Genomic DNA, 72,089 nt, shown 5'->3' with positions numbered 1-72,089 from the left:
CATGTACTGTCCTCCAGTGTATGTCCTTCGGCACGTATATATAAATGGTAAGTTCAGTTGGAGGTGCAGAGAAAAGAAGACCTGCTGATTTTTGCGTGTCTAAAAGAGCACTTTGTCCCACTAAAGCTAATCAGCTTTTCTGCTGGATAAGCAATCTTTATTGGTGTATTTATTCCACTAATTTTATCTGCTTTGAAGGGAATTCTTCTTTTTGTTTGTAATTACTGCATACGTTCGTAATTGTTGACATACTTCTCGATGAAGTTAGGTAGATATATATTTTCACGAAGATATTTGTCACTTGTTTTAAGTGATAAGATAATTCTACGGATTGCATTATCTGTATTGGCGCTCTTCCATAGGTCTTAAAACCCATCATGATATTAGATACATACAAACTGTAGAACAACAGGAGCGGTCGTTATACAATTCTTTTTGTCTATTCTGTGGCATTTCGACTTATTAGGTCCAAATTTAAATATTAGAAACACGATTTAATACTTTATCAAAGATGTCTACTATTCTACGAATGCAAACGTAAAGCTAGGAAATGATGATTGATCCGTTTTTTGATTATAGATGGGAGGTATTTACGATCGTAAAACCTTTAAATGCTTAAACTTATAATAAACGTATAATCAGTATAGAAATTTATTTCAGTATTTTATATTTTGATTTGACAATTACCGTGGTATTTCAATGATAGGCCAGCGGAAATAGTCACTCATGTAAACTAGTTATTCCAATTAATGAGAAATATGGAACGATACTATAAGTAAATAGTTATGAATAAAAGATTTATTGATGCACTTTCGTTACATTTAAATGAAACCCAATATATGATTAAAATTACTAGCTAATGTGGAAAAATCATAATAAAATGATATTGTTTGTCGCCTGGATTGTCATGTAAACAGTTGATCGATCTTTGTCTGATGTTATCATTTTGACTTTTTCTTTAGTTTGAAGCTTATGACCCAGACAACGGTCCCAATGGAACTCTGGTTTTCGATATGGCTTACTCAGGAGCACTTGGCTTATCACATGATGTTAAAAATCTAAAAAGTGGAAAATCTGATGAAGATAGTTCTGATATGCCCACATTTACTTTGCAGCCAGATGGTCGTCTTCTCTTGTCTAAACGATTAGCGTATTCCGATATGATATCCACCACACCCAATAGTTTTCCAAAGAGATATCGTAGACCGGATAGATTGCTTATACGTGTTTCAGATAAAGGACCTACCCCAGAACAATCGGTTACAAGTTTACAAATATTCTACTACGATCCTATTGATACAATACATAATGCATATTCTGAGAACTATTTTGACATGGTAAATGCAAAAACCGATGTCAACAGAAATAGTGAATACGCTTCAGTGCATCAAAATAAAGAAATCAGTAAAAGTAAGCATTACGCGTACAAACCAAATCGCCAGGCATTTCTAGGTTCAAGTGGAGGAGGTAAACCTTCATCCCAGTCATATAAAAGATCGGAACTAACTCATTCCAAACCATATACATTACCTGCTATGTATTTGTTGGCTTTAGCTGTTTGCTTGGCTTTAATACTTGTGATAATTAGTTTCGGATGCTTTTATGTAAAACTAAGAAGAACAAGTATGACAAATAAAGGTGAAGAAAAATATGGTAAGTTTATTATTGTGTCATTTAATATATTTTCTCTATACTAATTAATGTTATAAAATGACCAAATGCATTATTCATACGGTCAGTTGTTGAGTTATTTCGATGTGAAGAAAAATGTGTCGTAGATCGTAGCCAACTATGTAATCAACCAAATTATCACTAGAATAACGGGAACTGTTCGTCTACCTTAGCATCAATCAGAACTCAATTATTGAATTAAATGTCTTTATTCAACTAATATACATTTGGAAAGATAGAATGTGTATATGAGATCATCGATTGTTTCACGTCCTTTGAAGCAAATTCGTTAACGTGTATACAAAATACTTCGATAAATTTGGATAGATTATCCTGGTTCTTGTCTTTTGGAAGAGATGTATGAAAATGTGATTACTTATAAAGGTATAATTTAAGATATTATATAAAAGCAGTTGTAGACAGATATCAATTTTCTTTCGTAGAGCAGATATGACAGGATGTAAGCTAAAGTTTGTCCTCCTTGAAATCAATTTACGCTAGGTTTTTATAACTGCACGTACTAATTCACGTATACTTTCTATTCCCGTTTCACAAAACCGGTAATTATTTATCGCATAAGATCATCCATGAGATCTGTAAAATAAATGGTCTTATATGATGAATTAATGAGTCAATATTTGGTGCATTTGACTAGCATTATCGTTTAAATGAGCTTGCTTAGCAAAAGACATACTAGCAAACATCAGTGGTATTCAGTACAGTAAGCTGCTTTACTCCTTGTATTCTTATGCTGTTACCAGGAGGTACAGCATAACTTCTTTAGTTTGTCATTATCAATCCTTTTTTTACTTCACGAGAAGTTTTCTGTCTGCACCTGTCTTCAAGTAATAAATCCACTTTTACACAACTTTAACTCGAACCAACAGACTGATAATATATCCAAAGAAAGACAAGTCAGAAAGGTAATTGGAGGGAATTCCAAAACATGACACTGTAAATACATAAAAAAGGTGCATTTATCCGGAGATACAAATCTGCATAAAATATTTTAACCGAGAAAGTTAATTGATATTCATAGCCTAGTCAGAAAATAAGGTTTCTATCAGTACACTGGTAAATTTTTGGACTTTCAAGCTTAAAATATGGATGAATTCGATAGATATTCAGTAATAACGTATGGTCACATTCCAGTCGTCATCGTCATAATGATACCTTGTAAATAAATAAGTAAACTTTTCATGAGCTCAATGAAAGAATGGCAACAGTGAACCGTTAATAACATGGCACTAATTCATACAGTTATTAGCCTCTGTTCCTTTTTACATCAACTGAAAAATTTCTGGTTTATGTACGTAAAATAATCTTCGTATTTCATTCCATGAGTTTAGTAAAGATAAGTACATTGTTTATTATGGAAATGAAATATGGGATATCAGTGTTTAATAGTTAGTTTTTGGACTCATTACTTAAAATAAGTGTAGATTATCTGGCTATTGAAAAGAGTTTATAACTATAGCTGTTAAGTTGTCGTTATAATTAACTATTATAAAGCTAATCTCCTTCCATTTGAGATATTTAAACAACTGTTCGACAAACCAGGAATAATGAGATGGTATTAAGGTGATTTGTTTAGCAAGCAAAATAAGAATCAAGGTCAGTAGTAATAAATAAAATGAGTGAAGCAAATAAATCATTCAAGTGTTTAGATTACTTTCGTTTTTCTGCCTATTAATATTGTTTTCACCTTTCATCTTCTTGATTTTTAGATAGTATAAGTAAGAGCGAGATTCATACTGATAGTTTAATCAACTGTAAAAAAGTAAGTCGATTTACTTACTATAAATATCGGTATAAATATATCCCTTTTTAAATTTACTCCACACATTATTATAGCTTAAACAATACTTAAATAATGAAAGGAAATTTTTAATTGTATTTTTTATGAAGATTGAATCAACTGTGAAGTAGCTTTTGTTACTGTCTGAAAGCTGAGGAACAAATGAAAACTAAAAATCACCAAAAAGCTCAACAGATACATAATAGAGAAAGAAGAGTAGACGTTTCATTTCTCACAACTAGAACAACATGTTTAGATTAGTGATTATGAGGTGTGAGGACTGATCTAATCTTCATAAGCAATACGATTAGGCAGTAGTTCTACAGTCTCGTATGGCTAACTTGATAAGTTGCCTTCAAATTTTTATTTCAAATTCTTAACTGATCTACCGAAATAGGTATTCCAAGAACATTGTCATGACAATCCTGAAATATCAACAACTAGTTGTAGTTAATAATATAGGCTGATGGGACCTGACTGATTGATCGATGGATAAAGTATTTATAGTGAGGCCTGCATTTCTGGGTTTATTCACTGGTAAGGTTGTGAATTCAAGTTTTATAATAAATTTCAGTATGCTGACATCTAATGTTAAATATGTTACGATATGATGTTCCAGTAACTCAATCTGTAAAATCATTTAAACTTTCTATTGTTCAAATATGGACTAGAGTGTTGTTATGTAATTCTTTTATGTTTTAATATTCTATAATTAGTGTCATTTAGATTTGTTGTTCATTTCAGAATAACAATGGTGACATACGTTTAGACAGTACATTAACAAGTCATTCGAATAATGATGAGTCACAAATAAATACTGGTTCTCAAAATAGAATATTTTCTGATTTTGGCATTAGTACAATTAATTGTAGAAGTTTATCACCAACATACATTGTACGAGCTTATGATCACATCAATGTTGTACCTTCTAATGAACCTCATACAAATACAATTATGTCCAGTAAGTTCCATTGCACTGATTTTACTGCATGATGGTGTTAATATATTTTAACTTTATAAAAATTGCAAAATGAATAGATGAAGACATTTTAATTCATTAGTGTAAACTAACTTGACGGCTAGAAACACAATATCTTGACTAGTTTTCATAGTTGCTAGCAACATTTAGTCGATGTTTATTTTAGTTACAGACTACTTACGACTATTAGCTAAAAAAAGAACTATAGAAAAGTGCTAAGAATAAAGAGGAAATACACAAATCTTGATGAAAAAGTGAATGTGATAATACAGTACATTTGATACTACTTGATTTCTTATTTCTTGTTTGCACAAATAGGAAACACATGCAATGTTGATTTCATTAAGCTAAGCCCTATATCACATCACGACACCAATAAGGGCGAAGTAGATATTACGGCAGTGGCCACTAGTTTGTGATTGATCGTTCAAAATATTTCCTTCCAACAACAGGCCAATTAGTCCCTTAATAGCTTAGTGGTAACTTTTCAAACTGTGATATTGTTATATCCAAACGACAAATAAATGAATGGTAACTGCTAGGAATTATTTATGGACTATTATTACATATATTCTCTTTAGATAATTATTAGGTAACTAGATTATATATATATATATCCGTCGCCATGAGTTGTCATTTGACCTATTGACTACTGGTATACGATTTACCATTCTTACTTATTTCCAATCTCTTGGTTAATCCCCTATACTAACAGTCACTCTTGGCTTGATATTGTAGAATTAATATTTTTCATTTTATAGTAAGATGCGGTCTGGTCTGGTTGTATATAAACCATGCGTCTGAAATATACACTTCATATAGCGGAGACTCATTTGTATTCTGTATTGAACGGGCTGGGCTAGGTGAGAAGGACTCACAAATGACTAAAGTCTGCTAGAGCTGTCTGACACACCACTGGTTTAGCACAAGGACAAAATAATGGAAGTTGGTGTAATGGTTAGCGAATATGTCAAGTGATACCGACGAACCATAGGACAGATATGGTTTCAGTTTCAAAATCTAAGCTAACGTTTTACGTGATCCGATAGCTGAAGAAAAGGATGTATAAATAAGCTTGTTGACTGGATTTCCATTATTAAAAGTCATTGGAACTTTCAGTTTGAATTTCATGAGAACCTGGTACCTTTGAAGCAGATTTATTTAAATATGTAAAAGTAATGGGTATTTAAGATTAAGAAAGCAATTCTGTAAGTGAAATTCTTGCACACGTCTCACAAATGATTATTTTCAAAATAATATAATTTCTAGGATTATTTTGGTTATTTTACCAATCATAATAGCCCTAATCTGTTTTTTTAAATATATTGAAAAGAATTAATTTGTTCAAAAGTGTAGATTATTTAGACTACATTACTGGTCCTAATTTCTACTACACAAGTTAATCAGTAATTCCTGTATCTTGTCAGGACAATGTTTAAATGAAATATTATTCTTGTTTCTATTTCTTGCTAGTTCCTCATTCCACGACGGACAGTTCCGATTACACTCCATTATCGATTAGTCAAATAAATTCTCTACAAAACTCATGTTTATCTCCATCAGTTTTACAGAATGATTTAAACAAGCAAGTGATCAACAATAATCAAACACGGTTCGAAAATGCATATTTGCTTAAACCATGTGATTCGTTATATGAAGATCAAACATCACCGATGTTATTCAATCAATTAGAGTTATGTAAAACGTTAAATCGACAAAAGCAGTACAGTAAACTGTCAAATCATCCAGTCGAAGTAATAAATGAAAACACTTTCGATGAAAATGATGATATTAGGAATATTGGTAAAATATTTCAAGCAAGTATTTCAGATTCCGTTTCAACGTTTATCGATTCTAAATGTCAGAATAATAAACCAACCTTAATGAGTTTTGAGGGTAAATTAGCTGATGTACCTACCGATAACAAACATAGCTTTAAACTGAATCAATTACTTCCAGTTAGTAAAACATCACTAGTGTTATCGTCAACGATTACCAACACCACCAACAACAACAGTAATGATTGTAACAGTTACAAAGATAATTTTTCTACAATTCAGAAACCTAAATTCAAGTTATTTTCCACGAAAAAAAACGAATCACATAAAAATAATACCAATATTGATAATTATAGTCAACTAAAAGGCGGTGATTCTCACCTGGTTGTTGATCCTAATCAAATGACCAATAATAAAAATGGAAATCCAAATGGCTTACCTCAAATAACGTCTTCATTTGTTTGATTCAATATTTTATGTAGAACAAGAAACATTTACATTGTCTCGCATCATGTCCTTTGTGTTAAAATGACTCAATGAACTGTATTGTTTCTGGCTCAATCAAATTATACACGTAGGAACAAATAATGTGATAATATCTAGAAAATACTTTTTCTGGAGTAATTATTTCTTTGATTAGCATGATATTTCTGTGAACTTTTTATTTGTTCCATGAAATCATGATTTTGTATATATATAATTTTGTATATATATATATATATATATATCTGTTATATGAAAATGAATTAAATTAAAAGCATTTTGTTGGATAATTACAAACATCGTTGGATGCTGTCCAAGTGGTGTAGAGGTTGAACGTTCGCGCGCGAGAACAATAGGTCCTGGATTCGAATCTCCCGAGGAGCGATCGTGGTTGCGCACCGTTGAGGAGTCTCATACTAAGACGAAACAGCCGTCAAGTGCTTCCAGGTTTTCCATCATGATCTAGCTTCAATTGACTCATGAATTCAACTAATAAATTATAAATGTGGTATTTAGTTTAGGTATTCAAAATTGAATATCGTCTATTTATCAGTTACTTAAGGATTATCATTCATAAGATGACTAATGCTTTATAGAACTCCAATTAAACGTAGCTCGAACAAAGTAACAAAAAGAACACGTATTAGGATTAAAATACTTTTTTAGTGTTTAATGAAAATGAGATGTCTAGCATTTTCAAACACTTCTCTCATCATATGATGTGTCAATGTTACATCTTGGAGTGTAATTTTCCCTGAGGACTTTATTTCAATAATCGGAAGTAATCTAAATATCTTTAGTGAATACGCTACTGTAGAGCATCGTAATTTGCCATATGAAAAAAACAAACAAATAAAGTGAAGATTTGAATCTGAAATGTAATTCTCAGTGAACATTTTCCTCTTTAATGCAGGGTTTAATCATTAAATGAACAGAAATATGTTAGATAATCCATACATACTGAACCATGAGTAGCAGATATATTACGAACTTATATGCATATCCTTTTTTGGTAACATTTGGATAATGCGATAAATTGACTGTGCTACTGTTACATTCTTCTCAGTTGTGCTTAAACTAATTAAATTTAGTTATTTCAAAATATCAAGAAAATTTCCAATGAAGGAGTGAAAAGATTGTCAAAGAACAGAAAATGCTAGAAAGATAGAACTATTACGAAAATAAAATTAAGATTTTTAACAGTTTTTTATAAATAAGTGGATTGACAGTTGTACAATATTAGAAATGACATAATTACGTAAAATAGTCAAGATTTATTAAGGATATATAGAAATAAGAGATAAATAAATAGAGTTGAGGTCATTGGACTGTAATAACAAGTAAATTGGAAATAACGAAACTGCAAGTAAGTCATGCTTCATTTCTGTTACTGAAGTAGTCAAAAGACGACCACTGACTATTCTTGGATACCAAAGTCAGTTTTAATGACTAATAAACCTCAGTGTTATAGAATCTTGTTATTTAAAAACTATTTCGAAGGAGCTCATTTTATTTGGTTTGTTTCACGTGTTCAGTAGACGGTGCACAATTAAAATACAGAAATTCTTTATTTCTTTGAGACATATCCTAAGAAAAGCTAAATAATAACTAGAAGTAAATAGTGAATCAAGTTGTTTATGACATAAAAAACTGAAATCTAAAACCTACATCCGAAATAACTTACTAAATATAATGTTTAGGTTGACCTTTCATCCCTAATCATGTCCTGTTTTACATTTCTAATTCTAAAATAATGCTCACACTGTTTATCTTTTAGTAGCGACTAAGCTTCCTTAACAAACGACAAATTATTATTATCATCATTAAAAGTTTCATTAATGTATATTCATAGAATCATTGTTGAATGAAACGTGATTTGTTATAACATAAACTCATAATTGATATATACTATAATCTTAATTCATATCAAATCCATTGTATCTCTTTTATAATAATACACATTAAATCAAGTTAATCATATCATCCAAATGTCAATTTTCCATATAAATCTTTCGTAGAAAAGATACATATAAATATATAAGTAATATATTTCAGCCTATTTCATTTGATCTATCTTTTAAATAATAAAACTTTTTTCTTGTCTTTTATTGAGAAACAGTTAAAGATAAATAATTTGGACTCAATAAATGATATTTTTTTCTTATAAAAAAAAATATATATATATACACGGTAATATAACTAATTAAATCATGTTGATTCTATATTTTATCAAAAAATTTTTTTCTTTTTCTTTTTTCTATTTTTTTTTTCAATATTGTTTATCTTATTTTTCTTATCAGAGTTTTGTTTATTTTTTTTTATTTCTTTAATCTACATTATTTGTTACCCGTTATGTAATTCCATAGATTCTTTTTCTTTTATTATGTATGTTTGTTTTGATTATTTTTTGTTGCTGTTGTTGTTGTTGTGATTTTGATGTATCGTTTAAAAAAATGTTTTTATTTCTATTTACAAGTGAATTGTCACATTACTTTAAATCATTCATATATGTATATATATATAAAGAATCACGCATGGATAAGAATAGATGATTTATGTTAAACATAGCTGAAATAAATTTATTGAAGCAGTTTTTTTTACTACAAACAAATAAAGGTTTACTGATTTGTAATTTACAATTTGTGAATCATTTATTGTTTTTCTTTTAGGAATTAATTAAGAAAACAAAAAAGAAACTAAGAGAGTTGGATTAGATGGAACTTCTTCTATTATGTCATAACGATTTTAACGAAGTTAGAAGTACTGAGGAACACAATATAGTTACTTATTAGTTTATTTGTAAACTGCATGGATCATACTATTTTTATTAGGAAGACGAAATACAAAATCCGGCGAGACTATAATTTATAGACGACCTTTGAACAAATCTTAAGTGACCTAGAGAAGTATTATCCAATCAATAAACAGTCAGCATAGAGTAAAAATATATTATACAAAACAAAAGAATTAAAGTGGATACACTTGTTTTATAAGGTCCAAAAACTTGTCAACATTAGAAAGAGTTTCAAAGGTTCTAAAATCGTAATGAATAAGGTAGAGGAACTCATCTATAAGGCTCCATAATAGTTGGTCTCTGAAGCCACGATAAGGTCATAAAAACCCTCTCAGCCTCGACCACATAGCTTCATTATTGTTTGCGTGAACTCCGGTTGTGTAAATTTATCATTTTTATTGTGGATATGTCCCTACAATACTCATACCACTGAACAGCCGAAGCTTCAGTAACATCTGCGATTATTGCAGCCAATTATTATAATATGTCCTAGTCTCAATCTGGATCGAGCGATAAAGGTTCGTATTCTAGCAAACGTCTTCCTTCAAAATATGTTACAGTGAAGAAAATCACGGTAGTCTTCACAGGGTCTACAAGTCATTTGATTACTGCAATTACAAATAAAGGAATGTCTTAGTGATCTCGTTTGTGAAAGCCACCAAATTGTCAAGTCTTCTCTAAAATTCTCTGTGAACTGATCATACATGAGCATCAGGTACTGAAATTGGCGCTGTGACCTTGAAATCCCTCAAACTCTTCTGATTGGCTCGTCCATAAATTATAGTCTCGCCAAAAAACCTGATATTCTAAGTTATCCAAAATGAGTTCGTTAGTAAAGAAAAATAAATTGTAAAATATTAGGTATTCGACTGCTACCAGTTTTGATAAGAACCAATTGATAACAAGAAATTACCTAGATCAACATAGTGTAGCTACGGCAGATGTCATTGTGTCAACATCTCATACACCAGAAAATATCAAACCCAACAATAAGATAAATAAGAACAAGGAAATGCATTTCGCAAACTTCAGTCGGTAGTATTAAATTTTATGTGAATCTAAGGCAAAAATTTTATTTCAAACATGATATTCATTCAGGAAAACTGTTTGGGACACACATGGAGAAAATATCTATCATAATTTATCACTGTACTTGTCGCTCAGCTCCAATGAGATAGCGGATTGAAACTATCTGTGATATCAATCAGAATGTGTAAATTTGAAAAAAAAACCACCATTTCAACACATTTTCCAAGCTTCGGATAGTGCTTGTAAAAGGTTATCAAATTTCAAAGAATTATCATGATTTACGTAACATTTTATGGCAAATCTATCTCTACATCATGTTGGATTGCCTAGTTGGAAGTGAACCAACTTATTCTTGATTAGAACAATAAAACTGAACTCTATTCCGGATTGCATAACCCTTTCTGGATGCAGATGCATATGTTTAACTTATAGAGACCTGTCGGACTCAATCTTATCAGTACTTAATGACGACACTGATTAATTTTCAAAGACCAAAACTGTCCTACCACTAGATCCAGAGAGATTTTCAGATTTTTCATTCGAAACGGTTAGCGCTATTAGTCTCAATACACGTAGCTGATTAAAGTTGTAAAAACCTAGAATAAATTTGAGCTATCTTACTTGTCATACTCCTGTTGGTCAACCCCACTTGTAAGAAATGAAAAAAATATTTGATATAATTTAAACATGTATTAAATTTTCTACTAAAATAAACGTTATTTTGGTAAACCATTATCATCAAGCTCACACAGGTTAATCTAACTTCTGAACAGACCAATCTATTCATTCTTCTCAAACCACATTTTGATCTTGTCACCTATTCACTTAATAACCCTGGCTGTTTTTTATATGATCTTATATGTGTTAATTACTTTCCCTATTCATTGTGTCTGAAATTGATTTTGTCTGAATAGAAATATTACGTAACGCTCGAATAAATTGAGTGGGCTCACTCTCCTTCTCCACGGCGCGTCATCTCCCTTCATTATTTCCTTCGTTTCTCTGATCGTCTACCTTGATCAACGTTTGTATGAAATAGACGTATTCAAAATCCATTCTCGTATTTGATTTATTTAATTCAGTTATTCAGTAACCCGAGTTAAGTCGATGGATATATACAAGAGTAACCAGAATGCATATTTCAATGAAATTCATTCATACGATCCAACTAGAGTTAGAATAATTACTACGAAATATCCTAGAAACGAGACTTTCTTAGCTTTTTCTTTGTAAATGATTTAAGTTCTCCAAAAAGACTATCTATTTTTTACTTGACAAATTAATATCTTCATACTATAAACAAAGTTTTCTTTTTTCTTTAAAACATAACCTGATTCAATTTTACGACATAACAAAAAAAATTACATACTTCCCTAACATAGTCATGGAAATAAATCAAATTGAAACGATCTTTCTCCATATATATAAGTATGTTGTGTATATACCCAATCAAATTTCATGTGAGTATTTTTAACGATTTCTTAGGAATCATTGTATATCAATAAGCAGAAAGTCATAGAAATAAATATTAAGAATTAAATTGTTACATAATGATAAATACAGTCATACTTCTCCCAGTATTTCTAAGAGTTTAACTTTAATGTTAGTGTACCATTCTCACACACATTTCTTTTATCAAATAAAAGAATAAATTAAAATAATCTATTACATTCAAGTACAATGTTGTTTTTGTAAATTATAAATCATTTCGTGTATCTATTTAATCTTTTAATCAGTTTAATACCTTTTAACTTGAATTAGAATTTTGTAATTTTTGTTACTGGGAAGTTTTTCACTGTATTCGTGTTATTCTAGTCTTATTTTGCTACTAATTGATTTCGATTTTGAGCAACCGTTCACCAATTCTTTTCAGTGGGTTGATATCTCTACAACAGACTTGGTTGAACTTCACTGGTCACTGCTTCTCACTAGAACTCAAGGAAATATCTCTTGAAGTCAGTCACTAGTGAGCATTTGATTATAGATCAGAAGGGGTTTTGTGGAGATTTCAGTGTTTTCATAGTTGAAATCATGGGTATGAATATTTTTCTTTGGAAAAGATTCTAATTTTTATATCAAATAATACGTACAAAATAAGAATTTGTGGACTACACTAATAAAAGTTTTTACTTCAGTATTGTATAAGGTAAGTTGTTGACTTAAGGTGTTATGGAATTGTCGAGGATACACTGACAATATCTAAGCCTTGCAATTATCACAGATTTTTTACTGAGATTACGGACCACCAATCATTTTTAGACCACCACAACAACAAAAAAAAACAGGAAGCACTTATTGGGCGTTTTCTCCTAGTGTGGTACTCCTCAGCATTTATCCAACATTGATCAGTTAATGATCTCGGTAAAAAGGAAATCAAAAAGCTCAATAACACCATATTGATAGCTTTTTTACTCCTCTAAATAGATATAAAGCTTACTAACAATTGGAGTTGTAGCGCATATACCGTAATTGGTTCAGCAAAGTGGGATATACGTTAGTTAGCTTACTGATGTTCACTAATCATTTCATTAATTAAAAATAGCTGAGTGTTGATACCTAATTTTTTCAGGTTATCATTTTGTTTGTCGATATCAGATTGAACTTCCCATAAAGCTTAGAACTTAGAAACAACCTCCTAGATTTCCTCTGAATCTTACAAATAGTTATTAGTTAACTTTCATATAAAAGCCCGAAATCTAGTTACAAAGCGTTATGGTCCTGCTGTTTGAATTTCTTTCAAATGTTAGATTTACATTTGTATTTGAACTGAAACTTTAACAAAAAACTTACTACCATCACCTCATAATAATTGACAGTATTGTGATGATATGGTTCTGACCAATGTGTTATCTTTGAAAAAATAGTTCTAGGAACAACACTCCAAGTGTTCAACAAAGTATTTAAATGATTTTACACTCGTTTCTTAACTGTGGTAAAACTCGTTGTCATCTAATTTTGTATAAGCAGTATGATAGTGGACAATAAAACGGTAACTGTCATTGATCCCGTACTATTCGTTTTTTCGTATGGGAAAACGTGGTAAAAACAATGTATTTAGTCTCAATTGTGAATTCAAGATGATGGACAATTAAACATTGCACACGTCGTCGCTTTAATTAACTTATTACTTTTAAATTAAGTTCAATAGTTATCCTGCCGTAGGATTTCGACTTCATATTTTAAGGTATCGTTCTAGTATGAAGACCTGAAAAACCTTGGTATATATATATATATACGGTAATTCAAAGTTCCCCAGGTCTCAAATATTGTACATCTGAGATATTAAACCGCACGTAAGCGAAGACCTAGGTCATGGTACAATTCCAAGCAGTTGACCGTTGTCTAAATTGAAAAGATTAACTTAATACAATTTTCAATTTTGTTCTAATTATTTATATGATTTCCTTGTGATATGAACTTTTAAAGGATACAAAATAAATAATTCACCAAATGCTTTCATCAATCAAAATAAGTCAGAACTATCTACGGAATCATTTAGATGATGTTAGACAATTGTGAATGATATTGCGTTGTGTAATAATATACTTCATTTTAAAAACAGAATATTCTTTTATTTGGCCTAATAACATAATTCAATTTTACATTCCATTTCCTTGTACATTTTTTATAACAGATTAGTTAACAAGGTAAAAATGTCCACTGATTTGATTGATAACTCTGAATATTTTTTAAATGGGAATTTTGTATGATCGAAATTAGTTTAAAACCGAAATTTAAGATTCACTGTATCCCATCATATTTAGGATCTATCTCAAGCACTTAGTCGCATTATGCTTAATCTCCTTTATAACTATGATATATTAATAGCAGATTACTTAATATGTATTAAACTAACTGTTAAACGTCATATTTGCAGTGAATCTCATTCTAAAGTACAAATTTCGCATCTTCCTTAAGTTTCACTATCAAACGACCTTGATCAAAAAGTGTTAAATAATTGATTAATACTGTACCATTGATATTGTCAGGTTTCTATTCATAAATAACATGAAACCGACGTAGGATTGTATGTTGAAGAGGATAATACTGAATTATTTCAACGGAAAAAGATATCTGATACATTATCGATTGAACAAGTCTCCTAAGTTAACCATCTACTTCATCTCACCACACCATTTCTGAAAGTGTTAAGTAACGATGATAATATTTAGGGCTTGCATAAATATGATAATTCCTTTAAGTTACTTTTTATAAACAGTTTTCTACTTCAACAAATTATACTGATGTTTGCATAAGTTATATTAAAATATTTAAACAATGAATATGTTTTATAAATTACAATAATGTAGGCGGATTCATTCATGATTTTAGATTCAAGTATCGTGAATAGTTACTCAATGTATCAGTCAAATTCAAATTAATAAATTACAAAACTGTGAATTTACCGTCAATAATAAAAACAGGAAAGTTGTGTTGATCATGTATCCAACCCTAATTCGTTATTATAACGATAAATAAAATATACTGATGTTCATTTCTAGGAATATATTTCACATAGTTAAAGATATAGAGAAATAACCTAGATTGCTTTTTCCTCAGAGATTTGTCAACAATACTAGAAATTCAGGTGATTCACTTTGACTTACTAGTATGATGTACATCATTTCTCAAAATATTTAGCTTAGCTAATTTCTAAGTCTTTTTGTTAAAGCTTAAGTAATTATACTCAGTTATGACCATAAATGCTGAGTCATGTACAATACACAAAGTAAAGAAACCCATTATAATATTATGGAGTATAAAACCATGTTTAGAACCTTCACCTAAGTACTCAAGGTAGTACATAAATGTACAGCATAAAATGTTATTTGTTAATTAATTATTCAGCAATACATTCAATTAACAAATAAAAATAGAAAATATGTTTTGACGAAGAGAAAAGTAAAATTCAGATTAATGATTCATTTCCTTTCAATATCTATTTCAATACTGAATTTTGTTATGGACAAGTGAAAATAACGTTCTATAGTAAAGGTCAACGAAAGCTACAAAACTTTAATCAAATGGTAACTTTTAACATAATGTGTTTAATCTTCCGTTAGTCTGATCTTCTTCAGCATCGTCAAATTTACCACAACTGATAGATTGTTCCTGGTTATACATCTAAATGGTATTAGATTAGAATAATACTCAGTCTTGATTCATCGTCTACTAAAATATATTTTGTAGGTAACATCATGGTAGATGATCTTCCTGATAGTGGGCTTTATGCTTATCGAAAAGCTGAAATACAAGAAAGCATTGTTACTTTTCCATAACTACGTAATTATGTCAAAGAAATCTGTTATGGATATCACACCACGTTTATTATTATTAATAGTGGTAACATGATATGTTTAAACGTCAGACAGCTTTCTTAAAATATTAATTTAAAATATTATCTCTTGTCAAGTTATCATAAGAAAAATCGAATATGTTTAAAACTATATATTTTTGCCTAAAAGTAAGCACTAGATATTCATTAATGGTAGCTCTTACATCCAACACTGCCAAGGATTTGACTCAATAAATTTCTGAGGTTCACGATGTATTTTCGAAGTTTCGATGTAATGTGTTACGATTATTATAGGTCTTTATCCATTCTTTTAGCTTAATATATTTAACTTATGTCTGATTTTAAGTATGTCAACGCTTAGTACAATATCTACTAGTTCTAAGAAAATAATACAAGGGATATGAATTAGTTTCATAAATGGATGCTATAAAAGTATGCCCACTCCAAGTGACAGACTTGTATTTTTGCAGTCAGCAAGAACAGGAGTGGGGACAATGGGATGTACTTATGCACAAAATTACAGAATATCTCACTAAAATCTGACAACTATACAGTAAACAGTTAATTTGCAAACTATCAATCGATTGTCTCAATCTTCAACGTTCCTTCTGCAAATATCAGTCCATAGTTTCCGATCATTATTGTTCATGCATGAAGGCCAAAGGGAAAGAGGAAGAGCAAAGAACATATAACGTCAATAAATGGAGACAGACATGAGTACATTGAACAAAATTTGGACAGAACTAGAAAGGAAGGCCCAGGACAGAGCCGGTTGGAGAACTATGGTCGGCGGCCTGTTGTATCTCGAACTTAGATCTCTTAGTCTATCGCACAATACTTGAGCACTCGAACGCTAGAACCCTCCCAAGTCACAAATCGCAAGACAGAAGACAAATAGAAGGAATGTTATTCCAGTGTCGATTACGGTACAAAATTGTCAGGTATTTATAGTTTTTAGTAGAAACAAAATCATCATTATAGTTATCCAATCCGCACACAGGGAGTTATCAGCATTGTCCAATAGGGAAGCTCCGCGTAGCAATTCTAGAATATTCTTCCAAAAGCTGATTGGGTGGAATATGTCGGGCTCCTTTTGGGCTTCTTAGAGCTTCCTCAACTTCACTTATGGACCATCTTCACACTGCATATTCTCCATTGGGAGTAACAGGCGTAAGTAAGTAAATTATATATGAATATATAACAAAATTTATTTTTTACTGAAATAAACAAACTGTTCTATAACTTAATTTACATTTGAATAAAAAAATTAAATTAATAGAATTTATACATAAAAGACATCAAATTAAGTAGGTCATATGTCTACTTCTATTACAATAACAACAACAACCACAGAAATATTGAAAGAATCTATAAGAGATAATTATTATTAATATTTCATAAGCAATTTAATGTCTAATTTGTATAAACGTTCTTGTATAAAAGTAATTAATCTATTTATCTTTTTTTCTTATTCCCATTTTCTTATTTATTTATTTGTTTTACTTATTAATAATTTATGAGGTTTTTCTTTTTCAAAATTGTAATAATAAATAAATAAATAAATTGAATTTTTTCTTAATAATGACTCCTAAACAAATTAATTCTTGAATATAACAATCATATTTAATTTTCTCTTATTAACTGAAGATCTTAAAGATTAGAGTTGATACGTGTAATTTAATCAAACTATCAGTTACTAAGAAATAATTCTGCTTTAGAAAATACTCCTTATATACTAACTTTATAACATGATATATTAGATTATGATTGTTGAAAAGATCCTGAAAATTTTTCTCGCTAAACATGACAAGCTCAGGAGATTTATGAATGGTAACTTTAAGAACTATTTATGGACCAATATGATATGTATATTTCCTATTGTATAATTGTTAAGTAACTAAATTATTCATATTCGTGTCCCTTTTATTATAAGCTTTATTTTCACCTATAGATTATTATTATACGATTTATCATTCTTGAGTTATCCCTAGTCCATTAATTACTGTTCCCCTTATTCACAGCCACATTTGGCCAAATCTTGTACAAATGTTGTTTCTATTTTATGGTACGATGTGGTCTGTCTGTTTGGTACATAAACCCATTATGTTTGAGAATAATGACTCATATTGCAGAGGCTGTTATTGGTGTTCTGGACTTAACTGGCTGGGCTAGGCAGAAAGCAGGACTGATAAGAACTCAAGACTAGTCATACGGCTTTTAGTGTATCATGGCTCTGATCGATAATTCACTCCTCTCTGATTGGCGGGAATCATCACGTCATATATTAAACAAGGTACGCACTCAATCGACATAACAAAGACGTAAATAAACTTAATTTCTAGAAATTTATTTGCTTATTTAAAGATGAACACGAATATCTCACTAAAATATGAGAGCCATATAGTAAACATTTAATTTGCAAACTATTAATCAACTGTGTCAATCTTGACCGTTCCTTCTGTAAAAATCTGTCCATCCTCTCCGATTCTTATTGTTCATGCACTTTCATACCAATTGCGTTTCGTCCCCGTTCTTTCGTTATCGTACTTCTACTGAAATACATTCAATGCCTGACCATTGTTATATACTACTTATGTGTATATGAGTAACCCACACCACATTAGAAAGTTGATAATTATCGTATTTCAAAACGCACTTTTCCTTTGATCTCCTTCTTAACTAATGACGATTTTTCAATGGAAAAAACATGAGGAATTCACAAATCAGATAAAAACGATCATTATCAAGCATAACATTTTTCAAGATAAGTGTAACTTAATTAATTTCTATTCATCGCTTGTATGGTGCATTACATCCATACTGTAAATAGATCATTTTTTAAATATTGTAAACAATGTACTATCAGTGAAGATGGATAGTGGCTAGCAGTGGAATTCAGAATGCGAGTTTTATCCTATTTGGGACCCGTCACCTGGGTGTGCCTGCATCTCAGAGTTGATATTCGCTCTGGGACTCGAACACAGTACCCTTCGCTTCAAACTCCATCGCATTATCCAAAGCGAACATCAACCCTGGGATGCGGGTACATTCAGCTGACGAGTCCCAAATGAGACGAAACACGCATCCTGGATTCCATTGCTACCCACTATCCATTTTTGCTTAAAATGCTTGTGAATTAAGACAATATCGAGGCAATTCGCACAGTATGCACATATGCCACTAAGAGACTGATCAACTGCAGTCCTAAATATTAATGAGAAGATCCAACTAAACAATACCGAGTGTATTGTTAGTAAGTTTCTAAACCCTTCAGTATGAGATATACAAATTCAGGTATAAATTATAAATACCTTCAACATAAAACTTTAATTCAATTTGAATTAGAATGCCTAACTATACACCATCAAATAAATCACATGTTTGGAATCATATAGAGAAATAAAATATTAATTTTATTCATTCAAATGTAGTATTTCAAATATAATCTCTAATATTCTTCTGTTAAACTTAACTGAATATGGAAATACACTATTTCTCTAGATAAGATATAAATAATAATTTAAAGTAATTTAATTGTTGGTACATTAATCTCGAGTCAGTGCCACATTTTATCGAGAATTGTATTTCTACCATGTTCATAAACATCTTGTTGAGGACATTAGATCCCCGAACTCAAGTGAAAAAGGTTCTAATTTCGTAATTTTATTCCGAATATTTTCTTGTTTTCGCGCTAGGAGACGCTCAGTTAACCTACAGCTTACAGTTTCCAATAGAAATCCTTGACTGTCATTCTGTCATTTGTTAGCGGGATGTTTTCAGTACGCTGTTTTATGGTTTCCTAAGAGCGTTTATATCAGTGTATAAATAAGCTTAATTTGTATGCTTAGTGACCTCGTATTTTCTGGGTGCTTGCAGAATACATTCTCTATGCCTCATCAAGACTTCTTGGTCTAATTATCAGGGCTGGGGACAACGGGTTTATAATAGCCTATCGTGTTACTGTATCTTTGACCTTCGTTCCGTTTACCGAGTAATGTGAACTCGTAATAACATCAAGCATATCATCTCTGTCCACTAGATTTTTATCAATGTTGGTTTTCTTTTATTAGGATGTCTATGACAACGTGTACAAACTTTCATAGGTAGTTGTAAAATAATAGCTGTAAGTTAAAACTTCACATTCTTAGAGTTACTTACGTATGTTGGCTTTCGACTACTGTGAAGAAATATATTCTATAATAACGATCTCATACTTCTCAGTATTGAAGTAAATTCATTCTAAATATACTGAACTTAGTGAAAATATAATTTTCTCACCCTAATTCAGTTGCATATATTTTCCGCTAAAAATATTTACACATTTCTTAAAAATGTTCCACTTATCAATTTCAACCTAACAACACATTTAATGCAGGATTTTACAACGTGTATATTACGGAACAAATATACATATACATATTAAACGTGCGAAAGCCTAATGAAGATCTAATTAGAAACAATATGATTTGCTTATATATATATATATATAGTCATGTAGTAGATGATCCGTTCCTTACCAGTAGAGGGTTTTGTGAAGATTTTATTAATTTAATGATTGAATTCATGAGTCAACTGAAGCTAGACCACCATGAAAAACCTCTAGGCACTGGACAGCCGTTTCTTCCTAGTATGGGACTAAAATTCCTTCCAGTGCTTCCAGGTTTTTCATGGTGATCTAGCTTCAAATTACTCATGAACTCAACTATTAGATCAGTTCTTTGTTTATTTCAAGTACATTTGAAGTTTTTCAAACGTATTACAAAATTACTTGTGACAACTATTGTTGTAATTATATGAAAAGTACAGTATACCTTGGAGTACTATTATGTGGCTTTATCTATGCATATTTTGAATCATTTTATAAGTTTATGTTTACTGAATAACTTAGAATGTTGAGAGGAACAAACGTTGATAAGCAAACTTTCTATCAATTTGAAAGAGTTTTATCTATATTTCATTATAATAACTTATAATTTACTAGAACATGATATATTATATTTATTCCCAGAAGTAATGCTTAGACGGTCATTTTAACAATTTAAAAGCACAGATTACATTACTCATATGTATCTTTACTTGTGACTTAATATAATTGCTATGGAAAACAGACCTAGTTTAAAACCTTATTTTTTTGGTTGTTTAGGAAAGATATAACAATTAAAAGAGGTGACCATTATTTTTTGTACTATGAAATCTATTTGTTGAAAAAAAATATTTATCTGGATGAGCGAATCTATATTGAATAAATTTTAGAAAAAAAACAAACTTTTACGGCTCACCGGATATATCAATCATATCAATAAGGAATAAAATCAATTTTTATCTCTTTACTTCTATATTATTCATCAGATTGTTTATTTATTCTATTAGGCGTCTCTGGGGTGACAATAAGTAAATGAAAACAATGAAAAAAGGTTGTGTTTTGAAATCGCGTTACTTGTGATAAACAAACAAAAAAATATGTCTATATGATACATCTATTCGTCTCGTACGTTTCAATAATTCACTTATAATTCGTTAATAATTATATACTCAGTAGCAACACTTTTTGTGTAATTTGTTTATTTGAGATAATTCCTGGAGTTCTAGTGAGAAGCAGTAACCAGTGGAGTTCAAACCACGTCTTTTGTGAGATATCAACTCACTGAAGACAATTGGTGAACGGTTGCTCAACTTCGTGGGTTTGTTGAAGCTAGATAATAACACCGTTGAATGCCAGTTCACTGGTCTATCGGTTAAGTGCTCCGGCGCGATACTGGTAGGTCCTGGGTTCGAGTCTCGCGAGGCGAGGTCGTGGATGCGCACTGCTGAGACGTCCCAAAATAGGACGAATCGGCCGTCCAGTGCTTCCAAGTTTTCCATGGTGGTCTGGCTTCAATTGAATCATGCTTTCAACTATGCAAATACTTAATCTCCCCAAAACCCTTCTAATTTGTTTATGCTAATTTTCCAGAAAATTCACTACCATGAATGTATTAATTTATAATGTGCATTACATTGATTTAATATAACCAACTCATTTAAATAAATACAGTCAAATGTGGTAAAACTATTCTATCTTAACAGTAAAGACAAAGAGGTAAACCAGTTAACTGAAAATTTGCTCACACGTCATAAAGCATGTTAACGATATCAAAGAATTAAACCGGAGTGAACAAATAGTATGCGGTAATATATACTTTTAAGAAGTTACAAATAAAGTATTCATTTAATAGTAATATATCATTCTTCATTCTAGAGAGTTACCTATATTCTGAGTAAAGTCCAGTAAGATATAAATTGAAAAAAGATACATACGATTTTCAAACATTCAATTTATTCAGAGAAAAATTCATCAATCAATATGGTTACTTGTTTCAACAAAAGAAATTGTAAAATTAAAAGTAATATGATTATCATAGGGCACACACTAAATATAATTTAATGAATGAACATGTAAATGGGGTTTCAACTTTAATATGGCCAAAGCTTCAACAAATCTTAGTAAAAACCTTGAACACCTTTCTATTAAAACCACAAAAGCCAAGCTAAGATAAACCTCAAAACTTGTTTCATTTATATTTTTAGTAATAGAGGGCAACGTGCCTTTATCATATACTCGTATTGAGTTAATTGATTTAATTTGTGTTTACAATTACTTTCGTAGATGTTCATGCATACTAATTAGTAAATCACGATTACTCCTCTCTATATATGTTTGGCCACTAACAAATATAAGTTAGTAAACACATTGGGATATGTAGCAGTTGTTTACATGCCTTTTCGGTTTCCTGTGAAATACAGGTATTGCTTTTTTCAATAATAATGAACTTTTCTGTGTAGGACTTATTACTATTGAGGCATATGCTACTTATGTTTGCAAATATAAATAGTATGTAACAGCAGTCGGAAGTGGAATATCTGATATCAGAAAGTTGGCAAGATTGAAATGAGAAGAATAGAGAAGGGGACTGAAAACAATCAAGATAACAACAGGAATCAAAGAACAATGAACCTCATAAGAGACAATTCAAAGAAGATTTGCTAATGATGTATTTGGTGAATGTTTTTCATACTTTGCTGTACCACTGTGTAATTGTGTAATAAATAATAAATAGGTCTTCCACATATGTGTGTTTGTTCTCTTTGTCAAACCTCGTTTCCATTAAACTGGGCAATGACTATGATAACCAACTAGCTTGTCCAAGTCAAATTTCTAAAAATGTATCGTTTGACTGAACTATCTTCTGTTCTACTTATTAGTAAATCTAATAAAGGAAACTGATTGTTCATCTACTGTTCACATGAAATACTGACGTCGTTTCGAATAGTATTAAGTTTATTTAAAATCTTTCGCATACTATTTTTTCTACAAAATTCGTTTTCATTTGTTTAGTTAACCTTTGAATTCTTCATATATATTTTTAGCAAGTATAAGTAATTAGATTGTATTGAGCTTATACATCACACAGTTCTGATATTCTTCGTCTTCTCATTACACTATCCCAAAAAGAGAAACAAATAGGCGAAATAAATCTTCAGCAAGATCAACTTACAATGATTTATTCCCTTAAATTAATATGATATTCTAATGTATCAAGTTTTTTTTTAAAACAAAACATTGTGACAGCTTTGTCCGTTAGGTGTATCATCTTTCATACCAGATCACGTTTCTATCATTTTGTTTTTACTCTTGTTTCAATCTATTTAACAATTACTAGTTATTCACAAATAAATTAATTTAGGTCATTTGTATTTTCTCATTTTTACTAGTTATATTTCAATAAAGAAAAGAGAAATTTAGAGAAAATGCAACTACATAGAAGAAGTATTCGCAAAATTAGGTTGATTAAATTAGTTTTAAGAACGAAAGTACTCAATAACCCATTAATCAACAAAATTCATTTTGATTATGATAGATCTTGTCTAGCTTAGTAAAGTATTGATTGTAACTAGAATATAAAAATAACTATGTGAAATAAACGGTCCTCGGTTCGAATCTTGCCAGGCTGGATCGCGGATGAGCACTGCTTATGAAGTTCGCAATAGGACGAAACAGATGTTTAGTGCTTCCAGGTTTTCCATGATGGTCTAGCTTCAATTGACCCATGATCTCAAGCATTAAAATATTCAAAATTGCTGTAAATATTTGTTCAGACAATTTAACAACTTTCAAAAAATTATACTTCAATCGTAAACAATATTACGTAACTGTATAAGGAGTCTTTAAACATGCCTAATCTAAGTCAATAAAGATTCTTCTTGATATTTGTCTTGTTTGCAATTTTTGTTGTTGTTGACAAGCTATTCAATGTGTATGAAACTGAACATTGATGAGTGTATAGAATAAGTAATATCAACTAAAATTTATTATGAATTCGTTGATAAATTACAATATTATTTTATACTTTTGTCTATTTATTGATTAAACTGTTTTCGAAAGATTTATATCCAGAGAAAATGATAAGTTTACAAGCAAAGATGGATAGTGGCTAGCAGTAAAATCCATGTGATCCGTCCTGATTGGGACTTGTCCGCTGGATATGCCTGCATCTCAGAGTTGATATTCGCTCTGGGACTCGAACACAGTACCCTTCGCTCCAAATTCCATCGCATTATCCAAAGAGAACACCAACTTTGGGATGCGGGCACATTCAGCTGACGAGTCCCAAATGGGACGAAACACGCATCCTGGATTCCATTGCTACCCACTATCCATTTTTGCTTAAAATGCTTGTGAATTAAGACAATATCGAGGCAATTCGCACAGTATGCACATATGCCAATAAGAGACTGATCAACTGCAGTACTAAACATCAATGGGAAGATTCAAACAAACAAAATCAAGTGAATTTAATTTCAGAAGTTGTTTTAGATATATTCTGAATAAATTTAAAATATACACAAGTTAACTAATAACCATAGTGATGTTTTGTTTTAAATAATCTCATGAATGTTAATCAATAAAAATTATTGTATTTCGATATTGAAATTGCGCAGTCTATTAATTGAAATTTTGTTCTTGTTCTTACTTCTTTCAAGATCGATAAAAATGAGCAGAAATGGTGTATTTTTAATGTCTTTGTTTCTGAAAGAACTAAGAAGTTAAAAATTGAACTGTGATATATCCCGACGAGAATAAAGAAAGGTAACTGTTAAAGATCTATCTTTGGACTAATGTTATTTTTTATTGTATAACCATTGCCTGACTAGTTCATGTATATTCACATTTCTTTCATACGATTTACTATTCTTGAGATATTCCCCATTTATTAGTAACAGTTTCTCATAATTATAGCCACTTTTGGCTTGATCTTGTACAAATGTTATCTTCTATTTATGGTGTTATGTGATCTGTTTGGTATGTATATAAACCGAGTATGTTTGAAATATATGATTCATATTCACGGAGGTTGAAATTGGTGTTCTGGACTCAACATATAGGGAAAAGGATCAATCGGGACTCAAGGTTGTTCGTTCAGGTGTATGAGATAATCGTTGTTCGCATAGTTCCGCGTATCTAAATTCAGCAATCGTATTCTCAGTATTCATATAGTTAAGGGCAAAGGAAAATAGTTTGAAAGTTCCCATTTGATAATCAGACATCGATACGTTTTGATACAGATTCAAATTATTGGTGGCTGTGAAGTGATTATTTGAAATAGTAAGATACTGATAAAATTGAAATATTATTTTTAGGAGTTTTGATGAGAATGAATTCATGACCAAGTTCCAATGTTACTTTTGAAGATCCCTTTTCAAGGTCACATAAAAACCATTGAATCTGATTTGAAAGAAGAATTCCAATCATACGATTCAATTGTGAATTACTAACAGGTCTGCAATAGTAAATAACAATAATTTGTCATAACTTACTAACATTCAACTTAATATAAATATAAGTTTTATTAGAAATTGATATCTGCCGAAGAATCATCGATACCTAAGATAAATAGACACTCAGAGATTTACAATACAATATAAACCATTGCATGATCCATGTTACCATTTGGTTACCTGATTGAACTGAGAAAATCTGGTTGATCTGATCCCAACTTGGTAGCAAGCCTCAATAATTACACGTTTTCATTTCATCCTATTATTCAGTTGTAAGCACTATCCAAGAATTTAGTGGCGTTGGTTCATAGGTTGATATCCATCGTAATTCAAACTATCCTCATATAAATTTATGTCCAAAAACTTTCGAACTAGACGTCAACTTACTATTCTTAGAGAAACTAAGTGTGTCATAAACTGTGAAATCTCTATATAGGGGGGTTATTTACAGTTTGAAAAATATAAAAAGCAATATCAGAATACAATAATAAATGCTTGATTAAACCTTCATTGATTCTAAATAATGGAAAAAGATATATATTTATCAATTTAAGAGTTATTGCTCATGAAAATAAGGATAATTTTCTTTTAGCATAGTCATTTTAGTTTACCGCAGAAATGATAATTTTTAATAATCCACTAAGATGATGAAATTTATCTGAACTATGTGTCATACAAAAGAAATAAATTTCAAACAATCTAACTATATATTTCCTTGTCAACTCATTTACATAGGGAAAATATAGGTCAAACAAGTCAAATTATAACATAGGTAAATCAAAGTTAATAAAGATAAAAGTGTACAACATATCACTATTAATGTTAAATAAACAATACCAGAATAAGTTAGTGATAATTATTAACTGTTTTTGAACACATAGTGGGATTTGAACTGTTGTACGAATGTAGTTATATCAAACTTGAATATTCGTTTTTAAAAACCTTTTATGCAAAATCTTCATGACTAAGTTAGAATCAGTGGTATGACCTGATATAATTATGTTCTAGTTTGACGTTTCAAATATAAACCTCTTGCCAAGCATAAATATGTCACGCTGTTTGAAATGTACAGCTCTAATACGTCGCATAGTTTCTATAAAATCTTTCCTTCATCACTACATACAATTCATTCGAGTTTACCTGTTTTTCGGGCATTAAGATAAATATTTGGCCACCCCAACTTGAGAATTCCCATCACTACTCCTTATACATTTACATCCGCAAAAACATGAAAATTGGTAAATGCATGGAATATGAAGTCATCATTTGTATACTTCTTAGATTCGTCGCAAAGGTTAGACATTTAAGTATAGTAAATGCATATTACGTTCCGATGACTAATTTTGGCCTGCGTTTTTAATAGGATGCAATTTGATTCACCTTTTATTAATGGGATGTAGATGATCAGACATCTAGGTGTTAGAAGCATAGATTAATTCAGCATTCTGTTTTCTTTCTATTAGGTTGTGAGTTGTGATAGATATTCATTTAGCATCCGTGTTTTATTTGGAAGCTGTGCAGATATCGCCAATCCTATTGACTAAGCACTTTATCAATCGTGGTTTGTTGAACTGGGCATTAATCGGTTAAATTATGCCTTGTTAATGATGGCCTGATGTAGACAGATCGATTGATGGAACCATCTTCTCTTTAACTTACATGTATATCCAAGATAAGATGCTGGCTATTCAACTCAACTCCATATGATAGAATAATACGATTTTGGGGAGTGTTAAGTGTAGAAAACAAACGATTCATATCTCACATACGTTTGTTAACATTTTAACGATTTTTTGTGTGGAATGAACTCACAAAATAATGCTCTTTAAAACATTTTTCAGAAGAATTTGTTTTATGTTCCTCGGTTCCATTTAAATCATTTGATTATAACTAACACAACGAAATTTCTACCTGTACTCAGCGTTTTATTTGAAACGTGCATAAATGTTTGCTTAAAACTAAGGGCGATGTAAAAGTAAGAATTTCTTGTTTACTTAAGGATATAAGTAGATGAACCAGTCAGTATAAAATCTAATTTTCTAATGAATATGGTGGGTTTAAATTTATTTAATTTTGTCTTCCTTGTTATTCCTTTACAGTCACTAGGCAGAAACACTTTCCTATTGCTTTATTCAAGCTATAGAATATGATGTAACGTCACTGTAGAAATACATAGATAAATATATAAAAAAGAGAGGTTGACAGAAGTTCATTCAAATCATTATTATGATATGTTGGGACTAACAAAAGTAATTTTATCCGTGAAATTTAGAGGCTCAATATAATTGTGATTTAATACTGCTACTTGAATGATGAGAATTTCCCTAGATTCCTTTTTCTTGAACATTACATGAGATATAAAAGTTTTCTTTCAAAGTCACATCCCCCTGATTACTCTCGCTCCGTTGTCATCAAGGCATCGTGTAGTAGTCCGTCGACTTATCAAATTGTATACGATCTGTTTCGATTTTTGAATTGTCTTCCATTATCTTTACCTCGAACCGTGATATATATATAGCACTAGCAAATGAACGATTCAGTTCAAAGATATTTTTACATTTAACTTGACGACGAAGATAAACAAAGAAAATTTCTCTGTATTATGTACCAAACTATAGACAAAATAAAATCAAGCTTCATAATTGACAACCATTTCATAAGTGAGTAAATTGCTTATTCAAATAAAACTAGATTTAGAAAATTTTTTCGTGACAATGTTACTTACGAGTAGCTACTTTATTTGTCCCACATTTTCTTGTGTTACCTTTTTTATTCAACGAAAGAAATAAGTTGTGTCTTTGGCAAAAAACGAAGACAAACAAGTGTATAGATCAAATATCTTCTTTTTTTCTGTCTTGGTCACACCAAATTTATTATTAGATATTTGAAAATTCCCACGATGATATTGTATTCGATGTTTTCGAGAAATATCTAAATTTTCATAAAGCATCATCCATAACATTGAAGAAAAGTGTTTAGTTCAACGAAGAAATATTTTATTCTCGGGAATTTAAAAATTAGAAGTAAATTATTACTCCTACTACTACTAATGAATATGTTTTTCAGCCATAAGTCCCTTGTAAACATCTTCAACCTAATCCTGGCTTCGATGAAATGCGATAGCGTACATGTCATTAGTATGCACGAGATAATTTGTTCAATAATAACAACCATGATATGAAGTCTATGACAAGATATATTATTCATCGATAATGAATGTTCGCCTTTTTAAAACTGATTTTTCCTAAATAATTGATTGTTATAAATGTGAATTAGTTTTAACAGGTTAAACCATTGAAATTAATTAATTAATCTCCGACGGTGATCAGTGATCCAGGAAAATGAATTTCAGTAGACTCTGATTGTTTGATTTATTTAATGTTCTAGCACAGAGTTAATTAAGGAAACAATATTATTGATACTGACTATTTGATCCCATGTTTCTATCGTGTTGCTGTTATCATAGCCTTGTACTAGAAATGTGAGTCGTAAAATCCATTTGGCTAAAATTTTCATGTAGATATCTAAAAAATGGGTCTTAATATGTGATGGTGAACAATTACATAGGCAAAAATGCAGTTATATTTCAATCACATGTCATTGATTTTCACGAAATTGATAAACATAAGAAATATTTAATTGCATTCTGAAAACAGTCATCAATACTAATACATTTTCGTATTGGTTGTTTGAGTTTTCTCACTGATGCATGTATATCTGAGTGAAGTGCCTGAAATAGGACTAAACGCGCGTTCTGGATTCCACTGCTAGCCATCATCTATCACTGCTTATCAGTCTTTAGTACTGCTAAGAAAGTGACAGTCGAGAGAAAAATTATGCTTAGTCAATTTGATTGTTTGCACTATTTTCATTCATACTAACATGAAAACTCTATTTTAGCATAGTTCACGTTTAGGATACAATACACTTTACAATGTATAACGTGATCAAATGCTTATTTACTCACAGCCATATAGATTTAATTTTTCATGTGCATATCAATTTTATGGAATTTTCGATTTCCATCGTAACCAATTATATTTAATGAATTACACTTCAAAGACTAATCATAATGGGAACTTCATAATTTCAGTGCTACGATGTTGAAATATAGTCTTTTGTGAAAACATTTCTTGTACATTTTTTGTTAATTTTATTCACTTACTTGTCAAAACAATCAATACATTAGTTTGATTGAATATGTTGTTTACTTTTGATTTTTCAGTTTATGGAACATCTTTTTTCTATAATGAGAGAATAAGTGAAAGTTTAACTTTATTAGTTTCTTTTCCAGTCATATATACTGAATCGAATTCATTTAGAATCTAGCCAACTCCATTAAACTCTGATTTCATTTAACCTAATTTTGTACAGTTTAATTATTCTAACAACCAAAGAGTGCCTTATCCAGATAAAGAGCTTAATGAAAATACTAAGAATTGATATTATTGACAACAATAATGAGTAAAGATTGATGGTGGGTACCATTAAAATCCACGGTGCACGTTTCGTCCTATTTGAGATTCGTCAGCTGGATGTACCTGCATCCCAGAGTTGATGCTAGCCACCATCCATCTTTGCTCAGAATCCTAGTGAATTAAGACAAAATCGAGGCAATCCGTACAGGATGCATATATGCCAATAAGAGACTGATCAATCGCAGTCATAAATATCGATGGGAAGATTCAAACAACCAATACAAAATGAATAACAATAATAATTACTATTATTTACGCATAACAATTGTTATTTTTCATGATTATTAACTTAACGAATGCGTCATTCTTATTGAGCTGCTTCGGTGAAATCCAGCAGTCAGTTTTTCCATAGATAACTAACATTATCGCTATAAAAGTAATTATAAACACCATGATTTCCTGTATCCATGGATAATAATTTTACGGACAGAATTACTTATGTTAATGTAAATATGGAAAGTTAATGACAAAATAGCGCTAATTATTAAACAAAATTGTTGTTTAGATTTCATTATTAAATTTTTATTACATTTAAAATTGGGATAATAATGGGATTAAGTTGAAGTTTTTATCTTTTTAATGATTTGTTTTCTTAAGAAATAATGAATCATACTTACTATCTGGATCAGTAGAATAGCACGGAAAAAGAAAATAAATTTATTTCCCTGATAATAATATGTTCAGTAATTTATAAAATACATCTGTAAACTGAAAGGCTTTTCAACCAGTAAAGTTTCATTTAACTGGTGTTGTTAAATACTTAATGAACTGATATATTTTTTTCAGCAACTCACCTTAATAACAATCCTTGTAAGCCAAAGCTGTCACTTAATACCTCTGAGTTCCTCAACAGGTTTATGAATAGATAGTAAAAGCGTTTTGTAAAGATAATAGCTGCGACATTTATAGTCATTTAAATCTATGATGAAAAGGAGACCAGTACTGAAAATCAAATAGTAGTAACAACGTTTTTACGTTCAATCAGTTTGAAACATATAAATTTTTAGATTTTAAATGACTTACTTACTTACACCTGTTAACCCTCGTCAAGAAGTATAGGTCACCCACTAGCACTCTCCGTCGAACTCTGTTCTGAACGATTCTATCCAGTTGTTTTCAGTTGCTTTTCATTCTTTTCATCTCTGCTTCCAATTCTCGACTCAGTGTGTTCTTTGGTCTTCCTCTTTTCCCTTTCTTTTCAGGATTCCAAGTTAGTACTTGCTTCATGATGTAGTTTAGTCATTTTCGTAATGTATGTCCTATCCACATTCAGAGTCTCTTCCTAATTTCCTGTTCAGATCAAAGCTGGCTTGTTCTCTCCTATAGTAAACTGCTGTTGATGATATCCGGTTAACAAACATTTAGCATCTTGTGGGGACAACAGTTTGTAAATATCTGCACCGTTTTTGATTATGGTCGTGTTAGTTCTCCGAGTTTCAGCTCAGTACAGTAGAACTGTCATTACCCCCCAAATGCTCAGGTACGGCAGAAAGTGGAGAGAGTCAGTTCTTCCTCTCGAAATGCTCTTACATGGCCATGTGCATACAACCACTGCCTGGGAAGTCCTACTGAATATCTCGCAGCGGAAGTAATGTTTACGAAAAGCGGATGTTCGGTGCTTTAACTGGGTTGGTGGATTTTGAAGCCTTGACACTCGGGCAGTATCACAGCCCCCACACAAATCGAATTATTTATATGGCGCATATTTATTTGCTGCCTCCTCATAACGATGTTTATGTGTTGAAATAAATAAATAAACTGTTTTGACGTTCTTATTGAGGATTCCGACTTTGATATTGGTTGACAGTTGTTTTCAGTTCCATATGTTATTAAATTGTAGGAATTCAGTCCTTACTTTGTCAATCCTTTCCTTTACGTCTGCATCAGAACCTCCTTGTTCATCAATGATGCTTCTCAGGTACCTGAACGTTTCCACATCTTCCAGAGTTTTGCCATCAAGTGTGATTGGCTTGGCGTTCTCCGTTATGTATATGAGGATCTTGCTTTTTCCTATGTGAATGTTGAGGCCTATTGATGCAGTGGCTACTGCTACATTAGTTGTCTTCGTCTGTATTTGCTTGTGTGTATAGGATGGGAGGGCTAGGTCATCTGCGAAGTCCAAATAGTCTAATTGATTCTGAGATGTCCATTGTATTCTGTGCTTCCCCTCAGATGTAGAGGTTTTCATAAAACAGTCAACCACCAGAAGAAAGAGGAAGGAGGAGAGTAGGCAGACCCGTCTGACACCGGTCCCCACATGGAATGTATCTGTCATCTGTCCTCCATGCACCATTTTTTATTGTAGTCCGTAGTATGAATTCCGGATGATGTTGATGATCTTCTCAAATACACCCTAATGTCGAAGAAGTTCCCATAATGTTCACCTATCCACGCTGTCGAATGCTTTTTAATAGTCAATAAAGTTGATGTATACGAGTTTTATTCAATTGACTGATCAACTATGATCCATACGGTCACAGTTGAATCTAAACGTCACCTCTTTGTGGAATCCAGCCTGTTGATCTCGAAGCCGGGCGTCCACTGCATCTTTCATCCAGTTCAGCAACATTCTGTTGAAAATCTTTCCTGGTCCCGGTAGTAGTGTAATGTCATTTTAGTTCTCATATTTGCTCAGATGTCATTTTTTATTATTTTGATGAGGTGTCCTTCTTTCCAGTCCTTTGGCACTTGTTGTTCCTCCCAAATCTTCTTCAGGAGAATGTGGAGAATGTTTGCAGTTACTTCTATGTCTGACTTGAGTGCTTTAGCTGGTATGTTGTCAGGTCCTACTGCTTTATGACTCTTGATTTGTCTGATGGCTACGCTGATTTCTTCCATCGTTGGTGGAGTGACATCTATAGGAAGGTCTGTGTGGGCTGCTTCGATGTCCGGTGGATTCAGTATCATAATTCTTCTGATTAAAGATTGTTCGACTCGGATTGCAGAGTTTAAATGGTTAGACTTGTTTTTTCTGAATGGCATTTTTAGCAATGTTGTTTTCTACGGAATGGTATTGCTGGTCCCTTTCGTAACCCTGCTCATTTATCCTCGCATTAGACCGGTGGTATCCCTAGAAGGGCTACAAGCGGTGATTGATTTCAAATGAGCTGATAAATGTTTTTTTCCGTGTAATTGCTGCATTACTATTAAGACCCAAGACCAGAAGAAAAAGCGTCTCAGAGCGCCCTTGTTTTAATCACTCTCATATTTTTACATGACCCCTTTTTCCGGTCTCAAAATCAGTATTTCTGATAGCACTGCACCTGTCATGATTAAGTTTTCGGGAATTATAAACATTGTATATATTAAAGAGCTCATTCCTACATAGAATACTTAAGATTATCAACGGCTACTATAATGAATCGATATTAGTTTAACTAATTTATTTTAGTTTAACAGTTTAATAAACTGAAGAATTTGGTTGGTTTGGTTTCAGTCAATATTCTTTTTTCGAATCAATGAAGAATTTGTTTTCACTATTTATTTATCGATATTCATGTAAATGACTAAGCTAACAACTTAAAGATAGGTAATCTAATTATTCTACTATATAGTCGATGAAGTTAATACTTAATGAATTATTTACCATTCGAAATATATAGAAAAACAAATTTGATAAAACCAATTAAGTAATGCATGGTCGATATATATATATATATATTATATATATATGAGAGTCATCCATAGCGAACATTGAAATCAAGCATGGTGACTGAAGATTGCCACTTGAACAATTCTGACTGAGTAACCTGAATAAATCATTTCTAGTAAAAGACCCGATAATTCCTGGTATCATCGTGTTTATTTTTGTTTATACAATGATACCGAAGACCATTTTTGCAGTACAGTTCCTCGAACCCATTCGAGATCGATTCAAGGACCTTCAGTTTCACATGAGAGACTCATCATTTTAAGGTTTTAGTTGTTATTCATTTCAAAGTGCTTTCGCCAAGAATAAAAATTGGATATAATTCTGTTTACAAGATATTCGAAGTTGAGTACCTTAGAATATGTTAACAGGAATACTCACTTCTCCCTTATTAATATAGTCGATCAAGCATTCATAAAATCTGTCTAAAGCAACTTCTTTGTAACCAGTAAATTAACTATAAGTTATAAAATAATAATTTTTTGTAATAGGGAAATAAACATGAGCTGTCATTTGAAATTAACTACTTTCATGTTACTACGTATTATTTTCTTATTGCTCACCGCTTCAGTGGTCTGTTTCTCACAAGTTTCATATCCCGTAAGCAACAAATACGTTCGTTTAAAAAATTTTCCAATGGTTTTTTGTCATAACTTCTATCTCTTAGAGTGTGCATAACTAAATATCATCTGACAGTAGGGTAAGTTGACACCTTTTATTGTTAAACAAAAGTTGATGAAAATGATTAGTTTTTAATATATTGGCTTGTATAGTCAGTTACGTAGTCTTTATAGAATTTACATGTTTTAGAATACTTACAGAACCAGTCAAACTTCTTGATTATATAAATTATCCCACTTGAGTGAAATTATTTGAATCCTTTTTTAAAACATTAAATATACCAATAAAGACTGCTCACTGAATGAATGTTGTTGTCAACTGTTTTCTTGAGGTTTTTAGTCTCTACATAAATATCTAAGCAAGGATATATAACCATGGAACTGTTCCACTCAAATCTAAGTGTTTCACATATTTCTTGTTGACGGATGCTAATAGTCATTGAACTTGGATTTTGCGACTTACATCAATAGTCACGTAGTGTCTTAAATTTATCATCACCCACCTCATCCGTTAGATCATAAAGCTAATCGACATGATTCGGTGACAATTAAGGATTGGAAAAGATGATATTGACTAATATTTAGCGGTCGATCAAAACACTGTTGAAAGATGGAAAAACGAAGTGTAAATATTACCATTTGTTGTTGAATTCTCTTCTGGATCTTTTCAAAACGGTTAGCTCAATCAAACACAATAATAAAACTCTACAAATTTATTAACTATCATGTGATTTAGAAAAATCCAAATATTCTTTGTATTCTTGTTAAATAGAAAAAAAAGGTTTACGCTTGTTTATATTTTGGTTATTGGTTAAATGAATTATTTTTTATTTTAATAACAATAAGATTGGTTTACTAAGAACAATTTGAGAAAATGCGTAATAAGGTAACTGCGTATTTTCATGTAAAGATTCTACATTTTGGTTATAAACTATATACGTAAAACTATTATATGAATGCTGATGAGATGAATTTCAGTTTTGGTTCAGTTAGTTATCATTAATTAAACAAAAAAAGAAACAGAGTATGCTACAACTTAGTATTAGGAAATACGAAGTTAGAAATCAAATAGGCAATAACTTCATTGAATGACCATTTAAATTGTACCACTTTCAATAAAATGGTTTTATTTTCTAACCGATTTATTTCATTTCTGAGACAACTCTACTGGTGTTCATTGTGAATTTTACAATTATTCATAGTCATCCAGAAATATTATTGTATTAAAAATATAATCAATAAACAGTTATGATAGTAACATACCTTGACGAAGTTGTAAAACTATTGAGTAGTAAATTGATGGGATTTTTGTGGCCCTATATCTGACTCTAATTAGATTTTTGCTGATTGTCATCAAATTATACATGTCGGTTATCCTTGTATATTTCATCGACTTAATCCGCTTCAGTGTATAACCGAATAAGTCGAATACATATATTTCGTACAATCATTAATTTGAACAGACAATCAGAGGAATGAAGTGAATAGAAAAGAGCGAAGTGAAATGACACGCAGTAGAAGAAACATGTAAGCCAACTCCCATTTAACCAAACGTTAATCGATATTTATAGTCACACAAAAGTAATTACAGATATGTGATGAGTAGGAAAAGATGTACACTACACATAAGTACGCTCATACAAAAACAGTCACCGTTGAAAAGCGAATAATTAACAAGGTCAAAACTTGGCTCAAGAAGAATAGATAAATTGGCTTGTTCAGAAGCTAGAATAAGCTATATGAGCTTAATATGGTAACCGACAATACGGTATCCGTTTCATATAAAATTTAAGCATGCATTGTGAGATTTTATCACTAACATCGCAACAATGTTAACAATAAGGTCATTTTAAGTTTACAACTTGTGAGTTGAAAATTCGAATTTTTAATCCTAAATAAATGAGTTACTTCTTTTTGTTAAAACCTATCTTCTTCTAGTGACACAGAAAATCCTTTCTATCTTGATTTAATATCGACATGGTTTAAATAAACTTTTATTTCCGAGTGTAATGTTCTACTATCATCTACTATCGTCTGCCATTTTTAAAGCCATTGAGAATAATGAATTGAATTCATTATTTTTAAAAGGATATTTTACTTTTCACATTTTTGAGTTCATTATCAAATTTCTTGGATTAGGCATTATATATTTTAAAAGCTAAATAGGAAATTTAAATTCGCTTGGTATGATGAACTTGAATCTTTCCATTGATGTTTAGAACTGCGATTGATCAGCCTCTTATTGGTATATGTGTAATCTATATGGAGTGCCTCGATATCGTCTTAATTCACAGGCATTCTAAGCAAAGATGCACAGTGACTAATAGTGGAATACCGAATGCGCATTTCGTCCTATATTTTTTAATCTTAACCATTATTCAGCAGAACTCAATGTTATTAATTTTTTCTATTCGAAGTAAACATCACAAGGAACCCATTTTGTTTTATTACGTCATTAATAAACATTGACAATTTAAAACTGTAAGTAATTTGCTTTTCACTATAAAAACAATAGTATAAAGCTTAACTAATTACATACATATTTATGTATCTTTTTTGTACTTTTCAATGTATATGTATTCTCAGATTAACATTAATTGTGAGTAGAATAAGAGAAAAACATGAATTTATAACAAGAATTATAGTTTCACTTGGAATTAATCACGTATCAAACATATACTAACTAATATAGTCATTATGATATTTAATAAATCTTGTTAAATGATATACTCACCAGTACACTGCTTGAAAAAGTAATTTTCAGATATGGTTGTTTTGTATGCAAATTTAGAGTCTTTATCGGTCAAAAAATTAGTAAAAGTTCGACTGTCTATTCTAAAAACGTTTCGATATAAATTTTTTTCGATAGTATAATAAGAAGATGAAGATTATCAAAACTATGTGATACATTAGTGCAATAAATTTCGAACAATCTGATCACATATAAACTTGTTAAGAACATTGACTAATTTAAATATGGATGCGGTCACACATATATAGGGATGAGTAATCTTGATCTCAAAATTAAGGTATGTGATCATGTACCAAAATGGTTGCAGAAACAAATAGAATCAAATAACCCGATAAGAGTAGAGGATAAACATCCATCATCCTCTACTGCCATAAGGTTGGTCTTAACTCGGCTATTGTGATGTTGTACACAAGTGTAAAAGAGTGTATACTAAGGTTTATTGAAGCCTTTAGCCATATGAAAATTCAAACCACCTTTGTGTATTCAAAAACAGTTTGCTCTCAATTAAACCTACTCTGGTAATAATAGCTTATCCAGAATGATTAGGTTTCAAATTGTATTCACATTATTTTCTTTATTATCCCTGTTTCCTCTTACCCCCCATTTCTAGTCTAGTTGTCCTTTCATTTTCTTTATATATAAATATTGTTAACCAGTTTATGTGTGATCAGATTGTTCAAAATGCACTGCTCTAATATATCATATAGTTCTGATAATCTTCGTCTTGTTATTACACTATTGAAATAAATTTGTTCATCAAGAGAAAATTAATATTTCAAGTGGCTATCAGGACTCAGTGGCCGAGTGGATAACGTGATGGCGTTTGAAGCGAAAGGTACTGGGTTCGAGTCCCAGAGTGAACATCGAATCTGAGATGCAGGTACATCCAGCTGACGAGTCCCAAATAGGACGCAGTGACGCGCGTCCTGGATTCCACTATTAGCCATTATCCATCTTTGTTTGTAATATTTCAATTGTTTTTCTTTTGGTAAAAAAAATAAAATATTTTACTGATTAACGTTACCAAGTAAACTAACCTATTAAATTATCCCAAGAGTGTTGTTAATTCATTCGACCAGTAATAAATAATTTATATATTTTTAAAAAAAGTTATTGTTTATGTTTCTTAGTGGTTAGTTTTACAAAGATTTTTTTATAAAAATTTTCTCATATCAATAAATAAGGGACTATAGTGAATTAATCCAATAAACTAAGTATGATTTATGTGTGTATTTGTTTTTACTACTACGAGTCATTTGCTGTTCTGGACTTTGTAATTAAACCATTCATCTCAATGAACGCTAAACATATCCATAGGTAATGAATATCTTGAATACCAAGGGCACTGAAGATATTTAAATCGTTAAAATAACTTACGAAAATTTTACAAACCATTGCAATTTTTACCGAAGTATTTCAGCAGTTTTACATTTTTTTGAGCAAGATGCTTTTATTGCAACGATTTTATAGTCGCATTTTTATTAACCAAAAATGAGTTTATGTACAACTCACAACTTTTTTCATTGTATACAGATTAAATTTGCTTTTAATAAGTTGTGTATGAATGTTTCATTATATTATATATCTGTGTGTTATGCTTGACCCTTTCTCTGATTGCCTCTCTCTTGTATTCAATCATGAGCTGGATTTAAATCAGTGTATCTGTTGATTTGAGGTTGTTTTGATCAAATATTAAATTGCAGCAACAATAATACACCCAAGCTCAAGAAAGCCTTATAAACAGATACTATTCTGATAAGCTTAAACTCACTGAACGAAAAGTCAGATTTGCTCCATTGATGCCCATTTTCATACAAATGATTATCCCTACAACTCCAACAAGAGGTACCTAATAAATCAATGGACCAACACAAAATCATCTCCAGAAACTGAAAACTAGATCTTTATGTCATACACTAAGAATATTTAGTAAATCAATGTCACTGACAGATCATCTCAATCCCTTTCACACAATCTCCTTTGCCTACTCATGCACAAATACAGACAAACAATGGAAGCACACTTTATTCTGTCACATATGATTGCATGTCAGGCAGCAAAAGCAGGGGCTTCATGTTCAGAATTGGGAAATCAATAGTATACATTTCCGAGTTCAAACAATAAGCGATATTTCATAACAACAATTCTGTGGTGTTATTACTGTTTTACTCACTAACAAAAATAGCTATAACAGATTGGTTATATCTATTTACGTTTGTTTGCTATCAGATACTGAGAACTTTCACTGTAGTGTGTTATCAACTGTGGTTTAACTTGAACCAAACAAAAGACAACAATCAGACACAAAATGAACACCTATGTCTCGAATTTTCATTATATATGTAGCCATTGAATTAATGTTAAAATGGTTCACGTAATTATGTATAGAAATGATTGTAGAATGAATAACTAAGTTTATTCAAGTTCTTATTAAACAAAAATTTAAACATTTCTTTGTTATTAAAGGTGAATGCACACTTAACTTTTCCATCTAGAACTGATTTCAATTTCACTGTTTATACTATTCATGTTGACTTTAATATTCAGATTTACTCTGACCAGTTTTAATTACGATATCAATACCAGAACAAATTAATCTATAACTGAACCATCTCGATGTAACACATCGCTTCCATAAACTTTGTATTCTTATGACCTAATCTAAGCGATGTTTTGATTTGTAGTCAAATAACTGTAAATGTACTTTGAAAAACTGATAGTTTATATCAGTTCTCTCTTCATATTTACTCTGGATTATATAATAAAGGAATTAAAATTGCAATATCTATATTAAAAGTGTACTGGTTAGTAGAAAGAATGAAATGATCAAGTTATACGGTGTTTTCACAGTTACCTGTAGCCTAAACAAGAGACAAGGATTTATTGGCTTCAGTCCACCTTTCATACCTTTATGTTTGATAATGACAAACTCCTTTAGTACTAATGTAATCATTAAGTCTTTCGCATAGAAACAAATGTTTTATCTATATGCTAGTCTTCCGTTCTTTATTTCGAAAATATATGCCTCATTGAGGGTTTATTTACTAAGATTTTGATTTTTTTAAAGTTGTAATTCAGTGTCAATCATACTTTCTTACATGAGTCTCATAATTAAAGATCATTTTCTATCGCTAAACACTAATTTGCATCAAGATATGTATTTTTTATTATGATCCAATTGTATAAAATATCTTTCATTTAGTTGAAAATATCATGCATGCATATCGCTAAGTATTAGCTTAATTTATTGCAAACTAACATTAATGTTCACCTTTAAAATATTCAGTTATATTATGGTGTGGTCTAGTTATATCCGCATTAGTAGAATATGGTGGTCAGACATAGAATGTATTTTGGCAGAAGATCGATAAGGAACGAACGGGAATGAAGCGCAATCGATATGAAAATGCATGGACAATGAAATCAGAGAAGACGGACTGATGTTTGTAGAAGGAACAGTTAAGATTGAGACAATTGATTGTTATTTTGCAAATTAACTGCTTACTGTATGGTTATCAGAATTTAGTGAGATAGTCTGTAATTTGTGCTTGAATACATTCGTTTGTCTAAACCCGTGTTCTTATTCACTGCAATATATCAATATTAAATTAACGTAAGATAATTTATTTGTTAGGGTAAGCAAAGGACTACACAAATCAGTCACTTTTCACGGCACAATATAATATGGATCTACTCCATTCAACTTCAGATTCTTTTTAAGCACAACCTATTGGTAAAACTTAATAGTTGTCAATTTTACAGTTTACTCAAACTGTGACAATCCCTCAATTCTATTCTAGAATCATGTATAAAAATCATTTCTTTGACATTTCATCAGTTTTTCCCTTTAATTAATGTTTACATATCTGCTACCACTTCTTACTATTATTTTCCTCTTATGATTCTTATTAATCACTAATTTCGTAAGATTTTCCTCTTACCGTCTTAGATCCCTCCTAACTTTAGTTGCCATGGCTATATCAATAACTAAATGTTTCCAACCATTTCGATAAACACTCTTTCATTTGTATCTAAGTTATTGTGACTAGTGTTACTTCTAAGTATTCTCGATATGACAACTCTACGTAACTACATTATTCGTAAGTAAAACATTAGTACACACCATATGACGTAAGTTTGTATTACATAATTATGTAATTATTCATGTGAAAACAACTAAACATATGAATATAGAGAAAAACTCTAAGGGATAATAATTTTTATAATAAATTATTTATTACTGGTCGAACAAATTAATAACACTCTAGGGGAATGAAAATAATTATCTATTTTGTACAGAAATTTATTAATAGAAGATATTTTGAGTTCATATTTGTGTAAGGTTATTACAATCATCATATGTCTTATCCATTTACTGATACATACATATATGTTCAATCTTATAAAGAAATGATAATAAATACTAGAACTTGTAAATAGTTCATGTTAGGTATTCGGTTATGAAACAGATATTCACCACCTCTGAGTTCAAAACATCTTTCATAAATTGTAAGTAAAGATGGATAGTAGCTAGCAGTGAAATCCAGGACGCACGTTTCGTCTTATTTGGTACTCGTCAGCTGGATGTACCCGCATCCCATTGCACAGGCAATGGGATTATAATAATCCATTCAATATAAAGTTAGTTAATGGATTTTGAATGGATCTTATAGGGATTCCTCTTTCAGAGGCAGTTAGTTGGTCTGATTAGCTCCTGTTATCAGTAATCATTAAATCAATCAATATTTAACGTAAATAAACTTGAATATAATTAAGCTCTACTGACATTTCTATCAAGCAAAACTTTTATTCAAACTTGAACTTCTCATTTTAGTTGACAGGCAGAGAGGAAGGGGATGAGTTATCTTGTTCGGAGATGTAAATAATTATCTAATTACATAACGCATAAGTGTCATTCAGCTTATTAAAACTTTAATATTTGTTCTCTTTAATGATAACCAAAAAGTAGTTACAACTTCTGAGTTTCATCCTTTTTCTTATTCTTCGTCTACTTCATTATAATCTGACTGTGGGCTGTTGAATTTGTTCTTATGTTCACCTTTTTTATTCATCGCCAAAAAATATATGTTGAAATATGCAATAACATTTCCAAATATTTTGAATCAATAGAGAAAAATGTGGTTAGAATATGGATTAAATAAGCTTTATTCAGTATTTAGTTGACGCCATATCCATAAACATTTCTCTACTTGACAAACTATTTGAGTAGATAACTTCTTAATCAACGAGATGTGAAACATTGAGATTTTAAATTCAGTAAATATTGGACGCCAATAAACAGAACAATTTCAGATAAAGGCATAAGTTGTAAATCTTTGCGGGAAAACATTTATTGGATCCATCAAATATATATTTTAGCATGGTGCTTTGATGTGAAAGTATATCACAAAAATAAATAATAGTAGATCATGTTAATTATAGGGGTTAAATTTACGTGTTATTAGTTAAAGTAATTAAAGTTATCAATATCTGTTTCGATAAACTGTTGAACTATGTTAATTAACTCGTTGTATTTCATAGTTAATATAAACATGATATATCACAGTAAAATTACTGGCTAGCAGACAAATCAAGGATGAACCTTTCGTCTCATTTGAGACTTATCAGTTGGCTCTACCTGCATTCAAATTTCAGACAAAATATTAACGAATGGATAATCTAAGCTAATACAAACCAAATTAAAGTTCGTATACGTCGTACAAAAAAGTAGCTATCTGGATTCAGTAGCGAAGTAGATAACACTCTGGTAGTCTCCTGTATGACAAAACTCTCGTCATTGATTCCACTGCTGGCTGCATCCTACCTATTCTATATAAACCGTGTTTGTTATACGTAATATTGGGCTCATAAAGTTGTTTGATTTCTTTGTGAACGGCACGTTATTTGATATTCTGTTAAGACACGTCACAATTGTATGCACATTCGTAATTAAGTATAGACAACCATTCATGATCGTTTTTTCTGATTAGCGTTTTTAAGCAGCGTTGTTTTCTAAGGAGTTGCTGACCCCATACCCAACCCTCTTCCTTTAACCGGGTTAGAGACCGGCAGTAACCCTAGATGAGCTAAAGGGGAAGTAGGGGAAGTATGTAAAGGAGTAAGGATTCATGATTCACCTACAAATATATATATATATAATTTTCACATCTAAACACCTTAATTCTTCACAAGCAACTTCATTAATTTAACGCGTTATTCATTAATATTAAACTACTGAACGTTATATGACTGATGAAACTTTGTTTATTTCTTCTATTATTTGAAAGTTATTTTACCCACATTTAAAATATCGTTTGGTGAAATCAACAATTATTACACTAAACACTTGAAAAATCATATGAAAAGGGTTAAAGTTAAATCTCCATACCTCTCAATATAGTTTTCTTTTAAGGACTGGCATCAGTTGGATAACTATCCAAAGTTATAAAGCAACGAACAACTGTTTAAAATAAGTTTGGAGCCAACTTCAGAATCGATTGGCCTTATGAATTGTAACTTACCATCGTAGCATCCCTTTAGAATATCACAACTAACATTTCGGCATTCATAATTCAATTTCCTCTTATTATTTTTAATGTAAATAATTAGCCACCGTTTACGACAAACGCAGATAAGCTGTTCAAAAAAGGGAGTATTGAATGATTTATTTTACATTAAAGTCAAGGGAAACTAAATTTCAAAAAAACGAAGCACCAAAAGTGTAAACTTTTCTTTAAAAAATAAATACATATTTTCAGTAAGTCAGCATCAACATACATATGTAATGTAGTCATAAGTATTCATTTTACTGTAGAAATATTCATGTTATGTAGAGACAGTACTAATAATCTTAGAATAATAAGGTTGTACATTTGAATACAGATTTATTAAACATCTACTCATGTTAGTTATTTCATGTTGATATATTATTCAATTTTATAAATAATTTTATAAAACAATTTGAAATGCCAACAAGAGACTGATCAATTGTAGTCTTAAATAACAATGGGAAGATACAAATAAACAACACCAAGGGAATTTAAACCTCACCCTCTTGCACAAGCAGGTGGCTATCAGGACTCAATAGCTAAGTGGATAACGCGATGGCGTTTGAAGCGAACGGCACCGGGTTCGAGTCCCAGAGTGAACATCAACTCTGAGATACAGGTACATCCAGCTGACTAGTCCCAAATAGGACGAAGTGACGCGCATTCCGGATCCCACTGCTGGCTACTATCTATTCCTGCTTGTAAATTTGAAATTATGTTTACATATTTGATTGATTGTTAGGAAGCAGAACAATTATTTATCTTTTTATGGAAAGGCGTAAAATGATACATAATGAGAATGGTAAATATTCACAAGTTTCTTTGTGCTATAAAATGTATATTAGTGATTAAATAGGTTGATCAACATTTTGAGAATGGTAGAAGTTTGTTTTTGAGTCATGTATCACAACTGCTAAGATGCAAGCTAATATTGGAGCAGTTTTATATTAATTAATGCTACTATTTTTGTGTTCATTAAGTGCTTTATTAACCTTAAATTTGTGTATATTTTCACGATGTTGTGTAAAACGCTTTACGTACAAGTTTTTGAGTATGTAATGAGGTGCTTACTCGTTGTTAATTACATTAGACAACCCAAAAGTATGGAAACCAATTACAATATCTCCACAGCCATATATCTTATTGATCTAAGTAATTCTCCAGGACAATAATTTTTGAGCATATACCTTTACTGTAAAAAAAAAGATTCTTCTGGAGACTTGTTTCCAGTATTACGCGATAAAAGTGTCATGATCGTATCCAGATTTTATGTATTGAAAAGATTATACTGTAACGTGGAGTTACATTAAACTAGAAATTTTCAATAATTGCTGTTTAAAGAATATTTTCTGGATTGTGAAATAAAGAATCAGTTTACTCTAAAACATTGTCAACCTCTGTTTTCCATTGTATAAAGTGACAAATAAAATAAATGTACAGTGGAGACATAAATTTAATATTGAATTAAATTGGTATGAAATCTTTCCAATGATAAAGGTTATCATCATACAAAAAGAATATATTTTCAACAATAAGCTTAATAGCATATATATACAAATGTTATATTGTCTATCATTAGCCTAGTTTTGATTCTTCATAAGATAGTGAACTTAACTACATCATATATGATTAAATTATTTATGACTCAATTGAACTATCGTAAAAATTATTTCATTTCAAGTAACTTTTATTGTAAGGATACAATATGATTCATTGTGTTTACAGGCTATTATGTTTGAACGTTTCATTATTCAAACATAAGCCACGATGAAACTGTAAAAATGGCTCGTTGGCAAACTCAAGGAAGCCTCAAGAAGCCCAGAAAGAGCCGAAGACATTCCATCCAATCACCGCTAGGGGAACATTCCAGAATGTCGACGTGTAGCTTCCGTATTGGATGGATAGGAATGACCTCCTATGTGCCTATTGGCTGTCCGAAATGATGATTTACTTTCAGCCAAATAAACTATAAATACATGAGATTTTTGTAATATATTTCGACACTGTTTTAGGGAATAAAATTCCTACTTACTAGTCTTGTGTCTTCTCTCTCGCGACGTTGCGGGTTCGATAGTTCAAGTAGTCTAGTAGTACGAGGCATAGCAAGAATCAAAGCTCTAGCTATAACAGAAACTTTTCTCATAATGAATTCTTGGCGCATTTCTTGCCAACAACCCTGTCTAGAAAAAATACTTAACTATGCTTTTCATTGCTTAGTTTTACTGAACTGAAGTGATCACAAATCACTTAACCGATGGAAGTTATTCAAGGACCATGTTGGTTATCTTTCTAATTTTCAAAATTCCTAAACAGATTCCTGAGGTATTCCTAGTTAAAAAGAAAAATATCTTTCTTTAGTTTATTTTGGCTCTTATTATAACCTTCTAGTGTATTACAATGGTTTCATGTTTGTTACTAGCCATTCATAACATGATAAATTTGCATAAACTATGTGATATCAGATAGATGTATAATTTCTAGTGGAAACAATCTGATTATCTTTAAATTAAGAAACTTGTACCTTTAAAGCAAACAATACATATATAGTATAGCTTTTAATGTTAACCAAACTCAACATAAGTAGATGATGTCTCTCACTGTAAAACAGGATATGACGTGACCAATTTCATGTAGTAAGGCACTACAACGACAAAAGAAAAAAGTTGGAAACATAATTAAAATCCTTTTGTTCTAAATGAAAACCTGAACATCCGTAAAACAGTTTGTTATTTTTTTGGATTATGTTTGATTCTATGATCAGTTGAATAAGTTTATATCAAAGTGAGATCAGTATGTCACTTTTTTTGTGAACGAAATTTATTAAGTCAAGCTTAACTTATTTGTTGGTTATAAGCAAAACAAAATGTTCCTTATATGAAAAAAAAGAAAACCCAACCATAAATCAAACACTTAATTGAACTAATGTATTGATTGTTTTAGTAAGGAATTAATTGAGCTAAATATAAAAAAGGATTATGATAGAGGTTTTTAACAAAAGACAATATCATAAATAGTAAAATATGAAAATCATGAAATTCTCACTTTGATTGATCTTTGAAATTCACATTGAAACTTGAATGTTAGATCAACATTATTTACTGTGAACAAGATTGAGATTAGTATGAAGAAATGAGTGTTAACTCTTATTTGTTCCTAAACAGCACAAGTACATCCAGCTGACGAGTCCCAATTAGGACGGAATGCATGTCCTGGATTCCACTACCAGCCACTATCCATCTTTGCTTATAAACTTCTCATTTTCTTTGGATATCAATCTTTCGAAAACACTTTAATCAATAAATAGACAAAAGTATAAATTAATGTTGTAATATATGAATGAATTCATAATAAACTTCAGTTGATAATACTTATTCTATACACTCATTAATGTTCAGTTTCACACATATTGAATAGCTTATCAATAACAAGAAACTTGCAAACAAGACAAATATCAAGAACAAGCTTTATTGACTTAGATTGGGCATCTTCAAAGATTCCTTAATCAATTACATAATGTTGTTTGGGACTGAAGTATAATTTTTTGGAAGTTGATATATTATCTAAACAAATATTTACAGCAATTTTGAATATTTTAATGGTTAAGATCATGGGTCAATTGAAGCTAGACCATAATGGAAAACCTGGAAGAACTGGACATCCGTTTCGCCCTGTTGTGGGACTCCTCAGCAATTCTGATGAATAATGGTTGAGATTCAAAATATAGGACGAAACGAGCATCCTGGATTCCACTATTAGTCACTATCCATCTTTGCTTATAATACTTGCGAATTAAGGTAATATAGAGGCAATACGCATAGTATGCACATATAGCAATAACAGACTGATCAATTGCAGTCCTAAACATCAATGGGAAAATTCAAACAAACAATACCAAGTGAATTTAAACAGCACATAGTTATCATTGGTGGAATGTTTTGAATTTATAATCTGTAACTTTAGCAAAGTATATTGTTCAGATTGACAGACCGGATGATCACTTTAGAAAATATTTAATCATCTGGAAACCTTACAGTGTTTATTTATTTCATATTATTTTATTATTAATGGTTTTATTCAATACTGTATTTTGGTTCAATATAGAATTCACAGCATAGGGTATTTCAAAAAGTTTCTTTTACAAAAGAAAGAAAAACAGTTAAAGATTGCTTGGAAATGATAAATTATTTAAAAAATTGATAAGTCTCGCTAATTGAATGCTATACTCGATTCTTCAGCTATTGTCGTAACGCCTAAGCTAAATCTACACAGCGACTTGAACACAATAGAAAAAACGCAAAATATGCGAGAAGCACTTTACTCCAAAGGTTCATTCATGTACAGAAAATATAGGGTTTTTATAGTATTTTAAAAGTCCTTGGGTTTTCCCGAAAGTTCCGGAATGTCACTAAACATAGTAGCAGTATATTAATCAGCCAATCAGAAACTCTACATGTGACTTTTCACTTTCATGATGTTTCTGGTCAAACTTCTACTGAATGCTGATTGGATAAAATGCTTATTCGTGTTTCCTGAGCCTTTCTTGTCTTTTGCGAGAAGTTTTGTGGATCACGCCAACATAAATGAGAAATATGCAAACTACTCAATATTGTAGTTGACAGGACTTATTCTAAAGATCATATTCAGTTTCAACATGTTACATCATTTGATAGCAGTACAATACCAAAATCGTTTCGTTCAGAAATTTCACTTATTTCAAGATGTTGTCAATAATGTGACAAGATATACGTAAGGTCATAAGGAGATAGATCATTATGTCACCTAATATAGTAACTAATGACCCCAGATCTTTTGTAAAAGAACTATTATCGACATATAAGTTACTGTACTTTTATCATTAATAAACATGTATAGCATTTATTCATATCAGTAAATCTGGATTAGATTACCTTTTTGGTATTATTGTGATTTCGGGTTTTGATAAATATATAGACATACTATTCAGACATAACGTAAGTATCTTCCTGTAACTATTATAGAGAGCAGCGTATTATACTGACTCATCTGTTGGAAGTGTGATGAACATGCCTGGATTCAGAGCCTTTATCCATAAAGTACCACAAGTTTTAAATGGCAAAGTGTAACTTACTAGTAATAAGCAGAACATTGAATATATCAACTATTATATAACGTGTAGTGGTGAACATTTTGTTCAAATTACTCGCATTACATAGTTCAGCGGTTACATACAAAATTTTTTTATCAAAACTCCTTTGCTGGTTTGAGACATTTATGAAACCAAGTGTCACTGATTTATTTCAGGACAGCTGAAACGTCATATACAGTTTCATATAAGACGTTTCTCGACATGCACTAAACTATTTTTTAAACTTTTATATTCCCGCATTACATAATCTCACGTATTATGGAGCATCTTTTACTTCATTCAGACAATAATTAAACAAAGGAAAGTTAATTGGATTCACTTGTTTTGATTGCAGAGAACCAAACAATGAAATTATTTTTATTTATATCTCGTACTATTAGATAATCTTATATAGTAATTTGTATAACACATAATCCTTAATAATCTTCTGTATGAATATTTACAGGACAATACCTTACTAGTGAATAGGTAAAGTCACTCCTAAAATACTCAAATAAAAATATACAAAAGTACTCAACACTCCGGATATTTCTCTAGTTACATTTCAAAGTAGTAGGAAAATCTTAAAACATTTCCCGTATATGTAAGTAATTCACGCAAACTATGAAATAAGAGACACTTGTTACTAAGCAATAAATCCTGTTTACATTTCATAACTTACCGAGAGTATTCATAAATTTTCACTCTGGTTACAAAACTATAAAAATGTACCGACTGAACAATACACTGTTTAACTTTTAAATAAAAACTCTGAATTCATTTTTTTAATGAAGCATCTATTAATAGGTGATTTCAAGTATTAGAATAGTCATGTTCAAACGTGTTTGTATTTTTATTTAAAGTAATTTATTTCTAAGCCGAACAATGAAAGCTGTAATTATTCTTAGCATAAAAATTAAGGCCACTTATAAACTTCAGCGGAACAAATAAAATGATACACACGGAAATCAGCCAATCAATGAAAATAAAATGGACAAGTTATCAATAAATAAAAACGGATGAATATAAAATGAAGCACAAAATCGATATATACATGTGATGGAAATCAATTTCTTGAAGCTTTCTATTTATATATCTTAAATTACTAACAAGCAACTCTATGGAATCTGAATGTAGAGGTTAGGAATCACTTTCAAAACATCTGATCGAAACAGAATATGATTTGTTAGAAATTTAAGCTAAAATGATTCAGAATCTGTGTAGTGAACAGAACATGGGTGGGGACAAACGAATGTATGTAAGCAAAAATTACAAACTATCTCACTAAAATCTGATAACCATATAGTAAATAGTTAATTTGCAAATTATCAATCAATTGACTCAGTCTTGACCATTCCTTCTGCAAATATCAGTTCATTGTCTCTGATTATTATTGTCCATGCATTTTCACACCAATTTCGCTTCGTTCCTGTTCTTTCCTTATCGACCTTCTACTGAAATACAATCAATGCCCGACCATCGTAATATGCTACTTATATGGATATAAGTAACCCACACCACACCTGTTTCAGTCACTTTATTATTCACAAGTTTATAAGCATTTCAGGTATATATTTATCTTAAATTCTAAAAACAATTAAACTGTTCGTTACTCGACTGTTTTATTATCAATATTAATGTAAACATTTTGCACAACTCATTATGGTAAAGAGTTTACAATTCCGAAAACTTTCTATCATTTAACAATTTTACACGTGTACAGATCTTTTAAAAGGGTTATTCTTAAATGAGTAAGATATCATTTTCAGAATAGTTATTACTAATTTACTTTTTTTGGATTTATCAGGATTTGGTTGAAATATAAAATTGCTTAACGTATAACATCATAATGTAGTGTATTTGTATTTTGTTTGTGCATGTGGCTAAGAGTGAAATTAGTGAAACTCTTAATTCAGATTAACACCTCACTTATTTTGACACATAAGTGCATATCAACCATTGAACGACAGTAAATGTAACATATATCGTTATGTAGAAAACTAAGTAAATCACTCTATGAAACAAGAGGTCGTTAAATTTCCTACCGTATTTCTTGAAACAACTTAAAAACTGATCAATATCGTAGATTAGTATCTAAATGAAATACTAAATAGAACACTTTTATCTCTCAAAATGTACTTGATCACAGATTATAAATTTATATGCTTTATTAAAATTTCAATGACACACTGTAAGTTATACATTTATCTTCATATATTTCTATCGTGAATTATGTTTAATAGATCTTATCAACCATGTTAAGAAGTATTATGTAATGAAATCGTACAAAATGACATATTTTCTTAACGGAATAAAAAAAGAAAAAAGAAACAACATTATCGACAATTTAAGTTAAACTTATTTTCTAACCAGACAATAAATAATTATGTTGTTAAGTGGGCACATATATATATATATATATATATATTAGTAACTTAAATCATAAGTGGGGAAGATAAATTAAATTATAAGATTCTGTAGCAAAAAAAACTTTCTTTAAACTATGTCACCTTTTCTAATGAAAAAATATGTATATCAACTATTTCTTCTGTTTACTCAACTTATCTATTAAATTTTGTTTTCTCACTTTTTTCCCTCTTCTGTCTGTGTTTTTTTTAATACGGCTAATCGAAATCCATAATCTATTTTCTTGTTTCCATACCATAAAATTGATCAAAAGTTTGTTCAACTCTAAGTTTCATTTATATTTTGCTATGGTAAATAAACTTTAAGAAAACATCAACTACGAAATCAGGGAAATATGTATATTTTATTAACAATTATTGAGGCCAAATAACTAATTTATCAATTAAAGTATAAAGTCAAATAGGAATGATCCATTTAGATGTTTATATATGGAACCCTTTTATACATTTTATAATTATTAATAACCAGTAGAACAAGGAACAAAATGTTTGAATAAAACAACTCAGGTTTTCAGCCTCTATGTTATATATCCCATTTTCTAGAACCTGGATTTTCCTAGTTAAATAAGATCCTATGACAGAGAACTCATTCGCTAAGGGTGAACCTATTAGCTCAACCTAGAAAATTAAATAATTAAAGCCAAACAATAAAGGAGATTTAAGCTCATAAGTTGTAGTTCAAACACTACTAGTGGGTTAAAGTATAATAGACATTAACAAATGACAATGTGAAACTAAATAGTTTAAGTTGATCATCAGTTGACCCACTGCTAAGTTGTAAGACATCTTTTTCTAATTAACAGTTTATGAAATTGCAACCCATTAAAAAGTCTGCAGCTTCTCCTCAAGTTAGTTATCATTTAAATTAATGAGATATAAACATGAATCTAAATAACTTCCATCTGTATTTTTCAATAATATTGGTATAGGGCTAAAATGTTAGAAAAAACAAGTCTTACTTATCAAAATAGACATTTGTTGAAAATATTGAATACTGTTAATGTCGCAAACTAACCTAATATGATCATCCATTAAAAATCAAGAAGCACTAGTCAGTTATTTCAACCAAGTATGGATATGAATATTTACAATCCCATGGACGATGAAACCCAAGACCTTCAATTTTGCGCGAACCCTTGATCTCTGGATTATTAGGGTCGAATTTAATGATGTATATGTCTAAAATCAATTTATTCATAAAATTGCGCGACCATCTTCAATTGTACTGAGTGTATAAGTGTCTCACATCCAACACAGCTGAAATCCACCGTTCACGGCTTCTCACTAGGATTTTGAAATTACATCTTGAAATGAGTCACTAGTCAAAGTAAACTGCCGAAATAGCCGACGAATTTTGATTATTACTTCGATATGATGATCAACTTATAGGATAATGCAGCTGTTTAGTATTGTAATGAATGAGAACGCTAATGGGGACAGCTAAATATATTTGAACACAAAATTATAGAATCTTTTGGTGAAATTTTAGGACCATACAGTAAACACTTCATTTGCAAAATGTCAATTAACCGTCTCAGACTTGATTGTTGCTTAATTCCCACATCAATCACTCTATTTTTTTCGTTCTCTTTTCTTTGATCTTCTTAACCTTCTGTCTCCAGGCTTTTCACTATTGATTGGTGCTACGTACTACTTATATTTGTCGACAACAGTAGCACAAATCACAATATTAGTTTATTTGATGAATCAGTCTATCTTTAGAAAGGAAGTACCAACTATTGGAAACTAGAAATATCATATCATGTTGAACATTTAAAATAAATGTATGTGTGATCATTTCGTATCACGATTTCTGAAACATCACTTTCACCTTGAAAATTATAAACATCCGAAAAAATATCGGTCCCAATAGGACGGTCAATTCATTATACACCAAACGATCAAGTTAAGGAACAATGAGTTTCTTAATTCTTCAAAGCAAGATCATGCCTAGTGGGTGATAAATCCAGACGTTTCATTAACTTGAATAGATTGTCAAAACTATTTAATTACTTATCATTTTCAGTCAGGTTAATCAATAGTCTATCAATTTTGTTAACAACATATTAGTTACTTGACAAAAGAAAACACTAAGTACGTGGTAATAAAGTCCTAATATTTAGAAAACGTATTGTCAAACACAAAAGGAAATGACATTTACTATTTAAACCTATGAAGCTAAAAGTATATGGTTACCAAATTGGAGTACTTGATTGTCGCGTATTGATGTGAAGAGGAAATTATAAGGCCGGTGACCAACAAAAAATCTCTCAAAGCACTATTTATTAATCACAGTCTTTGTCAAAAATGTATTATAATTGCTAATCATTCTTTTGCGTTATTTTCAATTGTAATAAACACATAATTTGATTGTTTACTATAATTTTCAATCATCATAAATGTAGTTCATTCACTCTTTGACACTTTTTTGTCAAGGGTTTCCATGTGGTGGAGAAAAGAAAAATTAGGCAGTTATTCCAACATTTTTACCTTAAATAAACAAACAGATTTTTCGTTTTATAATTTAATCACACTTTAAAATGATAAACGGAAAAAAACATTTATATCAATTGTTGTAAGAAGATTTTGCTGAAACATGATGAAAGAACAGTAAATATATAAAGGAGATTAATATGATAAATAAAACAGTAACCATACCATTTCATTACTACAGTATTCATGAATCAAAATAATGTTACGATAAAGTTTGAAGATGAATAGCTGTGGAAAATCATAACCACATAACATTCTAAGCAAAGATGAATAGTGGCTAGCAGCGGAATCTAGGACGCGAGTTTCATCCTATTTAAGACTCGTCAAATGGATGCGCCTTCATCTTAGGCTTGGTGTTTGTTCTGAGACTCGAACTTCATACCGTTTCCTCCCAACACCACCACCTTATCCACTTAGCTACTGAGTCCAGTTAGCTACTGGCTCGTCCAATGGGGTGAAGTTTAATTTATTTTTGTATTATTTGTTTGAATTTGTCCAATTATTTTTAAGACTACAATTGATCAGTCACTTATTGGCATGTCCCGGAGTAAACATCAACTCTGGGATGCAGGTATATTCAGCTGAAAAGTCACAGGTAAGACGAAATGCGAGTCTTGAGTTCCACCGATAGACACCATCCGTCTTTGCTTAAAATGCTTGTGAATTAAGGTGATATCGATGCACTCCATACAGAATGCATGTATGTCAAACGCCGATGAGAAGATTCAAGCAACCAATACAAAATGAATTTACATAACATTCTATTCAACAATATCCACATTGAAACAGTTTAACAACATGACGCACTAAAAGGATTTAATTAACAGAGCACACTAATTTCTGGATATTAAGAATAAACAAACTTTTATAGTACTTATTAAAAACATTTGCTTAAATTTTTAAAGTCACTAAATTTGTACATGTATAATTATGCTAGTTTTCAATTAACGAATTCTCTCGGTTCTATGCTTTTCTTCTGCTTATTTAAGCGTAATAAGATAATCGAGAATATTTAGAGAAAAAGTTTCTTTTTTTAAATTCGTTTTTTAACAAAAATAAAAATCATCAAAGTTCTATAGTCAACACTAGGTAGACTAGTACATGTACAGTAATAAAGATTTTTGTAGGAAATAGATCTATTGAATAAATTCAGTAAATCTATGCATTGTAAGTTTTGAATTCCTCTCAGAATGTTCTCAAAATGTTTCCGATTTTTTTATTTTAATATTGATCTTGTATCCTAATATGTTGATTTGAGATGATCTATGAACTGGTGTATTAAGAATCTTTATTTTAGTGCTGACATTTGTACTTATAGATTCCAAATTTAAACTCTACAATGCAGCTAACTTAATTTACACTTACAATAACATAAAATGTAACAGGTTTCTCTTAAATACTTTCTATATGAACCAATAAATAATTATAGTTCCTAGAAAAACCAAATACAATCAGTAGTTTGTTTTCTATTGTTTTACTAAACTTCTATTAATAGAAGGTACATTCTTGACAAAGTAAATTAGTTATGACACAATTAAGACACAAGGAAAATACATATTTCCATAAGTATATTGATAACACTTTTAGGTATAGTCTAATTAATTAAGATTCTTAAAAATATGCAAACAAATATAGATATGGTATTAAATAGTGAAGATACCACCAGTATTATAGTTTGACAACTCTTTACCAGTAACACTTTCTATAATCGAATAGCGCCCACCCAGTTAAAATCAGAAGTCAGAAGCGAGGAGGTTGGAAGATACATTTGATGGGTTATCAATATATCGAGCAGTGACTGATCTAATCTGGCTAATGATCGTAGGAGATGTTTCCCACGCCGTTCTGTAACATGACCTGGCACGGATGCATGGCCGAGCGCCTTCAGATAAACGAGTCCACTAAAACTAATGTGGTCAGCATCCAATGTCGAACACTTACAGAGCTATTAATTTTGGGTAATTACTTATAGCTACAATAGGAATAATATATTTGTAAAATCTCAGCAAATGAATTTGAATTAAATCCAACGTTTCGCCTGGCAATCTGGTCCAAGCTTTTTCAAGGGAATAATGTCTTACATCAACTCGGCGCCCAAATACTGTGAAGCTGTTCGCTCTAATTTAGATGAAAGTTCTTAAATATAGATATGGCCACCTGAAAAAAGAAAGGAATGAAGTACAGTGAACGAAAGAAATAAAATAAAGCATCAATTCACGAAAATTATAATTTGGCAATCACAGTAATATAGAGTATATTTCGTTTATTTGACGGTAAATTGTTTTGCATCATATACTGCTGAGATTGTTGAATTTATCACTTATTATAGATTAAAAAATAATTTTGTATTGAGAAGCATCTCATTATAGAATGAAATATAATGGTGAAGATAAATGTAATTTCATTTCATTTGTCTTTTTTGTTACGTGGATCATCTTAAACAGAAAAATCTCCTTACTGGCTTAGATAATCGACACTGAAATGTATGAGCTTAACTGTGTTAGGAATGAATCAAACTCATCTGTCCTATATCAAAAAGATACATTAACTTTACAATTTCAATGTTATTTCAACAAAACAATATGTCAACGTTAGAAAACTAAAATAATTTACTATAAAATGTATTTGAGCAATATCAAAACTAATATTCCAAGACAAAACCATTTCAGAGACACTTTATTTCCTAAAATATATCTATATCTAACAATTATAGGGATCTTTTTGCGTGACTTTGTAAAATTATAATGAAACATTTCCATTTATAATATCAAATAGTTATCCGGTACCATAAAGGGAACTTCAATTAAGAAATCTATTTTCGAATGGTGACGAATTTCGTTTATACTAGAATCAAAAATATCTAAGTGTTACTATTACAACAAATATTATTATTCACTTAGTAGCGTTTGTTTGAATCTTCCCATTGGTGTTTAGGATTGCCACTGGTCAATTGGCATGTGTGCATACTATGCGTACTGACTCGATATAACCTTAATTCACTCCATCGTACAAGCAAGTGGCTATCAAGACTCAGTGGCCGAGTGGATAACGCGATGGCGTTTCAAGGGAAAGATACCGGGTTCGAGTCCCAGAGTGAACATCAACTCTGAAATGCAGGTACATCCAGCTGACGAGTCCCAAATAGGACGAAACGCGCGTCCTGGATTCCGCTGCTAGCTTCTATCCATCTTTGCTTACAAATATCATTATTATTAATTTTATGCAATAAATTGTCTTCAGTTGTTTAATAATGATGACAGTTATGATAAAGTTATATCTTTCAGTGATAATAATTTTTGTAAATACCAATCAATAAAATTATTATTGTGTAATAAAAATTTGACTGTACTATAGAGAAATGCGCTTACCAGTGAAATGTCTGGATTACATAACTTTCCATGGATAAAACCATCGTTTTGTTGTAAAAAATGTTTGAATTTGTTGATCCAAATTAAATAAATCAACTTTGGGATGCAGATACATGCAGTTGACAACTCACAAATAAGATGAAATGTGAATCCTGAATTCCACTGATTGCCACCACTAATCTGTGCTTATAATGCTTATGAATTAAGGTAATATCAACACACTCCATACAGAATGCATATATGCCAATAAGAGACTGACCAATATCAGTCCTAAACATCAATGGAAAAATTTAAAAAAATACTACCAAATGAATGTAAACACATATTTGTTTGCAGTATTTTGCTATTTACTGCTAAATACACAAGTGTACCAAGTTTATATTCGACTACTGAATGCATGTATAGAGAAATATTTTCAACTGTACTGTATTTTCTATCTATAATGTATTCATTGAATATTGTTTGTAGTTAAAAGTGACAAATGGTATATCACGAATAATTTTATGATTCAAGGATTAGTAAACACTTATAAACACCTATAAAAAGTGAATATTCTTGAGATTCTAGACAGAAAATGTACTATATTGATAACAAACCATTGTTTTAGAACCAGATATTTAAGTTAAAAACTATATCGCTCAGTAGTAAACTAAAAATCTAAGATTACTGTAGCATAGTTGCTATACCATTTTAAAAGATATACAAATGATGATATAATTTCTATTTATTTACGATTTTCGCGTGTGCAAGAAGTTAGATATCGCCAGTCAATATGATGTGAAAAAAACATATCTATTTGATCAGAACAACGAAATAATCACTTACATATCAACTCTCAAAATAGGGTCCCATGACCTTACAACAAGCATTGTTCGATGTAATCATATATTGTTATAGCATGGTACAAGATAAGCGGAATTATGTCTTACATTCTAGATGTTTTCCTTCTCTTTGTAAGATATAGTAGCTAAACTGTGTTTATTTAGTCTTTCATCTCTCATCTTGGTTGCTTCAGTATAAGACTGAAATGACAAAACTTGTGATTCACCATAAAATAGCTTGAGAACCATGAAGGCACATGGGATCAAGTACACCAACTTTGAGTCCTAAAGGTGGTCATTACATTTTCTAGATTGTGTCATGAAATTAAGTGGCTAAATGCACGAAGATAAGCAAAACTCTAAGTTTAAAATCTTTACTTAAGGTAATAGTCAAATATATATAATAGTGGCCTGCAGGAGAGATCCTTGTGATGATCACCACTAGCCAGTACGATAACAGTTATAATTTATTTTAAAAATAACATCACAAAAAATAAATTCTACAAGATTAGTAAACCTATTTAATTCTTCTGCAGGTTATCTGTCCTCAACTCGAGAAATGAACGTCTTCCGGGACGCGTATATGGACATGAAAAGATTTTCAGGAGCCTTCACATTGTTTCTGAGTTGGAACCTAAAGTTAGGGTCATAGAATATACACAATCTAAAATTAAAGTGAATCATTTGATTCATTTAACTCAAACAGTTTTTAATCCATGATGACAAAATTTTTCATAATAATTATTGACGTTTTCATAAAACTATGAATGTACTTCTGCTACCGCTCTTATTTGATGTGAAACAAAAGTTTTGAATTTTGGGCTTTGAAAAATATCTAGTTTACGATTGAAACATCTTTATATCATACCTAATAACCTGACGACTTATCTTGATACTACTACAAATTCCAAGTAGTATAACTCGTATGTACGAATTTGTGAGTACCAAAGATCTGTTATGATATATTGGGAATACGTTGCAGAATAAACAGGGTAATAATTTAATACTATTCAGTAGTTCGATCAGTGAACACTGTGAATAATTGATAAGGATTTTTGTAGCTGAAACACTGAAAACTCAGGAAAGTCTTATTACTATTATTATAAAAATTCATTTACTATTTCATGTCTAAAAACCCGAATCACTTATAACTAAAATGACATACTACTAATACTTAATCCAGTAACAGAGTTTCATTGCTATAAATTTGTATATCAATAACAAAATAGGATAAAAATTCGAAGGTAAACATAACCTTTACAACAGGGAATTCCAGAAGAATTTGAATGTCCGTTATTTATTTTCAAGAACTAACTAACAATCTCTATTGGTTTATTTAATCAAAACATGAAATTTAATTTAGCATCATCATCTTTACTCATACCTAATATAGTTTCTAAAGGATTAAATAGGAGTCATTTTAGCACAATGATAATCTAAAGATACCTTACAATAATTTGATATATTATTACATATAAATATAAATTTTCCATTTCACCCTCGATCCCACTTATTTTCATGGATTCAAAGTGAACAAATAACTAATAAGACACCAAGTGGCTTCATTTTAGACAATGTTTATATTTAATCCTCCTTTAAATTTTATCTTTGACTTTTAAAAAAGGGAATAATTTGAATTCAATACATTGGAAACTGTTGAACGTTTAATAAATATGATCAAAACGTTGTTATATATATAATATACCCTTGTGGGTCAGGGTAATTTTGCATTGGTTTTCAGGAGAATCAAAAACCATCTAGACATTCACGTGACAACCCAAACAGTACAGCTCAATCCCGTTTAACAGGAAAACCAGACACCGCCCAGGCTTCAGTCGAGCAGTACAGCTCGATCCCGCCTCACAGGAGAACCGGACACAAGCTATAAATGCTACTTAACATTCAAAATACTTCAATTTATTATTAGTATTAAAGTTAATTTGCATAGCATAAAAATATATAATGGATGAATCACCGCAGCTCTAAGCAAATCTTAAAAGCTTAACAAAACGAAAGGTACAGGTAACTGCATTTCTAGAGTTTTTGATTGAGAAATAATCGTTATATCTACTTGACACATTGCTATTAATGTTCTACAATTGCTAACAAATATATCAACCTATACACAGACCTTTTTAGCTGACGTCAACTAGTGTTGAAAATCTTGAAAAACTGTATATACAATCAAAATATGTTCTAATGAAGTTGCTCTTATTTAGTCTACCTGTCCAGTTTGACAAATACCATTAGGATGAATACAGATGTGGCTTGAACATTTATGTACTGGCATAAGATCAAAATACATATGCGTAAATGAAATCACACATTACAATATGAATTTAATACGTATTTATTGACTCAAAATATTTACAGTATCAAATAGTCTATTTAGCACAGAAATGGTTTAAGCCAGTTTTCTTTTCTAGATTTTTGTTCATGTACCTTGATGAAGGTCATATCACACTTTTATGTGAAATATTTACAATAATCGGGTCAAATCCTAAGACCTTTGCAAACCTAATTTACATCTGATATCAAACTAGAAATAATACTACTAATGGCTACAAAGTGGGTTGAAGGTTTGTTTGATGAATTTTACAAATAAAATTCAGTCTGATCCAAAAACTGCATTTCAAATGAACATTTTACAACCAAAATAAATACGTAAATATGAGTATTGTATTTTGTTTGTCTAAAACCACCTCTACAATTTTATTAAAGCTCTATTTTGGATCGCCAATAAATCTTCTAAAGTAGGTAAGCTAAATTATCATGTAGACTATTTACTTCATGTTTCAGGTTCCAGCGGTGCTTGAATAAGAACAAACCATGTTGAAACATTGAAGAGGAAAAATATACTGGAACTTTTAAGAAAGTTTTCTACAAATTGCTCATTCGTGTGCATTCGCCCTCATGATTTCCGTTGCTAATACTTACTGTATCCGCAAGCCAGCTACTTTTGTGAATAAATGACTTAGGTACCATGGAGACATCTCATATAACAAAAAGAACGAATAATTCTTTTCGTTCAAGTCCAATTGTAGGACAGAGGATGAGAGCATGGAATAGTTGTAGGATCCCTCATCTAATGAAATTAAGATAGGCTTTGACTTCGTTATTATCTTTAAACTTATGTTCAACAAAGTAATCGATCTCAGGTTGAAAATACTAGCCTTCCTAATAGTTTAAAGTCATGCATATCGCACATTTTCAAAATCTTTTCACTATTCATTTGGTATTTTTTAGTTTCGAATAACAAAAGCCTTGATTACAATAGCTTTTTTCGAAGTGAGCTTGTCGAAAATATAGTCTACTTAAAAAAATATTGTATTCATATTCGATTTCAAACCTAGTAATTAGTGAATACGCCATTAATTACACTTAATTACTTATTTACTTACTCCTGTTACCCCCAATGGAGCATATGCCACCGACCAGCATTCTCCAACACACTCTGTCCTAGGCCTTCCGTTCAGGTTCTATCCAATTGTTGTTCATTCTTCTCATGTCTGTCTCCATTTCTCGGCGTAATTTGTTCTTTGGCCTTCAGGATTCCATGTATGGGTTTGCCTTGTGACGCAGTTGGGTGATTTCCTTAATGTGTGACCTATCCACTTCCGGAGCTTCTTCCTGATTTCTTCCTATGCTGAAATCTGGTTTGTTCTCTCCAACGGTAGAATGGTGCTGATAGTGTCTGGCGAACGGATTCGAAGTGTTTTGCGTAGACAACTGTTAATAAACACTTGTATCTTCTGGATAATGGCTTTCGTAGTTCTTCATGTCTCCGCCTCATACAGTAGAACTGTCTTGACATTAATATTGAAAATTCTAACCTTGGTGTTGGTTGACAGTTGTTTTGAGTTCCAGATGTTCTTCAGTTGTAAATATGCTACTCTTGCTTTGCCGGTCTGCGCCCTCACATCTGCATCAGATCCACCGTGTTCATCAATGATGCTGCCCAGATATGTAAAGGTTCTTACATCCTCAAGAGCTTCTCCGTCAAGTGTAATTCGATTGGTGAATGTTGTTCCCTTTGTGTATATTTAGACCTACTGATACACTGGTCTCTTCTACTGCATTTGTTGTTACGTTTGTGATAAAAGAGCCAGATCATCTGCGAAGTCTAAATCGTCAAGCTGCATCCTGCCTGTCCACTGCATCCCGTGATTTCCTCCAGTTGTTGACATCTTCATGATCCAGTCGATCACCGGGAGAAAGAGAAAGGGTGAGAGTAAGCAACCTTGCCTTACACCAGTCTTTACTTTGAATGAGTCGGTGAGTTGTCCTCCGTGGACGATTTGGCAGTTTAGTCCATCATAGGAGTTCCGTATGATATTGACTATCTTCTCAGGCACGCCGTAGTGTCGAAGAAGCCTCCATAGTGTTGTCCTGTCCACGCTATCAAATGCCTTCTCGTAGTCGATGAAGTTGATGTACAGTGATGATTTCCATTCGATTGATTGTTCCACAATGATACGTAGAGTTGCAATTTGGTCTGTACATGATCGATCTTTACGAAATCCAGCTTGTTGATCTCGAAGTTGGGCGTCCACGGAATCCTTCATCCTGTTTAACAATACTCTGTTGAAGACTTTTCCTGGTATTGAGAGAAGAGTGATGTCTCTGTAGTTATCGCACTTGCTGAGATCGCCTTTCTTTGGTATCTTGATCAGAAGTCCTTCTTTCCAGTCTATTGGTACTTGTTCTGTATCATAAATCTTACTGAAGAGGATGTGGAGTACCACCTACGTTTGTCGGTTCTGATACTCCTCTTCCCATGCTTGTTTACTTCTGTGTATTGGGCTTGTGTCTTGGCCTTTTCTGCTCTCGTTCGGCTGGCATTGATTGCTACCTTCCTGTTCCTTTTTTCTTCAATCTTATCCAGTGTACGAACAGTGATCCATTCCTTGTGCTGGTGCTTCTTTTGGCCCAGAACCTTCTGACATGTTGAAATGATTGCCTCCCTCATCCCTTTCCAGTTGTTCTCCGTAGTAGTTCCCCCTCCATCGAGTGGATCGTGAGAGGCCTGGAACCTATTGTTGAGGGCTATCTTGAATTTGTATCTCAAAGTAAACCCCTGTTAAACTTTTGCGATGTTACCCGCCTCAGTGTCCAGTACTTCTTGAGTTTTAATTTCATCTTGGCAACCAACAGGTAATGATCTGATGCTATATCAGCTCCTCTCCTGGTTCCAACCCTCCATCGTCCTTCTGAACATTTTGTTAATGCGAATATGTTCATATTGGTTCTGCGTGGTGTGACCCGGGGAAGTTCATGTAGTTTTATGTATGAGTTTGTATGCCACCTATGACCAGTTTGTTGAAGGCACATAGGTTTGCAAATTTCTCACCATTTTTGTTCATTTCTCCCAGTCCATGTCATTCCACGATGTCTTAAAATCCGGTGTTGTCCATTCCAACCTTGACGTTTAAATTTCACATCAGAATGGTCAGGTTCTTCGTTGGGCACTTCTCGACGATTGACTGCAGTCTATCGTAGAATTGATCTTTAACATCTTCATTGTAGTCGTTGATAGGAGCATAGCATTGGATGACGTCCACTGTAATGCTTTTCTTCTCTCTTCATAGTGGAAATCATGAGTCAATTGAAGCTAGACCACCATAGAAAACCTGGAAGCATTGGACAGCTGTTTCGCCCTATTATGGGACTCCTCAGCAGTGCGCATCCATGATCCCGCACCCACGAGATTCGAACCCAGGATCTGCCAGCTTCGAGCAGGAGCACTTAACCGATAGACCAATGAGCCGGCATCCAACGGTGTTAATGTCTAACTTTAAATGACCCACGAAGTTGAGTGCTATCGAATGTTGAGTGTCGTTTTGAAGGAGGCTTTGATGATCCTTGGTTCATGAGATTCCCATCCTACAAGTTCATTTTTTGCTTGTTTGGACGGCATCAATGCAACTCCTTGTGTATGTGGAGCACATTGCACGAGTATTCCATATACCTATGAACATTGTCGCTCTGGTCATTAGAAGGTGCATCGGTCTCGTGACTTTCGAAGGAACTCGCTTACATCATGAGGCGTCATAATTATTCGTTCAACTCTCAGGACAGAGTTTAAATAGTTTGAGTAATTTATTCTGGTTAGCCTTTTTTGTAGCGAGTTGGTTTTCTACGAGATGGGGTCGCTAACTTCATGCCGAACCCTCCTCCTTTATCCGGGTTTGGGACCGGCAGTAACCCCCGGAGGAGCTACAGACGGAGTTAGTGTCCATAGAACAGTACATTTATTCTATAAATGAGATTTTTTGTCTCTTCTGGTGAAAAATAATCGAATTAACGTGCCATACAAATGATTAACTCCTTAAAAGTACATAATTTATAATCAACATGTGTTCTTGTTTACTTGATAATGTCGTATTTCATTTGAGCTGATTTACTCAGGAAAATGTAACCAATGGCATTTGCATCTTGAAGATAATTAATTTTCCACTGAAAGCCATTCTTCGAACACTTAATCATGGTAAAATATAAAGAAAGCAATAAAAAGTGAAAGAACTCTTAATAACGAAATAACCATATATCCAAATTTTCGTGTAACGCAATATGATAAAAAAGTACTTTGATCCAATGACGTTTCGAAATGTACCAAAGCATTCTAAATATCTTATGTTGCTCAAGAAAGTGTGATGTTGGGGTTGTTTGTGAGAAAATGAAACTAAGTTTGGGGAAAACAATGTGGTGTTGGTCATTTGCAAAAGATTTTACAGAATGAAACGTGTGGTCAAAACTAATCATCATGCTATTTGGATAAAGGTCATTAACGTCAGGTCTCCTCCTTAGTGAAATGAAAAATTTTTGGACAGTTTTGCTATCGTTATCAGTGAACCGCTTTTTTTATCTGCTTCATGGCACAATTGATAGAACAGTCAAACTAGATAGGACTTTTCCTCCTTTAACCATATATAGGACTCGTGAACAATAGATTTCAGTATCCTTAGTACATTTTATGTGTTCAAACCTGCCGTACCTAGGCTTACAAGCTCGTTAAAATGTGAGTTCGTGTCAGTCGTTACACACTAGTGGAAATGCGTAGATCGAATCAGGTTCATTGAAAAAATGTATACATTACAAGTTAAATAATTAAACGTATTAATTTGTTCATAACAAGCACTTCGAAACAAATATGCAATCCAAATTACAGTAATTAATCACAAAAATCGAGAATATAACAGAAACGAAACTCTAACTTTTATCTTCGGATTAATGAAGGCACTTCCGGGACTAAAGTTGGACAGAAAATCTGAAACCACGTCTTAAACGTTTTGTAAACAGAAGGCAAGTGATAATGAAGAAGACGATCGACGAGAAGAATATTGGCATTGTAAGTGAGCCGGAACGGATCAGTGTAAATTTGTTGGGCAGAATATTTGGCTGACGAGAGAAACATATCATGAGAGAATTTCAGCAAATGTCTTTGGATGCTGTTAAGGGTTGTGGAGATTCTTGAATTTCATTGAGGTCATAAACCGATCAATAGGAACCTGAAAGCACTGAACTGCCGTTTTGTACTAGTGTGGAACTCTCTGGACTGCACATCGACCACTCCTAATTCATAATGATCTCAATGAAAATCAACAATCTCCACAACTTTAAAATGAAAATTGCTATGCGTTTACTAGTGAATAGCTTCGAGAGATGACTCTAAGAGTACGAATGAGAAACCGCGACCAGTAAAGTTCAACCATGTTCGGTGTGAGTAAGTTACACACCGAAGACGATGGATGATGGTCACACAACATCACGGATCCGTTGGAGTTAAATATGAAGACCGTAGGATCCCGACTCAAGGACAAAGGTATTAATCCCTCGTGTAAGAGACCGAATAACCGTCCGGCGCTTTCAGGTTTCCATTGGCGGTCAGCAAACCCTTTGGGTTAATTTCAGGTATATACGTTTACCAAAACCAATACGGGTTCTCATCAACAATGAAAATTGTTTATTCATTAGAAATTTCGTCAGCCACGTTATAATAACAAAATGATTTCGGTCCTGTTTGTTCCCCCAAAGCCTAAGTTATTAAATAACGGATGTTGGCAAATGGTGGACTAACAAAGCCTTGTAATATCACAGGAAAAGTGGGAAGAGAGTGGTTAGAAACCAATCGATTTGTGCACTGCCGTTGAAAATTCACTGGATATCGAAAATGCCTGAAGTTTTATGAAAATATATTACTATGGAAGTAAACACATCCCCATAGCAAATAAATTTATAAGTATCCGACGTTGATACTGGACCCATTAGTTTTACTGGACACACGCTAGTTGAAGGCGTTCGCTAACGCATCCGCACCAGATCACAAGTGGGTACGTCGTGCTACGCCAGCATTTCAACTACTAGCCAGCCTAGACCAAACTCTTCTTGACATATCGATAGCTCTCAAAATCCATCTTCAAACCCATTTCTTTCTTATCTCCGATTGACATACTTCTATTGCAAAACTCCTACGTGCAAAGACGTGGTAACTTCGAAATTTTCTGGCATCCTTGCCGATATCGTTGCTTTAAATAAGACTAATAATTAAACTGCAGTATACGAGGTTAAGTGTCATATTGCCTAGACACCACTTTCTGTCCACTCTAAAAAATGCAATTGCAGATGGAAATAATCATTTTGTATTCCAACTACTTATGGCAGTTTAAACTCGAAGTTTCGCCTCTGTAATGTTGTTCGTCAATTCTGTAATTTGTTCTGATTCAAGGTTTAACAACTAAGAACTTCTAAAACATTTTATTCTGTGCGATTAAATTTCTGATCTCAAGCTAGAATATTATTGTTACGTATGTACTGGATGTTGAACTATCTCATATTTGTTAGGACGAATGTTGCTAAGGTCAGCTTTGGCGCCGCGCAATATAAGTTCCCAACATATTTCATCCTTTAACGTGGACGCATTTTTGCTTGCAAATAGATAGCAATAAGTTCAATTACACCTTTATAAAGTTCCACTTTACTTGAATGGATGATATTGTTCATGTAAATGTGTGAAATATTTGTTGTTATTTTGTTAATTGAATAGATTAAAGATTCTGTTAGTCCTGAATTTCTCTCTTCAGAAGTACATATAAAAACACTTGGAGATACATCTTCTGATGAGGAAAACATACCAGAAGATGAAGGGGGGTCAGAGTTGAAAGATAGTTTGAATGTCTGCCAACCTGTTCTTAGACTAATTGATGAAGAAAACCTACTCATTCTTCCTCCGGAAGACCAAGAAGAGAAAAGTGAGACCGATACAGCATTGCACGACGGTTGTGGTGAAGTTGAAAAGTCATCGAGTATGTTGTTTATTACTTAATGTAGTGATAGATGGAGCCATGACAAATAAACCTGAAACTCCACTTAAGTCACCACCTGAAGGTCAAGTTTGCAAGAAAAAAAGAAAAAAGAAGTAATCCGATCATTTCGAAAAAGATTTATAATTTTTTGCAGACATCTCGTTGTCAACCTTTCAAACTGTAAATATGAATCAGGTTTGTTCAAAGCTTAAATCAGTAAAAACCAATCACATCTATTATTAAATATTGATGTTTGTTTGAAAGAAAACTATTTTTTGTTTTGTAAATAAAAGCATTGTGGTTGAGTATGCAGCATAGTTTAAAAAATTTTTGAAGATTTTTTGAATTTTGAAGACAACAAACTCTTATAAAACTACCACTTTCTGAATCACACTCTGTACAGAAACTATATATTTTTTTCACCTAGATATAGCATCTTTTTTCCTTGTATGGGGTTTCAGGTTTCAAATATGGTTTATGAAGAAGGGAGAAATCAATGTATCGTAATGAATTTTATTATTCCACTAAATTTTACGTTTGACACTACAGAAATTGTTAAATAAAGTGCTGATTTTCAATCAAACCTTATAAATTATATCATTTACTAATCTATTGAAAATTGACAGAGCAATATATTTTAACGATGCAGACAGATACGTTTGGATTTTTCTAGATTCTAATCTGTATGAAATATTGCACAAACTAGTGGCTATTAGGACTCAGTAGCTAAGTGAATAATGTGATGGCGTTTGATGCGAACCGTATAATGTTCTAGTCTTGGAATGAACATCAACTCTAAGATGCAGGCACATCCATTTGACAAGTCCAAATATGGAGAGGCTCGCGTCCCGGATTCCACTGATAGCCATCATCATCTCTGCTTAGAATTTTATAACTGTCAAAATTCAACAGTGCAACGTCTTTAACCAACAGGATGCTGATGTGGTCCACATATTACTAAGTGAACTCTTTGGTTGGAGGCTTGAAGGTCAATAGAGCTAGCAGTTGGACACTTAAATCGGTACTGATCGAGAATTCAGTGTAATTTATTATGTATACTCTTAAAGACCTTTAAGCAAATTACATCATATTTTTCTATATCGTTCACATCACCACAGTTTGTTTTAAGTCTTTTATGCTTAGTTTTACTTTTTCACGCCCTTGACAGTTGGTGAAAGTTTTACAAACTCACTACTCCGGCTGCGAATACTATATTTACTTTTAACACTCAAACAAAAGGCCATAGTAAAATGGAAGTCGAAATGCTTTTTCAAATCATAAACAAACTACTGTGATAGACGTTTTACCCGAGAAAAAATTCAACAGTGAAGACCCCAGTGGTATAAGAAGACGGTCAGCGGTTACAAAGTTCATTAGTTTAGGAGTGATATTTTTCAACAAATTTTATATAATTTGACACTATAACAATCACTCATCAAAATTTAAGCGAATTGTTCAGCAGAAATGAAGTGTGAAGTACCACGGTCACTCAAGTATGCAAGCGTCACTATGAAACAGACAAACTATCAACAAATTACGTTCTCGCTTGAATTAAAATCTGCTTTTTAAAGACATAAAAATATTATTCATTATTTAGTTTACTTTCAACTGACTCCCGACACTACAACGTGCTTATGTATGTTTCGTTATAACTCCCTGATTATGTGACCGACTTTTGTCTATTATTTTAGTACGTAGAGTTCTGAAACGATTTGGCTTCCGAGAAACTGAAGATGACGAAGACTGGTGTCTTTATTGGACCGATTATTCAGTTACTATTGATAAGGTTCTGGTTATGAAACAGTGGCAGGTATGTGCTAAAATACTTTTGTAGAAAAAATGATAGTTGTTTATGGAGTACAAGTAAATTCTCTAAACCAATGTACCTCTCGAAGTGTCTGATATCAAGAGAAGTTATCCAAGACACTGCATTTATTGTAAATGGCCTTTCTCTTTAATTGCTGGTTCTTATTTTCTGTTGAATTGTTTAGTAATATAAAAGGTGTCTCAGTGTTTCTAAATAAATACTGGATCTTTTTATCGTAGTTATTTGCAAGTCAAATTACTCCTGACTGATAACAGGTGACGTTAAAACGTACCTAAGCTTACCATTTTATCCACAGTTTGAGCTGCTGCGTAAAGCACTTCTGATTAGTATGAATTGATGTGTTTTAAACTTTTGAGACACTTTGAGTGCTGATATAGCGCTATAAAAGAAGGTATCTGATAACGTACATGAATAAATAATAGAGTTAACTAGAAAAAAAGGAAGAACAGGCTAGTTAAATAAAAAATATTCCATTTTGTATACACAATATAAAGTTGTAGCATTGGCAGGTTGACTTCTATTTCGAGCCATTCAAATAATAACCTCTATAAAGGAAGTTGGATAAATAAAATACACTTATTCTTATAGCTAAGGTCAAAAAACCAGTATTATCTATCGATTTGACTGTCAAAATCCAATCTTTACTTTAAATTACCTAACTAAAGTTTCGCTGAAATCTGGAAACCTTTATTATTGACCTTTCCAGTTTGAAAACATTTTGCAAAGCATCAAATGAGAAAATAAGAGTACTTTCAGGACTAAATTAACATAATTTTATACTTAACCCTTATCCATTCATCAGTTGTGTCTAGTTGTTGCATTCATTATGATATAATAAAATAAAAACATAGATTATTTAAGAACATATGCGTCAAAGGTTTATCAGTTACAAACTTCGTATTTAATGGACGTCATTTATTACTTGGAAATAAACAAACATCATGTTTGATCACACAAAAACTGTGGAACAAATAATTGTTACAAATTAACAAGGTTTAAGTCATATCTATTATATAAGTATGAACTACATCACATGAATAATTCATCCAAACTAGGATGAACACAATAAACACCAACAAATTTGCTCCAAAATATAAAATACAACCTCAAAATAAAAGTGCAAGAGACTAAGTATAACTAACTGATACTACTTATAACAACTGAAATATAAACGGTTAATTTTATGTTGAGTGTTATTTATTGTTCTGTATTTTACCTTATATATATATTTTAATCAGTAATTTTAAGACAGACTGCACAAACAATAGTATATCAGCTTAAGTTGTCATAATTTTATTCCACAGTGAAAGTACAAACTAGCAGAAGTAACAATTTATTGAGATGGTGATGGGTTACGAGAAACTTAACACAATAACCGGTTTTGCAAGTTTAGCACTCGGCTCTGTAATAATTTTTAGTGATAACCTCTGATAAAGAATTAATTATTTCAAATCATTCAATGGTTTGATTTTTGCTGAAACTACCGATAATTACTTGTCATTAATAAGGTGTAACAATAGAAGTATCTTTATACAGCTGATTTTAAATGTAAATAAATAAGTGGCTAAACTGTTTTTCTTTATTTCTTATTTAAAACTTATAGAAAATAAATCATTTTCCTGGAATGTCTGAAATTTGTCGAAAAGATAGTTTAGCACGTAATTTAAACAGAATGATTAGATTATTTCCAAAAGACTATAATATATTTCCAAAAACTTGGTGTCTTCCATCAGAGTAAGTTGAATTTTTACCATTATTGTATGTTTACGCTAAGTTATGGTGCATTTTATAATGGTTTTTAAAAGAATTAATTGTTTTCACCACTACCAAACTATATTTCAGGAAAACTCATGCATAATCATATATGGATGTTTTTCATTTGTACTTTCTATAATATAAGACTGATGGTGGATTCAATCTAAATTATTTAGTCATTTTTCATCGGAAGAAGGTAAAAAATAAAATTCATCTGGTGAATTCCAAGAAATAGAAGGGAACCAACAAATTATAAACTAAATTACAAAAATAACTAATCAAAACGCTAATGTACTTTCAAAATTACCAAAATAAAATGCATAAAGATTTAGATAGAGTTTTCAAGAAGTGACATTTCAACGATTCGAATAACTACTATAACTACATCTCAAAACAGTTTACCAGTGAATATATTTAAGTAACAGTCACAATGGTCAGATAGCGCTTTTCAAAAGCTGACTCGATCTCTTTACAATCTGGATATTTTACTGATGTGATGTTTAAAAATCCCGAAACATATTGTAGTGCCCTGCTTCGTTAATCGTTCACCTCGATAACCGTTATAATAGAAATCTTAACAGTGCGTGAAGTCAGAAGGCAAAGAGAAGCGGCAGCTACAGCTTTATTGACAAATGACGCAGGTCAGAAAGTTATAAGCACATGAGCAAATATCAGCGAGCGAAGCATAAATGACACGCATTGAAGATGGCGGATAAGCCAACTCTCTTTAATCAAGCCTTAATCAATATTTATAGTCAGAAAGAATAAGTTACAGACATATGATGAATAGGATAAGAAGTGTACACACATACGCTCATATAAAAAATAATCAGGGTTAATAAGTGAATAATTAACAAGGTCAAAACATGACTCAAGGTGGATAATTAAATTGGCTTGTTCAGGAGCTAGATAAAGTATATGGGCTTAACATATCAACTGCCACTACAATATTAAAGAACATGTTAAACATTGCCAAATTTCTCCCAATAGTTGATGTTATGATGACCGTTACTAAGATTTATCACAACATTCCAACTCATTTAATGATAGTGATTATTTTTGTCTTCAGTTAACATTTCCTTATTTTTTTTCTAGTTGGAATGATGTTCAGAATTATGCTAGGAAGCATAAAAGTAAAACGTTTATTATAAAACCAGATAATGGATGTCAAGGTCGTGGTATTTATATCACTAAAAATGCTAAAGATATTCGACCAGTGGAAAATATGATTTGCCAAGTGTACATATCAAGGGTAAATGTTACCAGTTGCTATTGTTATTGTTATTATTATTGGTATTTTG

General features: G+C 31.5%; 4 protein-coding genes and 1 non-coding gene across 5 annotated transcripts in view, besides 2 other annotated features; 3 read left to right on the top strand and 2 right to left on the bottom strand.

Annotated features, from left to right (window-relative positions):
* The window catches only part of Smp_162550 (putative cadherin), a gene marked incomplete at both ends in the record, with an annotated part of 25,037 nt that extends 18,346 nt beyond the window's left edge, over positions 1 to 6,691 (top strand). Inside the window, 4 exons of the mRNA XM_018799086.1 lie at positions 963 to 1,653; positions 3,399 to 3,451; positions 4,214 to 4,430; positions 5,922 to 6,691. Of these exons, the coding sequence (XP_018650910.1) occupies positions 963 to 1,653; positions 3,399 to 3,451; positions 4,214 to 4,430; positions 5,922 to 6,691 (1,731 nt within the window). The remainder of the gene's footprint in view (positions 1 to 962; positions 1,654 to 3,398; positions 3,452 to 4,213; positions 4,431 to 5,921) is intronic.
* Positions 6,692 to 25,459: 18,768 nt separating this feature from the next.
* Positions 25,460 to 26,799, bottom strand: Smp_162560 (hypothetical protein; the record flags this gene model as incomplete). Its single annotated transcript, XM_018799085.1, has 2 exons — positions 25,460 to 25,646; positions 26,768 to 26,799. 2 exons carry the CDS (start codon positions 26,797 to 26,799, stop codon positions 25,460 to 25,462), a joined length of 219 nt encoding a protein of 72 aa, XP_018650909.1.
* Positions 26,800 to 28,843: 2,044 nt separating this feature from the next.
* Smp_162570 (hypothetical protein) lies at positions 28,844 to 34,831 on the bottom strand (the record flags this gene model as incomplete). Its single annotated transcript, XM_018799084.1, has 2 exons — positions 28,844 to 28,888; positions 34,691 to 34,831. 2 exons carry the CDS (start codon positions 34,829 to 34,831, stop codon positions 28,844 to 28,846), a joined length of 186 nt encoding a protein of 61 aa, XP_018650908.1.
* A 3,106-nt stretch (positions 34,832 to 37,937) lies between these two features.
* On the top strand, positions 37,938 to 38,004 carry Smp_tRNA_01088_Gln_TTG.1.1. The gene has a single exon. It is a non-coding gene (tRNA).
* A 1,617-nt stretch (positions 38,005 to 39,621) lies between these two features.
* Positions 39,622 to 39,695: a sequence feature (Short protein (Smp_197530, CCD78294.1) was converted to a misc_feature.).
* Positions 39,696 to 49,477: 9,782 nt separating this feature from the next.
* Positions 49,478 to 49,490: a sequence feature (Short protein (Smp_197530, CCD78294.1) was converted to a misc_feature.).
* Positions 49,491 to 66,885: 17,395 nt separating this feature from the next.
* Smp_074830 (tubulin tyrosine ligase-related) overlaps positions 66,886 to 72,089 on the top strand; it is a gene marked incomplete at both ends in the record, with an annotated part of 33,996 nt that continues 28,792 nt past the window's right edge. Inside the window, 7 exons of the mRNA XM_018799083.1 lie at positions 66,886 to 66,903; positions 66,947 to 67,205; positions 67,237 to 67,318; positions 67,360 to 67,400; positions 68,897 to 69,015; positions 70,637 to 70,767; positions 71,884 to 72,040. Of these exons, the coding sequence (XP_018650907.1) occupies positions 66,886 to 66,903; positions 66,947 to 67,205; positions 67,237 to 67,318; positions 67,360 to 67,400; positions 68,897 to 69,015; positions 70,637 to 70,767; positions 71,884 to 72,040 (807 nt within the window). The remainder of the gene's footprint in view (positions 66,904 to 66,946; positions 67,206 to 67,236; positions 67,319 to 67,359; positions 67,401 to 68,896; positions 69,016 to 70,636; positions 70,768 to 71,883; positions 72,041 to 72,089) is intronic.

This window comes from Schistosoma mansoni, chromosome 3 (assembly GCF_000237925.1).
Source record: "Schistosoma mansoni strain Puerto Rico chromosome 3, complete genome".
Classification (NCBI taxonomy): Eukaryota; Metazoa; Platyhelminthes; class Trematoda; order Strigeidida; family Schistosomatidae; genus Schistosoma; species Schistosoma mansoni.
Note: the sequence above shows the minus strand (reverse complement) of the source record. Positions and strands in the feature narration are given on the sequence as shown.